Source organism: Mytilus galloprovincialis, chromosome 12 (assembly GCF_965363235.1).
Source record: "Mytilus galloprovincialis chromosome 12, xbMytGall1.hap1.1, whole genome shotgun sequence".
Classification (NCBI taxonomy): Eukaryota; Metazoa; Mollusca; class Bivalvia; order Mytilida; family Mytilidae; genus Mytilus; species Mytilus galloprovincialis.
Genome location: NC_134849.1, coordinates 73016537 through 73080705, shown reverse-complemented (window position 1 = coordinate 73080705; position 64169 = coordinate 73016537). Strand labels below are relative to the sequence as shown.

Here is a 64169-nt window from a genome sequence, read left to right as displayed (position 1 = left end):
TGTATATTTGTTACACGAAAGTCTACATAGGTTCGATAGTGTCCTCGCTTTATTGCCAAGTCTGTTTCAAACCGTTCTAATAAACTCTGTAGAGGCTTCCGACGCATCTGTTGGTAAACCAAGTTTCAGACGAAATAAACGTAATTTATTCAGTATTCATGTCAGGAGTCGATACAAATGCACTGATGATTATTTGATAGAGTACTTCCATGTAATTTAGGCCATTTCAAAAGAAAACCTTATGCATTTCTCCATTCTGTCACTTTAAATAGGAGACATTGAAGCTCCGTACCATGTCAAAGAACTTAACGCACACTATATTATGTTGTAAGCACAATATATTTAATTGTGCGCACAATATGTTTAAGTTGTGCGCACAATATATTTAAGTTGTGCGCACAATATATTTAAGTTGTGCGCACAATATATTTAAGTTGTGCGCACAATATATTTAAATTGTGCGCACAATATATTATTTTGTGCGCACAATATATTTAAGTTGTGCGCACAATATATTTAAATTGTGCGCACAATATATTATTTTGTGCGCACACTATATTATTTTGTTCGCACTATATATTTAAGTTGTGCGCACAATATATTATTTTGTGCGCACACTATATTATTTTGTGCGCACAATATATTTAAGTTGTGCGCACAATATATTTTTTTTCTTTGCATGTCCCTAGAGGGGCTCCGTAGTTTTGCTGTTAAATAATTGCTTGGTTTTATTTTGTTTTGTCTCTGTTTTTTTGTTTTGTTTGTGGTTTTTTTTCTCCATCAATTTCAGTCAATTCGAAGCCCTCGGTTTTGTTGCTGCATTATTGGTTGTTTTTATTTTATTTTTTTTGTTTAAGTTTCTGTTTTTTTGTTTCGTTTCGTTTCTATTTGTTTTTGTGGGGATGGGAGAGGGGGTCGATTTCAAGTTCCAAATTTGCCAATAATGTCCTTTTCCTTATTTGCTCCAACATTTTTTGACTATAGTTGAAGATGCTTACCATATCGAAAAACATCACAGAGCCTCGCGTCAATTGTATTTCATTTAAAAGCCATGAAGTTTGCAGTTTTTTTTTTTTTTTTGGGAAGGTTGTGGTTATCAAATATAGATATCAGAAGATGTTGTACGAGTGCTAATGAGAAACTCTCCTGGTCCTGGCATACATGTGATTCTTCCGGCGGGAGTCAAAATCTCCCGCTTTTCAGACCCTCTTCCGTCCCTCCAGTTAAAATTGAAAATCATCCGCTTTTTGAAAATGTCAACCTCGAAAAAGTTTCCATCAAAGTCACAATTAGTAAAATGTAAACCTTTATAAGAAGAAAAAGTTTTTTTTTCAAGTTTTTCTTCTATCATCAACACATCAAGGTTTCGTATGTTGCTTTAAGCTCCTATAGAGTGTATTGATGTTCTAACTTTATGGAATACTGGCTGCGCTCACCTTGAATCTGCGGCTAAAATAATCAATATCACACATTCTTTTCACTGACCAATAAGGTAGAAGTCAAGAATATAAATTTTGTCTTCTTTTAAGATGAATTCGACAATATAGTTGTGAAGTTCTATTGCCCAAAATACGATTCAGGCCACTGTTATCCTGATTTTGATCATGACAATGATATTAAGCTCAGCAACATCTGTTATCCAAGTTGATCAAACGCTTAGATTTTCTCTTTTGATTTCCAGAGATTTGCATTATGGAAATTAGAAATCAAGTTATCAACTGGTATATTGATATCACTATCAACCAATTTGAAAATAATTCACCTAAGTTATTCATATGATATATACTGTCTTGCGGGTGGTGGCGCATGGATAAACAAGGCTATGTGCTGAAGGCCGTATTCTTATGACCTATAACGGTTTAACTTTACAAATTTTGACTTGTATAGAGAGTTGTCTCATACCACATCTTATAAACATTCAATACAACATTAGACAACTAACATTGAGAATATAATTGATTGGTGTTTACCTCACGTCAAGTGGCATATATTTGATTGGATGAGAACGAAACATGCATGCATGAAAAAATTAAGTCCTGTCGATTTTTTATATCTTGCTGAGAAAAAAAGATATCCATTTGTTTTATTTTCTGCCGAATGGAACAAGGTCAAGATGACCTTATCGTATTCAAGTGAAATAAGAAAGATTTTCTATACATTGCGATTATATATACCAGTGAAACTACATCATTATGATCGGCGTTATTAATGACACTGCTAAATCATGGCCCATTGCTTTTTATTCCTTAATTTCAAGCAGTCACAACTATGTTGTCTTACGTTCAAAGAAAGTGACAATCTTTGCATGTTTTAAAGTGACCCCTTATTGCATCTTGAAGTTTATGAATCTATATCATTTGTATTACATTTAAGAGAGAAACCGTGCTTCTGATTTACCAAAAACAGGTACTTCAGATCTGACAGCCAACATGTACCCCCTCCTCTAATTTCATGCACTTTGTTTATTATTCAAAAGTTGTAAGAGGTTAAAAAGTGTGCTACATTTGATCAGCAGTTATTTAGCATTCATTTTATGAGTCTTTTGTAGACGAAACGCGCGTATGGCGTATATGCTAAATTTAGTCCTGGTATCTATGATGAGTTTATTGATATCAAAAACACCAATTACTTCCTGCTTATTTTGAAAGTTAATTCACTGCGTATAGGAACTATACTTTTATTTAAATACATGAATGTACTACTTTCAGATCGGATCATTTTATTGCTTTTTCACCCTATAAGACTCTATTTTGAAATATTGCTTACCATGGGGGTAACATGTTGTTAAAAAACATTTACCATCACAAAATGGCCTATTACCTCAAAATCTGTAATTAGATACGTCAATCTTAAATATTTGTTTTTTCGCTGAAAAAATCGTTGTTGTTTTGTACATAAATCACCAGGCTGTTAGTTTCTCATTTCAAGCTTGCTATGCAGAACGGGTTTTAATAATTTTTGAAGGCCGGTATGGTGATCTAGTATGGTTGATAGCATCTAAGTCATTTGATTTCCGGTGGATAGATGTCTCATTAGCAATCATATCAGATGTCCTTATAATCTATATATTAAATAGTACTTTAATATCCAGTGGCGGATCCAGAAATTTTCATAAGTGGGGGCCCGCTCCAGTCACGCTTCAGTGATTCCCTATATAAGCAACCAAATTCTTTTCCCATAAAGGGGGGCCGGGCCCCCTGCCCCCCCTAAATCCGCCTCTGATATCCACGCATACTAAATGTAAAAGCGACGTGTAGAGCTTAACAAGGATAATTATTATGATCTTTAGCAAAGAAAATAAAATCTCAATGGGAAGACAAAGTGGCAAGAAGAAATGCGTGTATACATGTAACTTTCCAATCCTAAACTTCCGCTATTTCAATGAAGCGGTATTCCATCAACTGCGTTTCTTGTCATGATTTTCAGATGACAATTGCTTAGGCAGCAACCATTTGATTTTCTGGGGGGGGGGGGGGGGGGGGCTATGGTTTTTTTTGGAAAAAAAAGTTTGTTTCCAGTTTTTGGAGAAAAAAATAATTTGTTTTTGATTCTGAGAAAAAAAAATTGTTTGTTTCACCTGCCACTATATGTAATGCTAAAATTGAAAGAAAAAAAATTGTTTTCGACTTGTCGTGAAAAAAATAGATTGTTTTTTAAAAAAAAATTTGTCCAGACTAGTGATAAAGTTAAAATAATTCCTTCGGAATTTTTTGAACGTCAACTTTAGTTGGTTGACCGTTATCTAATGATGAATTTTTGACAGAAGACCAGTTATATAATTATTTAAATCGCCGTTTCAGAATCTAATGCATTCTGGGTAATATTTTCAAAGCGTACACCTGACCGATGTGGTTGTTTGTAGATGAACTTTCATATTAAGTACCATATACACGTAGTACCGTACGACAGATTATGCTATTTGTTATGACGATAGCACAAATAACTCCACGTAAATGTAAAGTTAAAGGAAACTCAACAATCAAGAATGATCATTTCATCAGTTGTATCTTTAACCTGATTTGTATCTTATAAATTGATGTTTGGTATTCTAACATCGGTAAAATAATGTTTCCGCTACTTTTAAAATCTATTACCCGTTAATTGTTAAAATTGTGTAACCATAAATAATATCAGGTATGTATCAGAAGATTCTATAACAAAGAGAACAACCTAATAGTATGCATTGTCACGATAGGGGAATGCTTGAACAGGAAGATAGCTACCTATGATCATGTGACCAGAATGAATGACGGTCTGGATGGGGGTTCTTTCATTTCTTTATTCTTAATTCATTTGCCATTATTCTCTGTTTTTTATTGTTTTTGTCTATTTTTATTTATACTGTTTGCCCATCATTCTCTTTTCTTTATTTTTGTGTCCCTTTTTTCTGTATTCTTTGTAATATTTGTCCATCATTTTCTGTTCTTTTCATTTTAATAAAATTGAGAATGGAAATGGGGAATGTATGTGTCAAAAAGACAACAACCCGACCATAGAACAAACAACAGCAGAAGGTCACCAACAGATCTTCAATACTGTGAGAAATTCCCGCACCCGGAGGCGTCCTTCAGCTGGCCACCAAACAAAACTAAACTGGTCCAGAATGTTTAGACCTTGACATGACTTTTTTTAAATTGTAATTTAAATCCATATAAACATGCATGGTGTTGAATGGCAATTATGCAGGATCTTTGTTATTTAAAACGTGTATTTTAAAAACACTCCGTTATACGTCGGGATTGAGAACAATACGCCATTACACAAAACGATTAAAATTTGAAGATAATGCAGTGTTTGTTTTTCGGAAATATTAATTGATATACATATATATATATTATTAGTTTATATATAAAATGGGATATAGATCATAGTTCATTCATAATAAATGTCCATTCATATCCTTATGTTTTGTACCCTTTATGAGTAAGATACCCGTATGTCAGAGATTTTATATATTCATTGTGTGAATGGAACAATATGATTAGATCTGATGTATTACCGGATGTTGTAGTCTGCATTGCTTGCCAAATATTTGAAAAGATCACTAACATACAGTTTATCAATAGTAACATGTTTTGTATACATCTATTATGCAGTCGTTTATTTGTTGTGTTTTAAGTCTTAACTAGCACAAAGGTTCCTGGTTCGATTCCCGTTCCGGGATAAAAATTTCAGGAACTGAATTTTCGGCTCTGCCTTGACACCCTTTGCAAGTATGGTCTTGAGGAAAGTTAACGATGATAGTCCGTCGGAAGGGGACGATAAATGGTTGACCCGTGTTAGGGGAGATTCATATATCTTGCACGTAAAAGACACCCTTGTAGATTTCGAAAAAGAGCAGGCTAATGCCGCTACAAGGCAGGCTGAGCACTCGCACCCACTAAGGGATTAATATAAGTTGCAAAACTTGTTTCTCAATCCATTATAAATAAATATGTTTAAATTAAAATTATCGAATTAATAATGTTCCTTGGGATATACATAAAAAGTTTTGACCGCTTTCTCTCCTCGTTTCTAAATGTCAGAGATGTAGTTTTTGACAGATTATCTTAACAATGGACACACACTGCTTAATCCATAGTTCCATGCTAAATATTATTATTATTATATTTTATGTACTTCTTTAAAATAATGTATATTCAGTTTGGAAAGGTTTTCTTACTTTAACACGAATTTAAACATTGTAACATCGGTTATATATTCTTGTTGAATCGTTTTGTTTAATTTAAAAGTTGTACGACACTAAACTCTATTTGATTGATTGATTGATTGTTCCCCAATGTACTTTCAGCAATAGCTATTGTGCTATTTTTTGACGTGACGTATTTATTGGTACATGAAGCCGGTATTTTTGGAGATAATCTCCGACATTCGGTAGGCAAACTACCATTCCTAATCAACAAGATTGAAGTTGAGCGCACATATGCTATGTGCAGGATACGTTCTTCGACCTCCGTGTTGACGGGTAAGTGATTCACAGTAGTTCGACTAGTTCGACCAATCGGCCACCTATAGGCCCCCTCTTTATTCAATGACATGTTTATACTGGACGTAATATGTTTGAATAATTGTGCACATTGCTATAAACAACAAACTGTTTCAATAAGTAATTACACAAAGTTATATTCATCGTGGAACAGTACGACCGCACTTTCTTGAACATGTATATATCGAATGAATATTGAAACATTATTTATCATTCAAACCATAATGCAATCTTTTTCTTCCTGCAGAATATGAAACGCTTTAAATATTTAAAGTTTGTTATGTAACTTAGATATAGGAAATGAAAACTTTTCTTGTCATCAATTTTTAAATTAAACAAGTACACACCCGTGATATCGCGGGTCCGTGACTGAATTAAAGTATATAACTATGCCTAAGCCTTATTTTAGTAATTGGTATTGTCATCTGATAAAGTCATGTCGATTATAAGATGCACAGTTTTCTCTGCTTTCAAATCTTTCTGTTTGAACCCGTCGACCTGGAACTTATTTGGAAAACAAAAGGTCCAGGCTATCCAGGAATGGGGTATTTTTTAATCAACAGCATTGTCCTATATTAGTTATCTTAGAAAGTCTTGCTGATTGCTGAATAAAGCTACAATAGGGAACAATTTGACAATGATTGAATTTAGTAGTGTCAGCCCTTTGATTATGACCCGTGTATATAGCAAAATCCTACATACACCGTTTGGTGGTGCGCCTGTCAAATGCGGAACGTATAGATAAGGTAATAGCTAACAGGTGAATATACTATTGGTATCGGTATCGGATAAGACCCGGAACTTGTTAATTATTGGCAATATTAATTATGTGAAAAGGATCTGGATTGGTGTAATTTTTAATCTACATCATTGTCCTATATTAGTTATATATAGAGTTGAATTCTTTGATTTGTCGTTTTTACCCGATGACGGCTGACAAATTGGACCTCGTAATTTTAGTATTATAGATACACGCGATGCAAGACACTTAAAATGACATAAAGACTTAAAATGTTTAAATTTTTAATCTAAAATGCCAAAAATCAACAAAAAAATACACTCACGTTATTATTGCAAAATCGTAATCTGTTTATATAAAAAGAACTTAATAGAATTTATTTTTGTTATAGTAATATTAAAACATTACTTTTTGTTATGCAAGGCTGTTCGTCTGTCAGTTTAACACTATAAAAAGATATAAACGAGGCAAATCTTTTATATATAATTCAAAGCTGGAAACAATTGACATGTTAACGTACATTTTTTAACTGTAGGCAATATACAACTTCATTGCACTGAATATTTGAACACACCCAGGATTTGATTTTGGGGAATGGGAGGAGTAGGCATTCCTGTAAATTAGGCAAAAAGATGTCAATATGTTGACCCAAAAAAATTGTTGTAGTTTTTTTTCGTAAAAAAGTTGGTTTCTTTGTTTTGAGTGTACAATGAAAACAGATGACAATCGAAGCAGGGTATCAACTTAAAGTTTAAAAAAAAATTAAGTATAACGGTAAAATCTAGCCGGGATATAGTAATATTTCTTTATTTCCATCATTCCGTATGCACTTGTACAAATCGTTTGTTATCAGTTATATCAAGTGGCTATATTTGTCTTGGATGAGGTGTTGAATTGTTCACCTTAGCTGTATTTGACAAAACCTTTTGAAATTTAGTGTCCTCCGTGCTCTTAAAGTTCGTACTTATTTGGCATTTTAACTGAATCGATTCGCACATTATTAAATTAAATGTGTCTTTTGTAGACAAAACGAGCACATTGCATAAATACATTTTTTAAACACCGTAGGACGACCATAACGGGACATCGCAATAAAAAGGAAAATAAACAACAGGGAACACATCTTAAAATGTCTTAAATGTTTGAGTCGAATTTCTGTTGTTAAAAAGAAATAGAAATATCTAAATTATCTAATAATAGTAGTTGCTGTTGGTATTTGCTATATTTATAGTTAGGTCTTGTTCAGTTTGTTTTCGACTTATGATTGAGATGTTTTGCCTCTCTTTTATAATTGAACATATTGATGTCTATGATTATCAACTAAGTTTCAGAGTAGATAGGCAATGCCATTACGTAGTTATTGCAGAAGGATCAACGCTATTAAGAACTGAACATAATAAAGATTTATAAATTAACATCCTTGATTGTTATCCGAGGGTTTACATGTAGATGGGGTTTAACGTATGAGGGATAATGAACAAAACCTGCATATTAAAATTCTTACCTTGGACTTGGATATCCTTTGAACTGATTTTTTTTGCGTATTGCTGTGTGTTTGTCTATTGGCTAGAGGTATATTTGTTTTTTGTTTTTTGTTTTTTTTTTTGGGGGGGGGGGGGGGGGGTTATTAACTCACAAAACATGTTAAACACCGCCGAAGTTTGCACCTGTCCCACGTCAGGAGCATTGGTTCTTTGTTAGCCTTGAATGGTTTTTAATTTTAGTTCATTTATTCATTTTTGAGTTCAGTATTGCATTTATTTTATCTCTGACTTATTTCACATTTTTGTTTAGGAGCCAGCTGAATCACGCCTCCGGGAGCAGGATTACCTCGCTGTATTGAAGACCCATTGGTGGCCTTCGGCTGTTTTCTGCTCTTTGGTAGGGTTATTGTCTCTTAGACAGATTCGCCATTTCCATTCGCAATTTTATTTTATTTTTATAAAAGTCAATCATGGAATGAATCGGCTTAACAATAAATTTATAAAGGACAATGGAGTGCTGATAAAAAAAATGGTAAAAATAGAGATAAAGAACTGAATATTAAAAAAATAAAGGAAAAAAAAAGGATCCGTTATCAAAACCTTCTTATACTGTAACTCTTTTAGAAAGATCGTGTCTTTTTTAAAATCACAGAGGTGTTTGGTGCTACTAATAATAAAACATTATGAAACTTACAAATGTTAATGTTACAAGTTACTGTCATAAGATCAACATGATCAAAGAACAATAACTCAAAAAAGTAAAATACAACCAGCAAAAGACATCTATAAAGATCCGTTCGTTAAAATCACTGCCTAGGACATTAATGTTTTTGTTTCATATACATGATATACCAAAACTACAACGATCGATAGAATATTTGATATCAATAAATAACTTTGCGTATAAAAATACGATTGAAATTTCATCGTTGAAATAGCAATCAGCACGGTCACACGTGTCAACAATTCCCTGTTGATGAACTAACTAAGAAATCATTATCAAATTAAGCATGTTTAGGTCTTATAACTCTCTCAGGCAAAATTGTCATACAGTACATATAATATCTTTTCCATTTAGATCCATTTGGTTGAAAGTTTGTTTCATGTTAACGTTTTTTTACATCCCTGGCAAGTGTTAAGTTTTCAGCGTGTCTTTTGAATATCAACCCAGAAAAACGCTAACCTTCTGACACATGTTATAGTGAATATCATATTAACACATGCTTATAATAGTTGAGTCATTACAAATTCTAATGGATCTGGTACAAAGTTCCAATTTAACAGTTACAGACAACAAATATTTACAACAAATTCAATGATACAAACATGGCGGTTTTCATTTTATTAATAAAATATAGTATGCAGAATTATAACAATGGTGGTTTGAAGTCGCCTGACAAACAAACAATATATTATAAACTAGTTTGCATATTTTTAATCATTACTTGAAATGTATGATGTCCTGTGGAATTGTTTCCTTATTAGATGTACCCATGATGTTGAAACTATGTTCGTAACCATGGTAACCTAGTATGTAAAACTATGAGATTAATTGATGTGAATTCGTGGGTTTAAAAATACTTGGAATTAAAATAATAGTAAACAACATTTTTTTGTTGTTGAGTATTATGAGGAGAAATTTTCTGTTTTGCTAGAGCTACTTGTAATTGGTGTGAAAACTGGGCAGCTGAGTCAAAAATAATAAAATGTATTAAATTCTTTACTATTCATAAATGATCTTTTTATAACAATAATTATGTATCTTGACTTCTACACGTTTTGAATCAATTAAAATGGACATTCTAATAAAATCTTTGCGTTAATTGCAGATTTAAAATTCACTGATTTAATCGTATACTCTGGGCGGACTAACATAATCTGACCGAATGTAAACTTGTCCATGTGTTGTCAAAGACGCGGGAACGTGTCTCTGTGTTGTCAAAGATAAGACAAAAATATTTATTCTGACATATCTGCCTTTATTGTACTCTGCATATAAATTGTTTTTATTCAAATTTCAATCATACTGACCGACTTGTACAGTACTGTATCATAATTTAAATATTGACAAGATATGCAAACCCTGTTATAAAATAAGCCCATGCAGTCATCATAATCGAATATCCCGCGTCAAGCAGTGGTTCGAAACAACCCTCTTTCTCAAACGATTGATATAACATGTTATAAATTTAGGATTAACAATTTTAAATGTGATTGTTATAAGAAGGTGTATTCGACTTTCTGAGTGATGACGGCAGACTCTGAGGTGTCATATAACCATTAGTATCTCCGTCAATTGCACATGACCTAATGTACCCTTCTGCAGTAGGTGATTGGCTGTTGTATGTTGACTTCCGTTCCGGAAATGGGCTATATCTACCACTAACGTCTACAACATCTAGGTAATCAGGAGGTGGAAGTTCCGAATCTGGCCATTTACTGTATCTATGGGAGGAAGTTGATTCACTCAATGCTGTCGCAGTTTGCATTTTCTCGGTAAACATTTTATCATCAGTAATTTCATCGTATACTTCTACGTCTGCAGCTGTAGTTTCTGTGGTATACGAATATCCACTAGTACTATTATTATAGTCTCTCTGGCTCTTGTACGCTACTTGTAGTTCTTCTTTCATTTTCTGACTATCTTTTCTCATTCTGAAAAATATATATAATTTAAATTTGACTCATAAACAGCCTATCAAATATAATGGTTACAGATATTAACCCATGTTAATCTCGGTAATATTTCTCAGATGCAAAGTCTGAACCAGTAACTGTAAAACTCACCATGATTGGTCACGTGAAAAGCCACACGGATTTTTTATATTCTAATATTCGAACCTCCCTAAAACATGTAAAACATCTCAAGAATTGCAATAAAGATAATAAGTCATGAAGTCAAAATGTGTACGTAATTCGTGTTTACATTTACTTTAAACTCAGGTCTATAATTGAAAGTTTAAATTATTTTTGTCACAAATGACGTCTACTGTAAAAGCCAATATGACAGCAACAGAACGAAAACCAAAGACAACTTGAAATAATTCAACTAGAGACATTTATTCAATAAGCAGATGTTATACCACCAAACAACAGTACGTCACATCCGGTTGCATACGAAAAGAACACGATTTTGACAGTTGTAGATAAGTAATCCTACATTTCATTGCAGTACAAATATTCTGGTTAATCAACATAAATCTTTGATATTTCAAAGTACCATTGTTTTAATTGTTTTTTTATTAAGAATATTTTTGAAATTTTAGGTTACTTGGGGACTTAAGCTTGTACATAATATGCATTTGTAAAAAAGAGATGCAATGGAATTTTGCAAGAAATTTTGCCAATAGTACACTTTATACTCAGTCATGCCAAGTATTTCTTTATTTGAAAAAAAGATAAATTCTGCACAATGTTTTGAAAAGTGCAAATTAACTAAGACTAATATCACGGGAAAATCAATGGTGATAATACACCTAACAGATTTTTATGTTGATTTAAACATTTTTGTAAAATAAAGTTTGAGTGCTATCTCATCAACATATACCCAAGACATTTAATTTTTTTAACAGCCAACTTTTGTTCTTTAAACTAATATAACTAACCAATCATAATATATAACAAAATATCACCTTTGTAACTGGCATGTGACTATTGCTGCTACAGCTATTACTACGAGTACTATACCACCACACGCTAAACCTATGATTGCTTCTGTACTGAGCCCTTCATCTGTTGGCTCAGTATTACCTATAAGTTAAAGTGTTGATAATGGTAATAATGAATCCTAAGTATGGGAAATTGGAAAAAAAAAGAATCAAGATTTGTTATCGGATTGGATATTGCCTTTTCAAAAACTTAATGTTGACTTAAGGATATTCTAGGAATGATATTATTCAATGAGTTAATATCTTTTAATCTCCTTACAAAATTGTATGCATATAACGGCTTTGGGATCTTAAAGACCAAACAGCCTATTTATTTCTATCAGTGATTTTTCCTTAAAATTTTGTGTGAAGGTGTTGCATGATTTGAGGAACAAAATATGATGAAAAAAATTGGGGGTCACCAACTTAGTTTTGTCACTATAGCAACCTCAGTTTCGTGTTTTCCCGAATATTAACATAATATTTGCTTGTTATCTAAACTCTCAAAAAAATGCTTTATATCAAACCTACAAGCATAATTCTTGTTTCACGTTAAACGGTAGATTTGTATCTTTCAGATACAGGTTCAAGAGTTTAAAGCTCATATTGATTTGATCTTTAAAAATATGATTTATTTCATTCCCGCCAAAAATTAAACGTAAAACTGAAAAACGTTTCCAGTATTAAAAAATATCTACCAGTGATTTCTTCATAAAAATTTAAAAAAGGAAAGTGCCATATGTACTCTTCAAAATAAAGCAAAAAAAAAGTGTATGTCACCGTCCTTTCAAAAAAGTTATGAGTAATTTTCATGTTTTTTTCTCGTTCGTTTTGAAGAAAAGAGTTGTCTTTCTTCAGAACATTGCATCTGACGTCATAGTACAAACTTTCCTTGCTGGCGCACTATTTGAAAAAAGAAATCGCAAATTGGACGTTTGAAACCCCCATTTAAATTTCCAAGAATAACAACTATATTCACCTACTTTATTATCCGGTAATACTAGAGATTAAGCATGTATCAGTTTCAGATCTTTATGATGTTGTTGCCGCACAATATAAACCTTCAAAAACACCATCCGCCGGAATGGAAAATTGTTTGATCTTTAAAAATATTTTCACACCGCTTTTGTATAGAAAGTCTGTTTTTGTCCTCTGTCCCACATAAGCAAAATTATTGAAAATAAAAATAGAAATGAAAGATGGCACTGCTTAACTTACAGAGTATTTAAATATATTAATATGTGCTTGTTTCTTTTTCGCGTCAATTTCAGAAGTTTGCCGTAACGAACTCATTTGGTACTGTTGAAAGACGGACATACAAAAGCATGGACGGAGTTCTTTATACCATTATTTTTCCCGACTAAGACGAACGTTTAGAAATTATTGCATCGACTTTGTGAATTCAATATTTTAGAATATTAAAGATATAATGAAATTAAAATTATAGGTATAATATATGAATGAAAGTTTTGATTCTAAAACATTATACATCTATCTTAAAATACAATCCTTGTATTACTACCTCGTGTGTTTTCAATAAACGAGACAGTAAATATAAAATACAAAAAGTTTTTGATTCAAACATTAATTTAGAAATAATTTTCCGTTGAAAACTACAAAGTAAGATATCTCCAACAGGATAAAATATAATTCATTTTGGAAATTAAAACAAAGAAAAGGTTGTTGCCGGCATTGAACATCGAAATTTGTTTTCAATCTTTCCGGTCACAGTTGTAGCTAAATGAAAGGGAGCGGTTTTATGTAAGATATTATTCTTGGAGCAATTGTTTTTGTCATAAGTTAAATTTACAAAAAATTAGTTTTAAACACCGAAAATTTTGATTTTAATTCACATTCGCTGAGTATTTGTTTTATTACTATTCTTTGCCTTACAGCTAATTTCCTAATGCATGTAGGATAAAACTTTGGTTGGCTTCCTTGTTTTGTTTGTATAAATGTTTACTCAAGCTCTGTAATTAAGATTGGCATCTCTATATATAGGTATGTAAACCTGTATATATGCTATTTAATTGAATTGGACGTTATCAAAATATAATTATACAAAATATACAAACAAAGCAAGTAGGCAAACCAAAGTGTTGATCTACATACATTAGGAAATTAGCTGTAAGCTTCAGTGAGATTAGACAATATGTTTATCATTTCTCCTTAAGACAATTTGAAATGAAACAAATGAGAAACAAAAATGACCCTTTGTCATCATTTTATTTTTAACTATAAGATTTTGTCAAATAAGCAGTATGAATAAATTTTAGCTTCATTGCAAGATCGGACATTATTTTACGAGAATCATCCAGACATCAGTTACATGCACATGTTGCCAGTATGTCAAAACTTTTAGGAATAATTGATTATCGGCGTAACCTTGTGAATACTCAATATTTATGCCCCATCTACGATAGTAGAGGGGCATTATGTTTTCTGGTCTGTGCGTCCGTCCGTCCGTCCGTCCGTCCGTCCGTCCGTCCGTCCGTTCGTTCGTTCGTCCGTCTGTCCCGCTTCAGGTTAAAGTTTTTGGTCAAGGTAGTTTTTGATGAAGTTGAAGTCCAATCAACTTGAAACTTAGTATACCTGTGCCCTATGATATGATCTTTCTAATTTAAATGCCAAATTATAGTTTTGACGCCAATTTGACGGTTCACTGAACATAGAAAATGATAGTGCAAATTTCAGGTTAAAGTTTTTGGTCAAGGTAGTTTTTGATAAAGTAGAATTTCCAATCAACTTGAAACTTAGTATACATGTTCCCTTTGATTAGATAATTCTAATTTTAATGCTAAATTAGAGAATTTATTCCAATTTCACGGTCCACTAAACATAGAAAATGATAGTGCGAGTGGGCATCCGTGTACTGTGGACACATTCTTGTTTATTTTGTTTTAAAATTGACACTAAAATTAGAAGGATCATTGCATAAGGAACATGTTTACTAAGTTTGAAGTTGATAGAACTTTAATTTCGTCAAAGACTACCTTTGCCAAAAACTATAACCAAAAACTTTAACCTGAAGCGGGACAGACGGAAGAACGGACGGACGCACAGACCAGAAAACATAATGCCCATAAATCGAGGATACAAAAAACTTTCACCTAACCTGTACACAATCGGCGCAAACGAAAGACAAAATCTACGCAAGTGAAGAAGAATAAAAATAAATGAAATGAAGAACGGCGCAAATGCAAAAAGTCGAGATCAAAATTTATATTTTATTATTTTTATTAGAACGAAGGTTAAATATAGTGTAGTATCTTATGTGTCCATTTGTGTTAAATTTCAGCAAGATATTAAAGTAACGTGACGCATAATAGTTCCTCTTTTCTTGGGAGACGTAGCTAGCGTACCTACGTAGCGTACACCATGTTGGAATCCGAGAAAAACGCGAAATAGGACGTTATAATTTGACGTTTTTTTTTTCATTTCTATAAACAACGTCATAGAGCTTTTATGTCACTACCAAGTTGCGTTAGCTGATGCGCATAAACAATAGGCTGTTTGGTCTTTAAATACCTTGCCCTAATCTCAGTAAATTTGCCACTGATTAATAGGTTGCATACTGTCTCAATAACGGTTTATCTTTATGCATTTCTATAACATCCTGAGGCATTCGACTTCTTTGTTTGGATTGGTACGATAAAATATGATTAAATTTCAAAGAGTATTATTAAACTTTACCAAGGCTCCGTGTTTAAGAACGAACTTTGACCTATAATTGTTTACTTGAACAAAATGTGACTTCGATGTTGTCTCATTGGCAGCTCATACCCAGAGATGGGTCCGATTACTTTCAATGTAATTGATTAAATTACAATTACTTTGTCATTTGTACGATTAAATTAAATTAATGATTACTTCATTTCTGAAAGTGTCTGATTAAATTAATGATTACATAGGCAAAGTAATCATGATTACTTCTGATTACAATGAATTAAAAAAAAAACATTTTGAATGATGAGAATGAATAAACATTTAATATAACATTAGTTTTTTTTGGAAAGAATTTTGTTTTATATATTTTAAAATGATAACTTCAAACTTCACATCTATTTAATAAACCACAAAAGTTCACTTCAGTTCATCATTTTGACTTTAATTGAATATATGGCTTTATAAAGAGTTTGCTGTTTGTCCTCTGACCTCTTCCAGACTTTATATGTATTTCAAGGTGCAGTTTTTGGAAGTTAAAATATGGATAAAATAAAGTTAACAGATAGAAATTGTGAAAAATTTAATAGAATTGTTTAAACAAATTGTAAACAAAATACAAGTACTATAAGTCAATGCAATTTACATGTCTAGTCCAAGTACATACAAAAATTTGCTTATATTAAACAAGATATTTGTATGTACTTTTAATTTAGTTTGTGCTAATTAGATAAATTTTCACATGTCTGATTAATGACAGCCGTCATTTATTAGATTTTATTTTGGTCAACATAATCTGTACGATAATTTAAGTTATAAGTTGGATTCATAACTAACTGCACATATATATATTATAGTTAATTGCTATTAATAAGTATTGCAATATGCATTGTGTTTAAATGCAATATCAGTATTTAGTTCTATTTTAATCTTTAATCAATCCTAATTCTATCTTACTTTTGAGATATAGTTTTTCATATGTGACGTAATTTTTCTGCTGTTGCAGAAATTTCATATGTTCAAATTTTTAATGCCTTTTCACCATCGTATGTGACGTAATTTTTAATGCCTTTTCACCGTCGTATGTGACGTCATTTTCATAATTTACTGCGTTGAGGCCTGGACTGAGTCGGGTGTGTCTATTCTGTGTTGGTCATTCATTATGTATTCGTGTTTGTTCTATGTAATGAGTTAATACTTCAGTTTCATTATGTATATCTGTTATATTCATTTGATAAAATTTACTATTTGCAATAGCATTAATTGTTCTAAATAATTAGGATGTTCTTATCCCAAGCATACAAACTTAGCCGTATTTGACACAAACTTTTTCAACTTTTGATCTTCAGTGCTGTACAACTTTGTACTTTTTTTCGCTTTCGATCTTTTATATCTGGGCGTCACTGGTGAGTCTTGCGTGGACGAGGCGCGTTTTTTGGCGTATTAAATTTTAAACCTGATGCTTTTTGTTATTCATTAATCATGTGTTTCTTTGTCTAATACGTTTTCCTATTTATTTGTATTGTAGTCCTGTAATATTATGTTGTCATTTCTATGTTATATTTAACATTGCCATTAAAGTGCGAGGCTTGGCATGCCACAAAACCAGGTTCAACCTACCATTTTTTCCTTTAAAAATGTCCTGTACCAAGTCAGGAATATGGCCATTGTTATATTATAGTTCGTTTCTGTGTGTGTTACAATTTAATGTTGCATCGTTTGTTTTCTCTTATTTTTGAGTGTAAATTTACATTGCGATAAGACGTGTCACGGTACTTGTCTATCCCAAATTCATGTATTTGGTTTTGATGTTATATTTGTTATTCTCGTGGGATTTTGTCTGATGCTTGGTCCGTTTCTGTGTGTGTTAGTTACATTGTAGTGTTGTGTCGTTGTTCTCCTCTTATATTTATGCGTTTCCGTCAGTTTTAGTTTGTTACCCCGATTTTGTTTTTTGTCCATGGATTTATGAGTTTGAACAGCGGTATACTACTGTTGCCTTTATTTATCATATATATTGTCCTACAGCTATACTCAATTGGAAATTGCAATAAAAACAAACCTTAATTGGTTTCCTACCTGTCAGTTCAAAGTTTACAATAATCACAATATTAACAAAAGATTATAATTCAGGGTTAAAGAAAAATATAATATTGCTTAAATATAACAGTTTTTTTTATCAAATATATATATTTACATCTTTAAATTGTGAATATATGTACAATATCTTTAACTAAGGCCTTCTTAGGCTAATGATGACTTTTTTAATATTGTAACAAAAGAGGGACGAAAGATACCAAAGTGACAGTCAAACTCATAAATCTAAAACAAACTGACAACGCCATGGCTAAAAATGAAAAAGACAAACAGAAAAACAATAGTACACACGACACAACATAGAAAACTAAAGAATAAACAACACGAACCCCAATTTATTTTTATTTTTTACTGAAGTATACAAATCAATTAACATGCTTTATTTTATCTTGATAAAGTAAACCAAACTATCTTAACTTGTTAAATATCTATTAAATAAGAATAACAAAAAGGTTCATTTATTGACCATAAACACAGTTCAAGATTTTTTTCATTGTAATCAGAATGTAATCAAAATGTAATCAGGATTACAGGGCATTTTGAAAAGTAATTGATTAAATTAAATTGCATGTAATCAGATTTTTTGACTGATTAATGATTACAATGATTACTTGAAAAATTGTAATCAATTACAGCCGATTAACGATTACAATTACAATTACCCCAAGTCTGCTCATACCCCATCTTCTTAAATCTATGTTTGGACGATTTGTTGTTTTGAAAAATGTATTACCTAACATGCATACAGATGTTGTATCTTCGCTCCACTGACCATTTGCAAGACATTCCAATGTTGTTAGTACTTTGTCATAACCATCAACACAGGTAAAACTACATTTGGTTCCAGTAAACCGGTTACATGTGCTTGATAGGTTACCGTTTGTAATTGTATTTGGGCACACTATTCCTGAAATAAATATGCATATAGCAAAACTTTAATTGTTCCTGTGTTTATAAAATAAAAATGATGAAAATTTCCAACATCAAGAAACACCATAACAATAAAACAAAACAATCGCAAGGTCTAAAATGTCACAAAAGTAATGAATTTGTCGTGGTATTGGAATTTACTGGTCAAATGGTAGTTAAATTTATATAACTCGCGCGTTTGAAGTGCTTTCTGGATTGATCTTCAACTTAAACGCGAAATACATTAAATATTGTCTACCCGACAAATTGCACCTATGACATTAACTATCATAAGCATTAACAATGGCAACATAAACAATGATGGTGTTTTTAAATTGAATTGTGTAACAACAATTACTACATACAAATCTACAGAATAGCAAGAAAAAAAATATCAACCGAAATAACTAGGTTGTCCATTTTAACATGAATCAATACGACTAACGAGTAAGTACTATGTCTCCTATAAAATAATGAAGATCTCACACAAAAGAACTTACGGGTACACAGAGAGTTACTTTCCATCTCCCACGAACCATGAGGCAAACACTTAATCTCTGTTACACTAGGGTTCTTCATATATCCAGGCTTGCATCCGTATGTACAAGAAACATCAGAATACCGTGTGCACTGATTATCAATGTCAACATTATCATACATATCTGGACACTGTATATCTGAAAATAAACATGTGTGCAAAATACAAGTCTTTTTAAAAATCCTTCAACAAGTAAATTCTAGACAAAATTTTATCAAATATTGAGCAAGGCTTGTTTAAGCTTTCGGAGCAAATGAAATTTCTCCAGTTGTCGATAATGTTCGTGCTCCTCAGTCTTGAGTTTTGTATGTTGTATTTATAAAGCTTTGATTGTATTTGATCGTTTTTCCCTTATTGTTTTCCACTCATGAGTTGGACTATATCTTAGTACAGTAATGAATAAGAACACTTAAGAGCTAGCAACCTTAATTCCGTCGTTAACAAGGACAAGAACCGTTTAAATTAGACAACACTTCAGATAATACTGCATCCATGGGTTTAGTACATTCAAATATATAGTTAATTATTATTTCAAGAATTCCAGTAATAAAGTTCAAATCATCCCGGTAATTTTACGGACCTCACTTCTAATTGGTTGACCGTTATGAAATATTTATTTGAAATCACAGTTGACGACTGATATATCATAATACCGTCAACCCGAGGGGCATACAAATATACAGTAAATAAAATGAAGTTATGAAAAAATAATTGTATTGAAAGATATCTAACCTCCATCACATATTTTACCGTCCAATGATATACTAACGCCTTCCCGACATTGGCATGTTCTTGCATTTTGTCCACTTGGTAAGCATAGTTTACTGCACTGACCGTTGTTGGTCTTACATAATGCATGTTCTACAACAACAAGGACAAATGAAGGTATACATTGTTTTATTTTGGAAGCATAAAGTGTGATGTAGCAGAGTTAGCCATATCTTATTATGATTTTCTTGATAGAGAGTTGTTTCATCTAAGGAAGCTATTAATTTAAGAATTCCAGTGGTAAAGTTGAAATCAACCCTTCCATTTTTTTTATTGACATCACCGCAAGTTGGTTAATCGTTATGGAACATATGTTTGAATATCAAAAATGACGACGGATTTGTTCCAATTATCGTAGCTACTATTTCGTCTTCTTTTTGCAAATGTGGTCACCCTAATCAGAGTTTATAACGGAGTTTGTAGACATGATCGACAGTGCGGATGTCACCAGTGAACCAGGATCCGTTTACTCGTCCGGAATGGTTGAGATGTTTACCTAGCTTTAAAACCAGGTTTACGCGTCAGTTTTCTACATATATAGGAAATGTCTGTCTGTACCTTGTCAGGAATATGGCAGTTTGTTTTCATTCGTTTGATAAGTTTGCCTTTTTGATTTTACTGGTTGACAAGTGATTTTTCTTTTTGCATTGCATTTTCCTTAAAATTCGTTATTTTTATTATAATACTTGTTATGATGGGTTTTTTTAATATGTAATTTCTAATGTTGATTGATCATACCTGATATTCGTGTTTCTGTCATCCTATGTAGTGTGACTAATCGTCCAAACAAAATAGAATGGAATACCACCTGAGAATTAGTTCCATCTTTGTTTATTCTTCTTACAGACCTAAGAAAGTTCAAAATATTTACAATAATAATATGCATCTTAATATTCTGTTGTGAAGGTCATGGAAAATTGTATTATACAATTGTTGGATAATTAAGGTAGACTTATTTCATTCAAACATTAATTCAGTCTCGTGTATTCTTTCAGATACGCATGATAAACGTACGTCATTGCCTCCAAAAACTGAATAAATAAGCTTTTATACAGATACATAATTTACAAACATAGCGTAATGCATATTTATTTTCTAGTGTATTATCAATCATTTATTCCGTATTGCTGTTGGCAATGTTTCTTTTAGGTAAAGATAAGATAGGTTCAACAAAATGTCACTCATAATAAACTTTACTAACCTTTGCCCTTGACCTTGGCCAATGAAGTAAATATACTGCTGATCAACATCTACAGCTACTGGACGTTCTGCCGTGTTGGACATTATTACTCTGACATCGTTTCTGTTTTTCAAGCTAATACTTTCTATTCTATCAGTTTCAGCATCACTCCAGATAAGCCTGTCATCTGCACGAAAATAAAGTTTGAATCAACACTTATTATATAGAGATTAATACCTGGCCTTTTCCATATCGGCCCGGGTATAATTCCGATACCCCATATCAGCCCGAGACGTATTCTTTTTATCATATTCTTCCAGAAATAAAGAAGATTAACACCGGAAGGTGATATAAATTTGCTGCCCAGGCCGCTACGGTTGTAGTGACGTAATTGGACTGATAAAGTATCAAAATAAATTGTGTTAAAAAAAGTCTAACCTGTCATGTCAATTACAATGTCGGTTTCTGATTTTATTTTGTCGTCAGTGTACGATGCAAAGACTTCATCACTCGATCCATCCATTAGTGCTTGTTTGATAACGAAGTAGCTATTAATTTTCTCTGTCCAAAACATCTTTCTGTATTTAATGAAAATATTAAAAAGCATTGTTATCGAGAATACAAATAAACGTCTAAAATTTTTAACATGTTATATTATTATTGAAAGATTGCTTCTTAAAACTTAAGAAGTTTTTTTAATTATCTGTAGAATGATAGTCAAATACATTTCAAACAATTAAATAAGATTTACACGTTTAGTATTTTTGGAGCCCTTTATAGCTTGCTGTTCTGTGTGAGTCAAGGCTCCGTGTTGAAAATCGTACCTTGACCTTTAATGTTTTACTTTTATAAATTTTGACTTGGATGGAGAGTTGTCTCATTGGCACTCAAACAATATCTTCCTATATCTAACTCAGCATAATACAGGAAATGTCAAAGCAAAAAAAAAAGGATAAATAGAGCAACATGACTTGATATGATGAATTAAAAACAGATGAGTTGGTTTTTAAAGGGGGTCGAAAAAGATGACGAGTAAGGCCGTTTAAAAATAACCCTTCAAAAAAGACTTGTGAGAAAGGGTGAGAACATTTACTATTCAATACTGTTAATAATTAGTTCTGTTTGACGTACAGCAAACATGGCTCCGTAGCTTCAAGAGAGTCTTCTTAATTACGAGAAAGTATCTAAATCAAGTTATTTCAGGCATATAAGAAGATATGAAAGTAATAACACATACCCTATTGCTGGATAAAGCGCTATACTATTGAGTAGCGAAAAGCTGGAAATCAACGTTCTTTTCGTAGAATCCTTTGGAGAAAAGACTTTGATTGAATTAGGCGTTGTATAGAAAATATTACTTGTAGAAGCATCCACATCAAGGCTGGTCAGTCCAGACGTTTCTGAAATATAAAATTGACTAATTATCATAGTTATATTATGCCTATATTGACAGCAAGGTAAGATTTGAAAATTCAGCTGTGTAATACATATACATCAAGATGTGCACACAAGACATAATACCAAGTCTTAATCTGGTAATATTATTAAAAATCATCAACATTGAAATATTGCAATTGATACATTTTTGTACATGCTCATATAGAATAAGTGAGACGCAGAGAAAATGTAGTCAATGTAGCTTTTACAAATTAGATCGAAGGTTAGCTATTTGATAGATTGTTTTTGTCAAATTATTAGTATATCTTAAATAGTTATCAAAGGTAGCATTGAAGAACCAACATTCCAAAACGTTGCGCCAAATACGTCTAAGATAATCAATTTCTGGAATAAGAAAATCTTTAGTTTTTCGAAAAAATCTAAGTTTTTTGGGAAGATTAGAACTTGTTCTAAATCGTTACTAAGGCACTGGCCTCCCTAACAACATAACAGGTTAGCTACTGTTACTAGATGTTTTCACACTGAAATTTAGTTCCACATGGTTTTCATATACGTGCACATAATACACATATAAACTAAATGGAAATATTATTGGAGCAGTTCATTAAGGTGTGTTGATGTGCAGGCTTTTAAAAAAACCATTTTGATTAGGTAATTGGGTATTGAGACAATACTAGTATGATTGACAACTGTCATTATCACTAAACAATCAGAGACAAGGTAGACCTTTAATTAAAATACCCCACCTCCTAATCTGTCAATCAAATTGACCACATAACTTATCAACCTCAGTCGTGCATAATTATACAGACTATTTGTATTCGGTTCTACGTAATGAACATTTAAATGACATATAGTTTACAAGTGTGAACAAATCTTATGTACAGGTAATTAAACAAGGTGTAGAAGTGTGAACAAATTTAATGTGAAACCAGTGTACATTACGATAAACTAATTGGAAACATGTTTACTGTACATGGCGTTTGGTGTGAACACGGCCTTAGATGTTTGATACATGTATATATAAGAAGGATAGATTTATTTATTGCCAATTACTTTTGAACTACATTACATAAAGTGATTCTATCAATTTTATCTGAAAGATAAATGATTAATGGATTAACAAGATCTTAAAAAAAAAGAAATATGAATATGAATATATGAAAGGTATTTAGGTAAAGCCTATAATTTACTTGATAAATTTCAAATAATCATCTGTAATTAATCATCAATTTAGATTAGTTCATTTTTTTTATCAGGAATTAGCTTAAAACAGTTTTAAAATTTTCAAAACTTTAAATTTAACAAACCATTGTTTATAAGTTTATTCCCCATCAATCATTATGTCTATTTTAGTCATTTGATTTTTTATTAGAAGTGAATTTATAGTTTTGCAATCAAGAAAAAATCCGTGTTGAAAAATACTTTAAAAATGGATCAAAAGGCACTCTAAAACTTTTAATCTTCAATGTTATATAACCTGTGTTTCAACTTACAAAATGCCCCAAAACAACATTTTTAGATTATTTTTGTTGCTACTTTAATGTTTTTAGCTGTTGGTCTAGATTTTATGTCTTACAAGGATAGCTGGTAACATTTACTAGAAGAATTTTTGATTTGCAATCTTTTGTTTTTTTGAAACATGTTCAGAACAAGCAACATTATTTCGATAAGATATAAACTGCAGTTTAAATAAAATTGTGCAAACTAAGAGACTCATATTATTGAATTTGAGCTCATTTTATCCTCATACTGGAAAGGCACGTTTCCTTCTAAAGACCTGCTGTAGAAGCAATTTTCAGCAATAGTGCTTTATTAATGTTCATTTTTCCTCACCATACCTTAATATGAAATAATTCAAACTACTCTTCAAATCTTTCCATGAGTGATTTCCATCACTTTCATTAAAACAGAAAATTATTAAAATGACCACAAAGTTTATATTCATGTCAACACCGAAGTTTGACTAGGCTGACTACTGGCCTGGTGAAACGTCTACAAGCAGTGGAGTACATAGTTATCAAAGGTACCAGGATTATAATTCAATACGCCAGACGCGCGTAAGACTCATTAGTTACGCTCAGACCAAAATAGTTATAAAGCCAAACAAGTACAAAGTTGAAGATCACTGATGATAATTGTAATCCTATACTAAATCTTGAATAATTTACCTGTAAAAGTAGCAAATAATCGTTTTGATTCTTTAGTAAAACCAATTATGACCTATAATTCAGAGGTAACATGTTTCGATACATATATTTCTTTTCATAGAGCCAAGAACAGAGCCTTATCTCTTAAACAATTAATCAACTTGATTTTACAGACAAAACCCCTATTGAAAATATGCATCTTAAATTTTGTAAATCTACTTTAGGAATAAGAAAAAATGCATCCAGTTTAAGAGTTGAATTCAGGAGATTGCCTATATAATGTTTTATTAAAACACAATTCCTTTTATATTTAGCTAGACAATATAATACTAATATTAATACATTGATAGAGTAAGTTTTTTTCTCTAAAACAGTTTCTAGATTTGACGGGAACTTATTCATGGTATACATATGCAAAAAATATTGTTGAACAGACTAATATTGACATTAAAATTCTTTCTACTTGTAAGGATATAAAAGATGTAAATAAAATAAACAATATAAAAATAAACTAGAGGCTCTCAAGAGCCTGTGTCGCTCATCTTGGTCTATATGCATATTAAACAATGGACACAGATAAATTCATGACAATGTTTTGGTGATGGTGATGTGTTTGTAGATCTTACTTTACTGAACATGCTTGTTGCTACAATTATCTATATCTATAATGAACTTGGCCCAGTAATAACAGTGGAAAATATTTTCAAAAAATTTACAAAAATTTACAAAAATTTATGAAAATTGTTAAAAATTTACTATAAAGAGCAATAACTCCTTAAGGGGTCATTTGAAAATTTTGGTCATGTTTAACTTAATTGTAGATCTTTCTTTGCTGAACATTATTGCTGTTTATCTCTATCTATAATAATATTCAAGATAATAACCAAAAACTGTAAAATATCATTTTAAATTACTAATTTTGGGGCAGAAACCCATCAAGGGGTTGTCTGATTGTCTGAAAATTTCAGAGCAGATAGATCTTGATCTGATAAACAATGTAAACCCATGTCAGATTTGCTTTAAATGCTTTGGTTTCAGAGATATCAACCAAAATCTACATGTCACCCTTATGTACTATTTTTAGCCATGGCGGCAATCTTGGTTGGTTGGCCAGGTCACGCCCCTTTTTTTAAAACTAGATAACACAATGATGATTGTGGCCAAGTTTGGTTAAATTTGGCCTAGTAGTTTCAGAGGAGAAGATTTTTGTAAAAGTTAACGACGACGGACGACGACGATGACGACGCCGGACGCCGGACGCAAAGTGATGAGAAAAGCTCACTTGGCCCTTCGGGCAAGGTGAGCTAAAAAGAGATATGAAGATTTTATTGAAACTAAATTTGAAAACATTGTTGATAAAAGCAAATAATATCTATATAAAAAATTTAAAAAAGATTACAAACTCGAAACTTTTTTAAATATATCTAGTTTTTAGATAAGAAGATTAATCACTAAATTTAGAATAAGTGATCAGAGAAGAAGAGATATTTTAATCTGCCAAGAGAGGAACGACTTCGTCATAAATGTAAAATACTACAGGATGAGAAACATGTTTTACTCTATTGTGATAATAATAAAACGCTAAGAAATGCCTTTTTTTTAACTCAAAAGTACTGAAAATGATAATTTTAATAGTTTAACTGAAGAAGAAAAAGATCATTAATCATTAAATCTATCAACGCCTTTACAAACAAATAAATTAGGGTCCTTCTTGAAAAATTCATTAGAACTGAGGGCATGTGACTCTTAACAGCCTATTTGTTGTTATACATTTTATGCTGTTTTGTAAACAGGAAATTTATAAAAAAAAAGACCTTTTTATTTATATTCTTGTCAACACTGAAGTGCTGATTATGGACTTGTGATACCATTGAGACGAAACGTGCACCAGCAGCGGCTTCGACCTAGTGGTGTACATAGTTAAAATGTCAAAGGTACCAGGATTATGATATAACTAGTGACGCTGTGATCAAAATAGTTATACAGTCAAACAAGTAAAAGTTGAATAACATTGAAGACCCAAAATTACAAAAAAATGTGCCAAAACAGCTAAGTTAATATTGTCAAAACATTAATCTTATTACGACAACAATCCAATATTGTTCAGAAAGCCTTGTAATTCAGCCCTTTACAGCATTTGTCCGCATTTCCCCGTTCTCAAATCGAATATATAATCCGATTAGTACTTTTTGCATTGTGAGAAAAGACCAAATCTGACCTGGTAATGTCCCGACAGTGACTAGATAATTACCCCATACCGAATTTCGTATTAATATATAACGAGACTGTTCGGGAACATTTTCGACAAAGATGGTTCATATGCATTTATCGCGATTGTAATCCGACTAGAAAAAATCGGCAGACTTTCCCGAATGTTACGCGACGCACTTTACTTTCTTGGTATTTGGTCGACCTCTCTGGATCATTCCCGGTCCGAATAAATCTTTCACCAACGTACACGACTGCGTTTAGAAAATGAAAGGTCATTCAAGATCATTAAGGATAGAAATACGACTTTACTTTTTGTGTGTTAACGTTATATGATCTCAGACGTGATGGACACTGTGGGAACCCAGCATGATGAGTGCTTAAATTTCGTTAATCGATTACAAAGTAAACAAGAGGGCATCAGAGCCGGAATCGCTCACCAGTTAATTTTTCTGTTTTAATATTTCATAAACGATTGTTTTTGCTTTTCAATATATATTAATGAGTTGCTTAAAAATGCCATTTGAATGTTCATTGTATCTTTCATATTTTCTTCAAAAGCAAATAAATGCATTTTACCCGTATGTTCCATTTTAGCCCTAGTGTCTATGTTTCTTGACGTTAAAGGACATTAAATAAAAAAATTATACAAAGATTCATTTGAGAAGATTGTTAAAGTTAAAAAAAATCATAAGCAACTTGTGTTAAATGGTCCTTAAAGGGCAATACCTCCTTAAGGGCTTAATTGACAATTTTGATCATATTAACGTTATTGTTAGTTACAAAAGAAACAAAATCAAAACGATAAAACACATGTACAGAATCTAGCCATCTGCCCAATCGCAAAACATAAATGATGTGAAAATTCAACATTAATTAAATTTGTCCTGAACTATCAAATACCTGAAGTAATAGTCCTTTCAGAAGTACCGTCCATCTTGATGGATTTGATTGAATTTCCAGATGATGATTCAATCCAAACAATAGAATCCGTTTTGTAATCCACTGCAACATCAGTGGGACTTATAACACCAGTATCAACTGACGATATCACTGTTGAGTTGTAAACATTATACAGTCTGTTACTCAGCTTATCGATAATCAAGAAGGAGGTCGTATCAATGTCTTCTACAAATATACAAATATCTTTCATTAAATCACAATAGAATTGACGCCTTCAAGGCTACTTATAATTTCATTTTTCAGTATGGCCCTTGAATTTTGACGGAAAAAATACATTATATTACTATTCTTATTACATTAAGACGTATCATGGTAATTTAAAAACTTGCATCGCAATTTAAAAATACTACCTCATGATTGTATTGCATTACTGGAAGACCGTCTGCTAGTGTCTGTTCTATGGTCGGGTTGTTGTCTCTTTGACACATTCCTCATTTCCATTCTGAATTTTATTTGACTTGTAAAACAAACTTGTTGATTTAAATATGAACTATTGTATTGTATATAATCAGAGGATATCTCATGATACAAATATGATCATCGGGTCTTTCTGGTGTTCTTTTTTTTTTTTTTATCTTAGTTTCATCTAATTGTGCAACAGTAAATGATTGTTCAAGACAGTGAGTGAAAATAACTTGGGAATCCTAAGGAACTCCAAAATAAGGAACGGTACCAAAATAAGTTATAACGAAATTATACCTGTTATACTATGTTTTACCTGGAATGCATGATTTTTCATCTGCTTGCAGTTGGTATCCTAGATGACAATCACATTTTGCAAAATAACCATGAACAACACATATTTGTTGACAACCGTCGTTATCTTTGACACATGGAACTGGAAAAAAAATTAGCATGAAAGAAACACGGTAAAATAGAAATATGTTAACAAATGGACAGTGCATGATTCGATGTCTTGGCATACATCCTAGAACTAGGTGTACATGTATGTATCAACAGTTAATAAAACAATCATGCAGGTAAATTTGATGAGTTTGTGCTTATACATTTCATTAATACTGTACTTTTGTGTTTCTTCTCCTTCCGCTGACTAGACACTGAAGAGTACAGCTCCAGTTTCCAAAAAAATAAATGCGTACAAATTTCACATCAAAAGTCTTAGGCCGTGTTCACATTGACCTAAAATCGGTGTTGTGTAAGTATAACTCACACGTAAACTAAACAAAATTACGTTCCCATTGATAAAACTCAATGTTTACATGTAGTGTAAATCATGTTTTGTCTACATGCAGTCGATACTCGATGTAGGCCTTGTGTAGATTAAGTGTACACAAAACTAGGCATTTAAAACATTAGTTTCACCATGCATATTTAAGGAAGAAACGATTTTTTTTAATAAAATTGATATTTATAGCAATTATTTATGAAGTTCTTTACAGAAATATTTGTCTCAACTTGATATATTTATTTGTTTTGTTTCGAAATAAAACTTAACGTAGCTTTATTAAGCCCTTATCAAGACTCAAATCAGCATCATTGCCAAACACATAATTCATTTGAAAATTAAGGTCTTTCCGAATCGACTTGACTTACACAGAAATATTTGCCACTGGTCTTTACTCAAACAACGATTCACTCATAAATGCATTACTTAAAAAGTGTGAGGTAAATGTATTGTTTGTCTAGTATCTCGAATCCGTGAAATTACACTTAAAAAGTTAAAAAAAAACCAACATTACCCCCTTCCTTTGCCAAATACTTCTTGGAGAAGAAATACCATTTGAACAAACAGAAAAGATAGAAATATAGTGATCCCTAATATATCCTTCTTCGTCTGTAATCACGCTGTTGCAGCCTACGTTTTCTAATGCTTAATCGAGACATCTTTAAACTACTGCAAATCATCAAAATGCCTTTCATAAAGAAGCAACCACTTAACTTAAAAAAAAAGGGGGGGGCATTTTGTTTAATTATCAGAATTTTGCCGCGCATCCGTTTTATTCCGGTTTTTTTTTCGATGCTGGTAATCAATTTTTTTCTCTTCAACATTTAACACTATAATGTGTGGGGAAACTCTTGATTCAGAATATTTTTTATCATCTGTAGAACCAGAATTGTTTTCTTTATCCAACTGGGGTTCGGAATATTTCGATCCCCCTATTTAGAGTCAAATGGTCGTTCCCTTGCTGCTAGAAAAGTTGTCCGAAAACGTTTCATTCGATTCTACGTAATAAACATTTTTAAATGACATAGAGTTTTACAAATGTGAACAAATCTTATGTACAGGTAATTAAACAAGGTGTATAGATGTGAACAAATTTAATGTGAAACCAATGTCCAGTTCATTAAACTAATTGTAAACAAGTTTACTGTACATGGAATTTGGTGTGAACCCGGCCTTAATCAATGGTAAACCAGAACTAAAACGTCCTGATGGTGACATCGAGATTTTTCAACCTTGACCTTTCTTTTATGTTGAATTGTTTTCTCATCATCAATCTCCTCATTTTACATCATCGATTGGTTGGTAAAGGTGTGATGCTAATACACAACATTAATACTGTACATAGTTTTTATTCGTGAGTAGTTTTTCGGCAATTTTGTTATTGTTGATGAATTTTCTTGTATTTAATTTCGCAGTATTTCGAAAATCATAAATAACGGACTTATGATTCCTAAACTTTTCGTTTATTATGCATTTATTTGTTCAACAATATGAAATGTTATCGGTAAAAAAATAATGATATTTGTGCATGTATTCATAGCACAAACACCTACGATAAGAATTATTTATTACCATTTCCTTGTGGTTGAATATTTTTATCATAGAACACAAACATAGATGGAGATGATAAATCATCCAGTACGAAACTGTATATTGGATCATCTGAATCCAGTTCATCAACGTGCATATTGCTACTACTTCCGCTCGATTGTAGCCAAAGAAGATAATCCTGTCAAATGAAATTATAAACGTTTTAAATTCTTGGTGCAAATTCCATAAAGAAATAATAGGGGTTTGGATATACACCAGCCACAGATTAAAAATAAATATATAAAATTCAGATAAGTAACACCACTTTTAATGCTATTGTGTTCAACTCCTTTTGTTTTAGTTTCCTATTTTTCTGTCGAGTTTTATGTTAATATGTTTCATAATTGTAGCATAAACTGATTTGTTTGTTCTTCTTCTGATTACGTTTCACCTTTAAAAAACATTTGCCTCAACGTAATCAACAAGTACCTATCGAAAAGAGAAATAACCGCGTATTAGCAACCATGATATAAATCCGCAAAGTTCTTAAAATCATGGTAAAAAGCATAACCTCTTTTTCTTGACTCGCTCGAGCCTTAATTATTTTCTCCTGAAATTTTACTTTATATTGTTATGGTCAGAACAAAAATCTCCTCTTTAGTATTATTGCAATAATTATTATATTCTACTCGTTGTGTGATAAGTAGTATGATTCCTAAACAGTTAATCAATTTCAAATATTAAATGAAATTCGTATGCGTTTTTTTATGAGTAAATGCACATCACACCAATAAATTAATTTAATTAAAATTATATATTTACTTTATATACACCAATACCATGTAGAGTTTGACTAATGGTGATGATTTTTAAGCCAGTCCCAGAAGATGTAATTGAACCGATGTTTTCGTCATCTGTCCAATATAGCCTGAAAAATGGGAAGATGCATAACAAGTTTCATTTTCAGCATTTTTAATGTTTAAAAAGTGAATCTGAGTACATTTTTGGACAATTGGATACAACTGATTTTAATGACAAATATTTTTAGTTGATATTTTTACACTAGAGTTACTCCCCTTGGAACACAATAAACTTTGATACTTGTGTAGTATTTATTTAATCAAGATTGTTTAAATATTATTTTTTGCTGTATCTATGCTATTAATGATTATGTTCATAATTGAGATTTCTTTAATAAAATATTTCGAATTTCGTATTTCGTATAAGCAGTTTGAAAATATCGATTAAAAGAATTAATTAATGGAAGAAGGAACAAGGAAGAAAAAATATGATTTGATTTCAAGACATTCCTGGTAAAACCAAAAATGAAATCTTCTTTTTTTTACTTTAAATCAATTTAGAAATTTGTCGCTTCTGTTCTATGACGGTTTTTTAAATGTTTACCTGTCTTTTTGTCTGTTATATGTCAACCATTTTGGATTCCTCAAATTAGTATTCTGTAGACTATTGGATGATGAATTGCTCAGATTAACAATCTCTATTTGTTTGCTATTTTCCCCTGTGACGGCAAATAGGACACTGCAAAATTCAGACTTTTAGGATGGAATTTGAAAAAAATAGGCAGGACAGGAATTTTGAGTAAAAAAAAAGGCAGGATGTGACACTTGCAAAAAAAAAAATGTCAGGATGACAATTTATGTAAAAAAGTTAGGATAAACTAAAAAAAAAGCAGGACCGAATAGAGTGAAAAATAAAAAGGCAGGACAGAGATTACAACTAAAAAAAAAATGCAGGACAAAATTTTTCATCCTAAGCCCCCCCCCCCCCATAAAAATCAAATGGTAGCTCCCTAATGCATAAAATAGTATAATAAAATATTTACCAAACGTCATGGAAAATTTAAAAAGGGTATGTTCATTATCAATAAAGAACTGATAAACACAATAAATGAATTGAAAACAACTTTATTATTCCTGACTGGGCACTTACATGTAGTACATGCATTTACTTGCAAGAACACAATTTCTAATTAAATCATATTTTATAGCTATATAAAACTCTCACTTGTATCAAATAATTGACAACAAGGTGTGAAAAAACAAATTATATTATTTCTATACTTGAATCTCTAATTTAGCAATCTTTAGAACCACTTTGTCATTCAACAGTCGGTTACTTAACAATATATATATACGGTATATATAGACGAATTGTCGTTGAAGTCTTGAATTATATCTCGATCTCCTACTTTGTAATCAGTGTTGACTTCCAAATATTATGATCATTACACCACTTGGTAGTCTTTTGTTGACACCTAGTTTAAGAATTATATGCATCTTACCCTCTTCAAACTTTGATTGAGTTTTTTTTTGTTTTATTAGACAGTATGCGTTACTACTTTGTTCTTATTGATATGCAAGTTACTATGTTGTGTCATGTGTTCTAGTACTAATGTTTGTCTGTTTGTGTTTTTCATTTTTTGGCATGGCGTTGTCAGTTTATTTTAGATTTATGAGTTTGACTGCCCCTCTGGTATCTTTCGTCCCTCTTTTTTGAAGAATTCGTTTGAAGCCATTTCAAAGACCGTAGTATATTACAACCTCGTTAATGTCAAATTAACATATCTATATCTATATTGATATCCCGCTTTTTAGTTACCAATCTCAATGAGTGCATGTATATCTCATATATTCAAGAAAACTAAAGATTAGGGATGCATTGTTCTCCTACGAGAACTGAAGGTTTGTTTTATATTTTGATATTTTTCTCAAAACAAAACCTGCTCTAAAAGTGTAAAAAGGAAAGAACAACTAAAATCAAACCAAATTTCAACAAGTGATGAGTCACAATTAAGAAGTATTTGAACTCTATAGCGACACATTGTTGATTGAAACTAGATGTCATTTAAAGTATTTCAAATGATTATAAAGTTCAACTGAGTGTTGGTTTGCATAAGTGGATGTATTCAAAACAGAATGAGAAACTGTAACACATCTGGTCCCTTTCTTTCTAAATTGAAGTGATTCGTGTTGATATCGTGTCGTTTTTTATATTATCAACATTTTACCCGGTTTTTATAAATGATGCTTTATTTGCGGATGCACAAGAGACAATATTTTGCGAACTTATATAGTCTCTATAGAAATTCTATAGTTGTTCATCCTTATATGGACCAAGGCTTGATATGTTAAACAACTCCTTACCTTTCCAAAGGACTAATCGTTATATATGCTGGTTTTTGTAGAGATATCACCGCTTCTGGATTTAAAATTGTCTGAGTGGTTCCGGAAATAGATCCTTTATAAATCATATTAGACTCTGATATTGTCCAGTAAAAGATATTGGTCGTCCAATCAAAGGTAAGACCTTTAGATAAATAAGAACATAATTTTCTTTATACAATATTCAAATTTAAATGTTAGCATTGTGGAGATATTTATATTTATCTTACCTCCTATACATTTCTAGGAATGTGATTGGTTAAAAGCGTCCGTGTGAAGACCGTGTATATTTGATATTAGGTTAGTAGGGAGGCGGAGCTTATTTCATACACGGTTAGTAGTGGAGTTACGTCCATTTATATTCCATATTAGGTAGTAGGGAGGCTGGGCTTATTTCATATATGGTATGTAGTGGTGTTGCGTCCCTTTATAAAAAACAACACTGAACTGGGAAAAAATCATAGAGTTCTCAACAGACGAAGAAATTGATGATTAAGATTGAAATAAATTCATTAAACACATTTAAACCAACTGCCAAGTTGTTACCGTTGGCTATTGTTCTTGCAGGATCAATGGAAGCAGTTTCTAAATGCTAACAGTATTAAAGACTGGCTTGCTCATTTTGATAGATCACAAGTCTAAATTTTACACGTTAAGATAGTCGGTAAGATAAATTCGTTACATATTGTGCTAGTGACGTAATACGGTATATATGGGGTCAGTAAATTCCATATATACCGTATTAGGTCACTAGCACACTCTGTACATGATAATATCGAAAACCACAAAAATAAGTTGATATTGGACTTCTTCACCAGTAAGCTGTCCTTCATAACTAAAATCGATTGAAAAATATTTTATGAATGTATTTTCTCATTCTTAAATATTTTAACTGAACTAACGCTTGGATTAAAATTTCAACCCCAAACAATCCCCAACTACTCCTGACACTACCTTAGTCGGTGAAGTCGATTTTATCTTAACCTTTTTTTTTTCTTTCTCGGTCACTTTCACGTGGTTTACTTAATTGTCTGTGACGAACGCATGATTTTGGTATCATTTTTTACAGCATGAATGCAAAATATTCTGACGCCATTTATTCCAAAAGTCAAGAATATCTCCTTCAGCATTTTCAGTATACACTTCTCGTTACCAACTATTTTCCTTGTTTGCTGATCATTAGGGCCATGGTTTAAAAACAGTATTCCCGTATCAGAAAAACAAAGGATATGTGGCACCCACCAATGACACACAATCAACTGATGCACACAAAAGTTTACACAAAATCCCAAATCTTTGTTATTGTTGTTTTTCTATCAAAGAGACTTCATATATAACAGCCGATGATAATTTCAACAAAAAGATTTCAACAGATGTTTCAGTTGTCAAGTATATGTACATAAGATAATCATAGACATAAGGAATGAATATTTTTATTTGTGTAAGACGTGTGTGTCGTCTACAAAAAATCGCAATAGTGACGCTCGTGTTCATGTTTGTTATTGACATATGTAAACATAATTTACAATATCTTACACGCATGAACATATGTTATTGAAAAATTGTTATATTTTATGAACTTCAAATGTATACCTGTTATTTGACTTGAAGCTGTGTATATGGATGATGCAGTCTGATAAAACTGTTGACGATATATTATTGTGTCCACTATAAAGTAAATTGCATCTTCGGCAACGTTAATCGCTATATGAGTTATCGCTCCTGATGAGACACCACCTACATCACAATCTGGTAGTATCTTCAAATGCTGGTATATGTTAATGTACGTAATAGGAAGAGCACATATTTTAGAGTTGTTTACAAACACAATACTTCTCTCCAATACTTGCGTTTCAGCTAAAACAATCATGTAAAACAGTTGTACAAGACAAAGAAAGTTGTTTTGATTGTAGTTAAGAGCACCGTTCACGTTTCAAATTGATTGCAATGTCGAAACTGTGTTAAATATAACATTAGCTACAAACACATCTACAGTAAAATATTTAAGGAGCGCGACCAGCTCTGGAAATTAGTATACATGTAAATGTTTGGCACCAAATCACGAAGTAAAAAATAGTCATAGCATACGCTGTAATTACAAAGGAGAACAGAGATGATCTGGGTGCTTCAAATTATATATTTGTCAATCAAACAATTATATTCTTAACGTCTTAGAAGTAGTACATTTTGTTTTAAGAGCCCATACTAATGTTCCGCATTTATTAGTTGTAACTCTAAAATCAATTATGTTAGATTTTGTTCAGACTAGAAAAAAAAACTTTACCTTAAAATGTTTCTTACTAGTATTCATTTGTTCTTTCTGATCAAATCTATTAGTTTAAGCAAATTATAATTTCTAACCTGCACATTGTAATCCGTTAGTATGAAGTGTGTAGCCATCTTGACAAGTGCAGGTTGCTGCGGAGTCAGATCCGATGATGCAGATATGTTCACAACTTTTGGTTGCACAAGCAGCTGTCGAAATAAAAGGTTAAGCAGAGTTAAAATTAATCATACTTTAATTGTTTTCTTTTTCCTTGTGCAGCATGTTATTCCGTATCTAAAAAAATAATTCTGTTACGACATTTGATGCATATTTTATTCAATGTTTTATGTTTACTGTGCGAAATCATATTTCTTTTCGTCCAATGAAAGGGGCCTTTTTTTTGTGTATCAAATGTTAAGCTGAAGCAAAAAAAAAAACTTTCTAAAAAACGATATAGTTATATTAAAAATTTATTCATTTATATCATTCAAAATGTTTCTTTTTAAATTAATTGTATTCAGATGTAATCGTGATTACTTTTTGCCAATGTAATCATTAATTTAAGCAGATACTTTAAGAAATGATGTAATCAATAATTTAATTTAATTGTACAAATAACACAGTAATTGTAATGTAATCAATCACATTGAAAGTAATCAGACCCATCTCTGCTCGTGTATAAGAGGTCGATTTAGAATAAATATTTGAAGTACATGTTTGTACTGCAAATCCCAAAATAAAAATCGTTTAATGAACGTTTAAAATAGTTTAAGATTGCGAACGTATCATGTGAGTATAAGGGGAAGATGTGGTATTAATTCCAATGAGACAACATTTAACAAGAGACCAAACGAAATAAAATTCACAACATGGTATGAGATTCTTGTATGGATATTGACCAATTTACTTTTTTTTTAAATGTATGCCTGGTCGAAAAGCAATTTTATACGGAAAACGTTGAAAATCAAAGAGAATTACTAAGCGAAGGATACTAGGCTTATCCTAAAACATGTAGTCTTCTCTAATATAACTTCATTCATAAATAATTTCATGTCAAAATATATACTTGATGAACAACATTTTCATAAAATATCCCTTATATATTGATTTCTTGTCTTGAAGAAAAAAATATATAGTTTTCATGAAACTGAATTTAAAGCAAATCGTACGAACCATTGCTGACAACTTGGTTTTCATTTGTATAGTAGCCTATAGATGACACTTTCACACCAGGTCCATATGGGTCACTAACTTGTCTGTCAACATTATCAGAAAACACTAAAATTTCGTTTTTACTTGTTTCAGATACATACACGAAGTTCTGAAAAAAAACGAAAAAAAGTTAAGTCAGAAAATTGTTAATACATTTCAAATATGCAGCACATGCACCTATCTGTATGGGCGTTGATTCACAATGAATATTTTCTTTCATAGGCATGCGATACATATAGAATATTACATGGCATAATCCGTATCGCATTCTGTATCACCACGAGAAACCAATATCAGTCCCGAGGGCCGACGGTCCCAAGCATGTTATACGGATTTTGCCATGTATTATTCTGTTTATCATATATTTTTTAAACCAAATTATATTGGAAAAAAATGCATTTGTACGAAAAAAAAAATCACGAAAATTATGACCAAATAAACAATAAAGCTTCAGATATTTCTACATCTTTTTGTACTGTTTTATATAAAAAATCGCTCGTCAAGTTACTGGGTGATAATAATTGGAACAAAAATCGATTTTTAGTTGAAAAAGTAAAATCACAAAAATACTGAACTTAGAGGAAGATCAATTGGGAAAGTCCATAATCACATGGCAAAATCAAATAACAAAACGCATCAAAAACGAATGGACAAAAACTGTCATATTCCTGACTTGGTACAGGCATTTTCAAATGTAGAAAATGGTGGATTAAACCTGGTTCTATAGCGCTAACCCTCTCACTTTAATGACAGTCTCATCAATTTCCGATATTTTTACACTGATGCGTTAAACAAACAGACACAATAAATATAATAGAATGGATAGAACTTTTTTTTTCTAATAGAAATCAAACGTTGACGTCATTCTTATTATGACGTCACGACAGGTATGCGATACGGATTTTGCTATGCGATACGGGTTTAGCTATGTGATACGGGGTATGCAATACGGGTATAGCTATGCGATACGGGGTATGCGATACAGGGTAGGTGATACAGACTGGATAAAAGAACCTTTATTAGATATACAAAATTACTGTATTTTGTACTCAGTATATGATAAACAATTATAAGTCAATCGTTTGTCTTTTTTCTTTTAATTTGTTTGAAAATGTATGAGTTATCTCTTTTACTTGCAAAGCTCCTTCATTAAATCTTGATTTAAAAGAACTTTACACATTAATCAATTACAGTCAAACCACTTTAAAAATCGTATACACTCGGAGTTAACATCTCTAAATGTCACCTCTTTGCAACTCCTGTCTTATTACCGATACATTTTGAACCTCAATTATTCCAAAGGTAACCTTGTTAACAAAGTCTGTTTTCTCTTGTTCTACTGATGACTTTTACAAACGGGTTTGAATGTATTTTATATTGGACGATAATCAATCTTTTATGAACCTTCAATTACATACGGTCTTCACGGATCGTTTTTACTTTACAAATTGATTTATTCAGAGCGTATTAGTTTTGAAAATCTTACTTTATAAACTTCTATCCCATAATACTGTGCATTGATGTCCGTTCGGAGTACTTTTCTATTATTGCCATAAAAATCACATGACTCGATAGTACCACGGACTGGGTCTGTCCAGTAAATTCTATTGTTGGTTGTGTCAACAGTAATGGACACTGGCCGAATAAGCCCATGTAAGACCAATACATTTCGCTCTTTTCCTTCCAAACTAGAACGTTCTATTTTTGGTTGTTTACCCATATCAGTCCAAAATATCCATCTATCCAAATGAAGAGAGAAAAAAACTGTCGATTAAAAAACTAACGTTTCAAATTGCATTTAAATCTAGATGATAACCATATCGCTGCACCTAGGATTATTACACATTTTTAGTGTTTATCATTTAGACCAATCGTGCTATATTGCCAATCTCCCATGCAGAGTTATCGGTCCTTTCTCTCTCTCTCTTTTAAAAGAGATACAGAAAGGACCGATAACTTTGAATGGGAGATTGCTTTATAACGAGTACTATATCTTGATTTGCTTGATTTGATATGTTTTTATATTTCCCTAGTATCATCATGATCATTTGTCACGAAAAGTTATTTAAAATATTTCCCCAGCATATCAATAATCCAAATTGAATATTTTATATGATGTACAAATGTATTTTGAAAAATGTATACAAAGTAATTACTGGACTTCAGTTGAAAAGTTTTGTAATTATATAAAAAAAATGCTTTTTTAGGTACAATATTTTATTACAAGTTGAATTACATAATGTTGTGTTTAAACAACTTTTGTCAGATTCGAAACCTTGAATACACCTGTTCTTGCTTTAAATAAATCAAGTAGTTATACATGTGGTAGTCGAAATGGGCATTATTCACCAAACTAATTTATTATATGACACAATGGTTGCGATAAGATTTTCATTTTAACTGCATATAACTTCTGTTCCTGTGCAAACATTGGCAAACATAAACTCTGAATAAGATATAAACTAAATTTTCTTCGACAAAAAGTGTCTTAAAGTCTTTTAATCTTTGACTTCAATAGGTATTAACACACGTATAACTAGATGCAATAAATGTTTCGTGTTGTATAATATGTGCATTTTATGGTAGAGCAATCATCAAGTTTTATTCAGATATTTCGTTTTACGTTTATTGATATATACTGCTCCAATAAATAAAGTAAAAAAATTACAGTGGTATAAAAACTGTCTAGCATATTAAACTGTATTAAACTACTATATTTGTTGTTCCGTCTTGCAAAAAAAAAACAATAGTAAACTGACAAGGCTCTGCTTATTTTGTCTTCTTTAAAATCGATCATTAAAACTCTATACTGTAAACCAACTAATTTTTGCGAGCGATTTATTTTCGCGCCTTTTGCGAGTAGAAAAATTACGCGAATATAAATCTTCGCGATTATGTATAACTTGGATCTTTCCTTTCTTAATTACATCAAGTAAATTTGAAAATCGCTAAATTAAATCGCCGCGAAATGGACTAGAAAGGACTTAACGCGAAATAAAGTATCCGCGAAAATAAGTTGGTTTACAGTATTTGTTTCCTTTTCACTGGTTGACAGTAAAACCGTACTGTACTCAATTCGTCTTGTATTTGATTCAAATCTTTTTAATATGTTTTCATAAAAGACTTAATGATAAAGGTAATCATTATAGATATTTGTTTTAATATCTTTCTGTTTTGCAGTTTCAAGTAAAAATACGTTCTATTATTATATGTGGAATAAATAAAAATGAGTGTGCGAAAATAGTAAATGAAGTTTTCTTGGTAACCTATATTTATCCAAACTCGATACGTGACGATCTAATTGACAGACACACGTACTCAAGCACATACATATTTCCTCTTATAGTTGACATGTTTCCCTCGGTTTTCCTTTAATTTCTCATAATCTATTAATATCTCTTGATTAGTGGTATATTACTGTTACCTTTATATTTTCTGTCATTTTTTTGGTAATCAGGTCTAAAAAGCAAATATTTTTGTTTCTTCAGAAAATGATTTTGCAATAAAATGTGTGCTCTTACAAAAAAAATCTGTGTGTACACACAATCCCAGTGTCGGTTGCTATATATAACTGTAAAGTAAAATAATAATAGAGAATAAAAAATACGTACTGGTGCGAAGGTTCAACAGCTATCCCAGCTGGGATATCTAGATACTTATCAACAACAACTTTGAATTTATCATTAATGGACGCTCGTTCGACCGACGCAGGAAGTGGCAGCATCCCAATCCAGCCGAACGTACCATCACACCAGTAAACATTTCCACTTAACCAATCAACTGCTACATGTCCAACAGAAGAGGAGGTTCCGATATAAGAATACACGTTTCTTTTGCTGGTTATATCTGATAGGAAGATTGATTTTGTTCCGGCATAACTAAATACCAAGTAATCCCGAGCATGGAAATAAGACGTTCCGTGAAGTCCTTGGAAGTTTTGTGTAAAGTTGATGCCTGTGCTGGTCGGCTTTTTATTTGAATCTGTCCATTCTTTTATACCATTCAGAAACCATACGACATTACTTCCGGTTGTACCGAACAGAAAGTTGTCCGAGGGAACTGAAAACATATAAACTATGAATTATGGTTTAACTGTTTACCAAACTTTGAAATTTTGTAATACTACGGTTTTTCTCCCTCAGAAATAGATTACCTTATCTGTATTTGGCAAAACTTTTAGGAATCTTTGGTTCTCCATGATCTTCAACTTTGTACTTTATTTGGCCTTTTTAACTTTTCTATATTCGATCGTTACTGAACAGTCTTTTGTAGACAAAACGCTCGTCTTGCGCAAAAATAAAATCCTGATATCTATGATGAGTTTATTCACAGTCTATCGATTTAAGTTAAGAAATATAATGGCAATGTGAAGAGGACATTACAGGCTGAACAAAAAGAATCAAGATGAACAAGACAACGTAAGTAATAAAGAAAATTTAAAACCAAATCATGTTAATAAACAATTTCTTATAAAACAGAAAATGTTGTTTTTAATTAATACCGAATTTGTTGTTGAAAGTGAGAAAAACTAAAAGTGGGTTTGATATTTTGACTGTTTAGATACAACTACAGGGAAATAACACTGTAAGAGTAAGCTTAACGTTTTACTCAGGTTCCATTGTTCAGAAATTACTAAGCTTATCAATGATCATAATTGATGTTACATGTAGTTACACGGCTGTATGTCCAATGGAAACTATAGCATTCAATCAAACAGACTTAAACTAATATAATTACACGTGCTCGCTATATTCAGTACTTATATCTATATCGGGTTATATGATCGCCAACTGTCTCCTGATTTCATCTCGATAGATAATTGTTGTGCCAATACACACAAAATGCTAATACATATGATCGAATCCATTCATTATCAATCGTTTTTATTTAGACTTTTTGTAATTTGGATATACATTTACTAAGTAGTATATTTTCATGTTATAAATCAGAAAGGCCACTTAAGGCCCATTCAATGAACATTAATTTGACAGACTATGCCCCAGGTAAAATGTATAGAACTAATGAGTTAAATTTCGTTATTCAAATGAAGATAAAACAAATTCATTATTACATTTATTATAAGGTTATACACTGTATTGAAATAGTAAATCACATGTTGCGATAAGATATATAGAATCAATTTGTTGCAATCGATCTTTATGTAAACTGTCTGATTTTGAAAATAAAGTTTAAGTTTACTTTAGTATAAACGATAAATTACTTTTGTAAACGCACAATGTTGAAAAAATATAAAATTTTGTAAAATAGGTTTGATATGGCATTTAAAATATCGGTATCAAATACATGTAGTATATGTCTTTATTGCAAGTTTTACATATAGCAGATTAATATCAAATTTCGGGTTTTACTTAGTATCTATAGTTATCAAAACAGATGGTATCGGCTTTCTATCCCCCTCCCTTATGAACTGTCAAGATAGTCTGTCAGAAAACGAAGTATCCAGAAATAAACTAAGATGTAAAACGGATAAAATTTCATAATGTGTTGAAAAAACCAACATACCTCTCTTTTTTTAATTTAAATGCAATGATTATAGTTTTCAAAAATATGAGTCAAAAAGATATCTACAATGATCAACAGTCATTCAGGTTTGCTTTGATACCAACATTACCAAAGTATTTTTATATTGTAAAATTTAAACTATTCAAATGTATATGAAGGAACTTTTAATTTAAAAAACCAAATGTATAACTTGCTGGTATTTCCTTTAGACCGATACCGAATTATTGTGTGACACCTTCAGATTAAAAATGTCCTAGCTGTTCTACGGTTGAGCTCGTATGATCTGTTTTGAAAACAAAACTGTCGAAATATGTTCTAAAATAGAGCTACCAAAACTTTTTTCGGTTAGTCCTTTCCAGGACAGCTGTTCTATAAAAAAAACTATATGGGTCGGTTTTAATCAAAGATAGAACCGTTCAATAACGATGTAACTCTTTATCGTCGTGTTGTGTTTTGCTCGACGAACTCCTGCCTCTACATCCTGGATAGTGTACACTCTTTTTCTGCTTATGTAATTTGAGTAGTTCGATAATATTGGCGAAAACATGCATGTAGTGGTAAGGTACTATTTATCCTGTAGGTTGAAGTCAGAAGTTGACTACGGTATGATTGTTGTGTTGCCTGACCTAAGATCGAACATTGAAGTCTTGCAAGACGATAAGTAGTTCCATTCCAAGGTCGGATCTAGGATTTATGGAAGGATCGTAATTCTATGACAGGACTCTCTTCCGTCCAAAACATTATGGTTGATTTTATAATTAGTAATCAAATGAAATTGTTTGGCGTTCAGATGGATAGGGCGTTAATTCTTACGCCATCACCTCCACAACCCTGTATCCGCCACTACGTCATAGTGTCCTTGTTTTTAAAAAATGAGTATTTTTCAAAGATGTATAAAAAAAAAATTACAAAATATTTTGTCCAATATTTTGATATATTTTAATACATTATGATTTAGAGCTAACTGTATTGTATTTTAAGCTTCGACGGCATCAAATCACCAATTGATGCCGTCGGAGCTTGCGACATTATAGGATTGATATAATTTGTCAATTAACCTTTATCTTTCTTTTGAGTTAATGAAAGATTGAAGAAAAAACGTACCTGGTACATAGTATGTTTCAACAAGTTTAAAAAGATAAATGTTATTTTAGAAAATAATATCTAATATTCATGTCTAAATGGCGTGTTTGATGGATAATTCATAAACCTCATTAATAAAATATACGAGATATCTAGTTATAGTTAGCCCATTCACCTTTGTTTGGGGGGGGGGGGTAAGGGTATTGTTTTTATTTGTCCTTCGACTTTTTTTTACGTAGGACATAAATTCATCTATAAAAAATAAATCTGCCCTTCTTCCAAATATTTTAACATCAGTAAAGTGGATGCGTTATTCATTATTTCATCCTGCAATCAACCTTTCTACTATATGTATACAGGTGTACAAAAAACACCAAGCTATATACATACAATAGACTCCTGGTATGTATCCTCTTTCTGCATCGGACTTTCTGTTGCGAGCAAACATTATGGCATGTAAATGATTAAGTCATGTCGATTTCATTCAAGAAGAAATTCAATGATGGTATGAAAAAAATTGTACATCAATTGCAGGATAAAGACAATATCTGTTTAGCGTCTTTGAATATCAGCTAGCTATATTTGTGCTAGGATCGAAACAGGAGTTATTTACTGCAATAGATCGGCGAAGATCGCATTACACCTGTTTCTTGGCCTCGTACGCATACAGCTGATATTTAAATACACTGTCAGAACAGTTATTTTGTATGTCAATACCTCTACAGAAAGACAGAAGCGTTAATTTTCTAACATTATACACCATCAGCTCAGAAACTCAGGTAATGCCACGACATCCCGCTGAATTACAAATGGTGCTAGTTAAAGGATTTGCGAACGTTTTAAAGAACTATAAAAGCACCATTATCAATACATGTACAGTTAGGCTAACTGACAGTGATGATCGGTTGAAGTGTCACCGATATTTGTGAAAATGAAAGCGTTCAAAGGTGAATAAATGTGTAAGAATCTGCATCATCTTATTATCCGTCTTATATCCGACTGTTAACAACGGCAAGATATATTTATGCATGCCACTACTTCAGTATGACACATGCTAAGATTAAAAAAATGACCGCATAGACATTAGAGATTTACTGACTAACTTGAAAGTTAGACTCCGAAACCAGGTGCCTCCTATGATTCAATAAACTGTTTTTATGTTATGGACCCAAAACGACAAATGTAAAAAAAAAGCAAGAAACTAACGGCCCGATTTATATTCAAAATACTGATGGAAACAAGATTTATGTACAAAATACTGAGGGGGAAAACAGCAACAAACGCCAAATCAATGAATTACATACTGCCAACCTGAGAATGGGGTGGGGTTAAACTAGTGTGAAGTCGCGAACACTCCCCGTAATCTGGGACAATATCACAGTGTCACTATGAAAACTGATCAATTTGAAAAAAGACAGGATTGCAGGCAGATGAAACATACATAAATGAAAAGATAAATAAAAATTAACAAAGTACTGAAATTATAGCCCTATTTACATGAATTCAAGACAGCCAGTGCTACACAAGCAAAAAAAAAAAAGATAACCCATGATAACAAAAACTAAAAACTTGATCTCTTCAGTTTGAAACCTTTACAACCAGGACGCTACTGATCATACTGTTCAAAAAAAGGATCTGCTTACCAGAAATAACAAAAGTAAATTGAAATCGAAACAAATTATAATATCTTGTTATAACTTCCCTCTTCTTTAAAACGCGACAAGAAAGGCAGACTGTAGGAGTTTCAAGCGAAGTAAATGTGACATACCGAATTAGACTATTTACCGGATATTTATAAAAGAGGGACGAAAGATACCAAAGGGACAGTCAAACTCATAAATCTATAACAAACTGACAACGCCATGGCTAAAAATGAAAAAGACAAACAGAAATACAATAGTACACATTACACAACATAGAAAACTAAAGAATAAACAACACGAACCCCACCAAAAACTAGGGGTGATCTCAGGTGCTCCGGAAGGGTAAGCAGATCCTGCTCCACATGTGGCACCCGTCGTGTTGCTTATGTGATTACAAATCCGGTAAATAGTCTAATTCGGTAGGTCATATTCATGAAAGGGAAGGGGATATGAATCTATTATGCAGTTGTATCAACACAGACACTGTACAAAAGGTTTGCTTACAACACTGAGACTTCTAACAAATAGCAAAACATAAGCAACACAACGGGTACCACATGTAGAGCAGGATCTGCTTACACTTCCGAAGCACCTGAGATCACCCCTAGTTTTTGGTGGGGTTCGTGTTGCTTAGTCTTTAGTTTTCTATGTTGTGTCTTATGTACGTCTATCATTTGTTTGTTTGTCTTTTTATTTTTAGCCATGGCGTTGTCAGTTTATTTTCTATCTATGAGTTTGACTCTCCCTCTAGTATCTTCCGTCCCTTTTTTATGTGTAAATTTGTTTCAATGTTGCTATTTGCGAATAACTTCCTCTCTGATTGATTTTTCTCCTTGTTATATACCTCTCTGAAAATTGCCTATTATCTATTAACGTTTACAACTACCATGACTAAAAGTTCACGAAAAAATACAACTATTTTGATCGATAACCAGCGAAAATTAACACTTTTGAAATACGTTATATAGTAATATAAAACGGATCTCATTTCTATAAAATTAATGCGAATAATTCGACAAAACAGCACATGTATCTACAAAATTTAAACAAAACGCACACACAATTACAAAATTCGAGACGAACTGTTTTTTTAAGTATTTAAAAAAAAAAGTGTATTTAAACTGCTTTCAATTATACAAAGAAGTTTTTGTACTTTGATTTTGAGTAGTTATATAACGTTCTATCTTAAATATATGATGTAACGGTGTTTTATATTGAATTGTATTTTTCTTTTAAACCATTTCATTTTCTTGTTACTTGATAATTTATAAGTCTATTATTGAATTGTCGTAACAAAAAACTTACCCTCATTTACCCGAATGTAACCTAACGAAGTATAATCACCGACTTTGTAATAACACGAGCAATACGACAAATGCTACATATGGAGCAGGATCTGCTTACCCTTCCAACACACATAGGATCACTTTCGATTTTGGTTGGGTTGATGTTAAGCACACATTCTTGCACTTTACATGTTGTGTATTGTTTGTTTTGTACTGTTTGTGTCGTTTTTGTTGTTGGTTTTTTTTTTGCAATTTCATGTACAGTTTGTTTAACACTTATGCGTTTGATTGTCTTTTATGTATTTTAGCCTCTGTCAGAATTATTAAACAAATGAAACTGAATATCTACCATCTTTTTTATGACTTCTATTTCCACCTTACAATAAAGCATTTGAATTAAGCGTTGGTAACCCCAGCCTCTCCGTTTTTAGTAACGCAACATGTTGCAACATTAAAGAACTTCGACCTCATTTCTTGTTAATCTTATTTTGTCATTAGTTACAAACTTGTTTTCATATAAAAAAAATGGCTGTAATAATTGGTGTAGCCCACATAATTATGACGTATTGAAAGGCTCACAGGAAGGCGTCAATGCGATATAAAAAAGAGCTTTTCAAGACGTCGTAATTTATTTTAACTATGTCAAGTGCAGCTTTAAACTACAACCCTATATAGTTATCAAAGATACCAGGCTTTTAATTTGAAACACCAGACGCGCGTTTCGTCCGAATATTAAGACTTATCAGTGACGCTCATATCAAAATAGATATAAAGCCAATCAAGTATAAAATTGAAGAGGATTGGGGACCCAAAATACCAAAAAGTTGCGCAAAATACGGCTAAGATAATTGAATACTTTCTAATAAAATAACCATATAATTGCAATTCATATCAACACCGGTACCCTCCGGTACCCTCTGGTACGAAACGTCCACCAGCAGTTGCATCGATCCAGTGGTGTAAATAGTTTTCAAAGGTACAAGGCTTTTAATTTGATATGTCAGACGCGCGTTTTGTCTACATGTGACTCATCAGTGACGCTCAGAATAAAGTAGTTATAAAACCAAACAAGTATATCGTCGCTGGGTTTCTAAAATGTCGTATATGACTTTTTTGACTAAAAATACTTTTTTACACCAATGGTCTGGGCGGGAGGAAATTTTTGGTATTACAAAATAGCATACAGTTAGACCAATCAAAATATGTGAAATAAGACATATTACAAAATTGCTAATGTCAGTTGTTTGTTAAGTTTACTTCCAAAATAATGTATGAAAACTTGAAAATCGTTGTAGAATGGCTTTGGGAAAAAAAATAATTGTACATTTCTTTATTTCTGTGAAAATAATTTAAGTTCTTGGATAATCCAGAAATGTCAAAGTTTTTATTTCACTGCTGTTTACAAAAATGTTCAAGCTCACATACGACATTTTGGAAGCATGCATTTAGCCAAAATTTTCAAAGCCTGTTTGTAAGATATTTTGTTCTTGAAAAATTTGTAATTTACAACATTTTAGAAGCCCAGCGACGTTATAATTGAAGAGCATTAAAGCCCAAAATTCCTAAAAGTTGTGGCAAATACGGCTGAAGTATGCTTGGGATCGATAAATAATATAATTAGAAACTGTCCAATCTACATAAATGCAGCACCACTTTACCAACTAGAGTGTTCGGTGACTTTATCCGATTAAAGCGCAACTTTACAATTCTAATTTATTTTAACTATTCACTTACAAATCATTGTATGAAAATTCACTTCTTATTAAAAGTTTTGTTATTGATATAAATTAAACGAAATACAATTTCTTTAAAAGAATCATAAAACATATGCAAACAAAAAATAAACTCAATGAAAATACTTACTTTGACATTTGACGAACACTATCTCACAAAAAACAACAAATATATAAATAATCCCCATTGAAGAGTTTCCAGTGAGATAACAAATACAAAGCTTCTATAATAGTACGTTTCACAAATCACACTTTCTTCAAAGTCATTGGCAGCTTGATTAAAACGTACCGTTCACCGAGATTTCTGTTTTGAAATCAAGGTACTTCCTGGTCAATTGTACCGATATACATGTAGTCCTTGAATCAGTTATCATTTTGTGTTTAACACTCTTATTTCAAATAAACTACATGGATGATCTGGTCCAGGGTATTTATTTTCAATACTTCACCACAAATTTATGAGATGCAATTATTATTGTAAGCATTTAAATTGTGTGTGCATTGTAATTTTAGATTTTTCTGTAGAGCAAATTGGAAAAGATATTCAAAATACCTTTAATGATCTTTTTTCAAATGCGTAATTTATCTTGTTTGTGTATATCTTTGTTAAATATTGTAAAATTGATATGTGGTTTGGTGGATTCTTTCCCTGAGAATCACGTCCTGCCAAAACAAAAATATCTTTAATATTCAAATTTTTGTTTCAGATATATATTATATTCGCCACTGGAATTGAAATAACCAATATGCCACCTGGTTAATTGTTCCCACATCGTCCTTGAATCATTAATCAGTTTAGTTAAACTATCTCTTTCTTATTTAACTCCACGGATGATCTGTTCCAGGGCATTTATTTTCAATACTTCACCAGAGTTTAATGAGATGCAATTATTATTGTATGCATTTAAACTGGTATGCATTTAAATTTTAGGTTTTTCTGTAGAGCGAATTGGGACAGATACACTGTACACAACAAATCTTTAATGACTTTTAATCAAATGTGTAATTTATCTTGTTTGTGTATATCTTAATATGTATATTTTTGTTAAATATTGTAAAATGGATATGTGTTTTGATAGATGCTTTGCCTGAAATTCATGTGCCGCGAAAAAAAATCTTCATATAATTTTTTGTTCTAGATATACCGGGTAATTATACTATATTTGCCACTGGAATTGACATAGTCGAAATACTTCCTTATCGATTGTACCAATATAGTACTTGAATCATGTATCAATTAAGTTTGATATCTTATTCTAAATAAATCCCATGGATGATCTGTTCGAGTTTATTTATTCTCAATACTTCACAACAATTTAGTGAGATGCGATTATTATTGCATGCATTTAAATTGTGTATGCATTTAAATTTTAGGTTTTTCTATAGAGCGAAATGGGACCGATACACTGAACGTATTCAACAAACCTTTAATGATTTTTAATCAAATGTGTTATTATCTTGTTTGAGTTTATCTTTGTTAAATATTGTAAAATGGATATGTGTTTTGAAGGATGCTTTGCCTGAAATTCATGTGCTGCGAAAAATAATTTCTTTATATAAATTTTAGTTCTAGATATATCGGGTATACTATATTTGCCACTGGAATTGACATAGTCGAAATACTAGTCTTCCTTGTCATAGAATAGGGTTGATGTCAACTACGAAACTTTTTGTCCACTACGGAACGGTTTTGTCCATTACGACACTCATCAAAATGTCCACTACGTAACATGAGTTGTACCTTCATATGTGAAGTACTGTCTAATCTTTATCGATGTGAAAATGATATCATATCAAAGAGTATTTAAGATTGCACTTTTTTTACAAACAGGTCTATAATAGAGGTATTCAAAATTTAAACAAGTTGATTTTTCATATTTTTTTTGTCTGAAAGGGGGGTTAGCAATATCCCATATCCCAAAAGTGCAAAACTGTAGGTCCTAATTTCTCGTCAAACTGTCTCTGGCGAATACTAAACGTTTTCCTGCTTCATTATGGCATAATAGGGCATTGGCTAAAATTGAATCAGCAGTGGCTTACCGGGGGCAGAAATAGCACATATAGCCACCTGCAATAAATGAATTAAAACAATATTTACTATATTTACTATGTTTTTATTCAGGATAAATCAATGTTTTTTAACAGTCTTTATCACAAATCTTATGTAGGGTGACACATGCGTTTCGCTCGACAATTATTGCTATATATCATAACTTCCTTTAAAATTGCCTCTTTGCTCATTCCCATTCTTTGTGAAATTCCTAGTTGTTGGAGTTTTCTGTATTTTAACATAGTTAGTGTTTTCCCCATATCCCCATATCCCCATTTCCCCATTTCTCGAAGCTATGTTCACCTTTCAAGTTTTATGATATAATAGTATATAGCTGTTTTCATTAAAACAATTAATAATATATGCACAAAAAGAAGTGGCATAAACGTTTTCGTGATTAATTCATTACTATAATTTCATCACATGCTGTCAGATAGACGTTTTAGTATCAGTATCAATAAAACACTATCCAGTTACGATTATCTTCTCATTTTTAATACCATAATTACGATTATCTTTTTTCCGAGTTACGATTATCCTCCCGATTTTTTTAACGGCAATTTTCAAAACGCTTATAAAATTCCAGTGCATCGTTACAATTCAAATATGATGTAATGGTATAGAAAAACCTTGCAGCTGAGTAACTATTGACAAAAACATGCTGCATCTGAGAAAAATGACTGTAAAGATTTTACCTATATCTGCCGTCGCCATATTGGGATAGTCGGAATTCCAGTTACGATTATCTCTTTAATACCAGTGCATATAATCCTTGGATCGTGTATCATTTTAGTTTAACTATCTTATAAGATACAAATTCAACTGACGTCATTTTTTCGTCATTTTTCAGTTTCAAATAGGACGTCACTTGGCGTAGAGGTTTAAACTTATTCGGATGTGTCTACTTTTGTGTTTCAAATGTCTGGTTATGTAAATGTATTTCAGTTGTTTCCTGTAATTAGTTAATACTTCAGTTTTTATCATGTACATCTTTTGACACCGTTTTTGGCACAACCTTTTTGATCTTTTGGTCCTCGATGCTGTTCAACTTTGTACTCGTTTCGGCTTTCAAACGTTTGTATCTGGGCGTCACACGTAGGTCTTGTGTGGACAAAATACACTTCTGGCGTATTAAAATTTTGAACTTGTTGCCTTTTGTTGGCTGTTGTTCGTGTGATTCTTTGTCAATTGTGTTTTCCAATTTATTTATATTGTAGTCCTGTGTTGTCATTTTGATGTTATATTTCACATGGCCATAAAAGTGCGAGGTTTGGCATGCCACAAAACCAGGTTCAACCCACCATTTTTTCCTTTAAAAATGCCTTGTACCAAGTCAGGAATATGGCCATTGTTATATTATAGTTCGTTTTTGTGTGTATTACATTATAACGTTGTGTCGTTTGTTTTCTCTTATTTTTGAGTGTAAATTCACATTGCGATAAGACGTGTCACGGTACTTGTCTATCCCAAATTCATGTATTTGGTTTTGATGTTATATATATATGTTATATTTGTTATTGTCGTGGAATTTTGTCTATATGTGTTACATTTTAGTGTTATGTGGTTGTTCTCCTCTTATATTTAATGCGTTTCCCTCGGTTTTAGTTTGTTACCCCGATTTTGTTTTTTGTCCATGGATTTATGAGTTTTGAACAGCGGTATACTACTGTTGCCTTTATTTATGTGCATCGATTTAGTAATCAAATGATTTACCGTAGTTTCACTTTCATTGTTGACATTCTTTTTCTTTAAATAACCAGTACACGTACAATGAATGCGTTGTCAATCTCTAGCTAGGGGTTAACTTGAAGTTCGCATGAATACGGATTTAAAGAGGTCGACTCATTCACTTGCAAGTGAATAGCTAATTATCAATGTTTCTTAGCGTAATTTGACAAAATTGAACCTTTTTGGCTGCAAAAAGTGAATTGTTATTTCACTATTTCACTTTCATTATTGATTGAACAGAAAAAAATCAAACTAAGTCTTTAGATTTTTTATATATCTCGTAGCTAGTGCCCCTTTAAAACAAATGTAGTTATAGGGTTTAATTACAGTTTATTCTTTGTCTGCATGTTATAAGTTTTGCTACATTATATAAATATTCGTTCTTGGTATCCATAATACTTGCCACTGTAATTTAAACATACCAAATCTATTCGATGCATTATAATTGCTGAATATGAAAACTAATAGATACTGTAAATACAGAAATTATTGCGAGGTTTTTTTATTGCGAAAAATGCAACAGAGTTGTAAACGCAATAATTTAAACTCGCATTTTGAAATATTATATATAGATTAAACAGGATTTTTTTCAAAATCGTTAAAACAATAAAATCGCGTTTAAGTCTTAAATGACAAAATCGCAATAATAAATGCACGCAATAATTTTTGAATTTACAGTATTGTGTTATAACTAGTCGATGAAACAATATTTTGCTATCCAACGACACAAAAATGTGAGAATTTGTTTAAAATTCAACCGCTAGCAATTTGATGAAAGTATAAAAAGACATATAACCAATCATATTGCCTGGTTTAAATTGCAACATAAACTACAGACCAAAAAACCTTCATATCAGATGTGAAATTGGAGCAGGTCGCCAACAACATTGTGAACAATGAAATCACTTTGAGTTGACAAAACAAAACAACAGAATGATTCGAATTTGTATACTATTTCATGTAGTTTTCAACTGTTTGTGAAAAGCATAATGTTACATTTAGATGCTAGACAACTAGGATTCACAATTATCACATGTATTCAATGCTCGTCTCTGCAATCGCGACAGGCGTCCACTTTTCCTCGATTGTGTCATCACCGAATGAAACTTACCGAATTTCAGTTGTAACCATAAGCAACATGGTCACATGTTTTGTTGAGTTTTTTGTTTTTTTTTTTTATTTCTCGTTTTTCTCAGTCTTTATTTTCATTAAGGTGGTATCTAACACAACTCTGTAAAGTCAGCAAAACGTTTTAATCACATTGTTTTGTTGAGGAAATATTAAGCTTCTTAATAATCAAAATTAGTGTTTGTCAAACTGCTATAATCCAACCAATTTTTTCAGAGAAAGCGATTAGTTCAAGTTTTTTGAAATTTTTATATTTTTTTTAAAGGGTCAAAGAAAATATTTTTTTCAAAATTTTATGAAAATTAAACGAGCAAAATTAATTTTAGTCAAGGTGTTGGGAACCACCTTAAGTGCTTCTTTTTTTTTAATTTTCGGGGGTTTTTGTTGCCAGTTTCTCACTCACTTGTGCGTTTTGAATGATTGTCATCCTGGTATTTTCAGTCTCCTTTTTGTTATCAACGAACCTGGATGTATATTATGAAAAAAGGAATGAACCAAAAAGAAACAACTTTTTACTCGAGACTAAAACATAATTTAAATTGATGATAATAACATAAACAGTATTCAAACAGGTAATACAGATCAAAATCGAACCGTTTAAAATAACTTCCGCATGATAGCAATTTTCTTGGAGTTTTTCATGAGTATTAAATCGGAGATTTTAATGATGTTTCACTAAATAGTAGTTGCTAGTATCCAAATATCGTGGATCAAGGTGCCACAGTTTCATCGATTCTAAAGTGTAATTAAGTTTTATGTTGTTTGCAGCATACATGTAATAATACACATCGTAAATTGAAATGTAGACTCATAGTACAAAGAACACCAAACTTTTTTTTTTGCCTTTTCAGATCGTTACTTTATCGGGGATAGTCAATTCACGTATTATAACAATTTATAATGTAATTTGAAACACGGACATATATGTATTTATAAAAGATATCAAAGTATCAAATGCCTTAAGTTTTGTATAATAAACAAAAAATACACGCAATCTCTGTCAATTTATAAACATTTAATGATTTTTAAGTGTTCGAGAAAAGTATTCGCCAGGTATTATTTTTTATTTTTTTTAGTTTTGTTAGTACACATGTACTAATGCTGTACCCACTGTTGTCCGTAGGTACCACTTAATAGTTGCTGATGAACACAGTATACAAACTTTGTACCAAGTGTTTTATTTTTCTTTCTTGATAGCTAATACTATATTAAGAAAAGGAAAAGAGAGACATATATTTAAAAGCAATATTAATAACGAAATAAGGCTAAAATAAGATATCCAACATCTCTATTGTATTACTGCATATGTCTATAAGACAATATTAATAGCCAAACATCGAACGATGAAAAGACAAACAGCAGTCTAAACAAACTGAAGATCTCTTCTTTTACAACTCTACTGTTTCTAATTATATATCTCAGTGAAATGGAAGCCATTGAAATAGATACTAGTTATCACACATATATACAAAAAAAAAAAGACCCATCTCTGTGAAATGGAATCCGCCGAAATAGATACCAGTCACATTTGTTTACAAATATAAAAAAAAGACTACAAAATGTCCTTATTATTACTAATTCAGGGTCAGCAACCCAACAACAGGTTGTCCAATTTGTCTGAAAATTTGATGGATGAACATTGTTACCTCATGTAAGATTTGCTCTAAATGCTTTAGTTTCAGAGATATAAGCCAAAAACTGCATTTTAGCACTATGTTCCATGTTTAGCCATGGCGGTCATCTTAGATGGCGAGCCAGGTCGTCAGACACAGTTTTGAAACTAGATATTTGAAATTAGATTTTTGTAAAAGTTAACAGACGACGGACGCCTAGTGATAAGAAAATCTCACTTAGCCTTTTAGGCCAGGTGAGCTTAATAGATACATCTATTAAAGAGATGGATTTAAAGGATACTGATACAACTGTATATCGATCATAGTACAATATACATATTAGTCAAATGCGTTTTGTTTAAATATACTTTTTCACTTTTTTGGTCTTTTGGAAAATGTTGTTTGTGCTGTTTTTAGACCCTTTTACAACGAAATTTGTTTTACATGCACACGTATAAAAATTGCTGTTTTTATCCAACGCAATCATAGGTTTGAACGTAGTTTTCAATTTATAGACTCGTATAAATTGTACGTAAGTGTCGGATTTCATACAGAATCAATGACAAATAGACGTGTTAGGAAAGTCGATACTACTGCTGGCGCTCGTGTTGGTCGGAAGAAATATACAATATGATTGGGGACCTTCTCAATGAGTATAAAAACTGAACTCTTTTGTTACCTGTTTGGGCGTGTTTGATACCGCTGAGACAAATCTGTAACAATTGTATTTATTAGAGTACGCAGGAAAAGATCAAATTATTTGTTTAAGAACCAGAAAAGATTCAATAAATACATTTTTAGACAAATTAATATTAGTTTTGTGAATAATTTATCTTGTTTTAACATCTTGTAAGCCTTTGTTATTTTATTAATACTTTTACTTTCAGTAACTGCAAGTACTTTGATATTGGTACTTTGTGTCTATTGTCTTTATGTTATTTCTTTTAACGATTCCTGCCGATATAATGAGTCATGCCATTTTCAATCGATTTGCATAGTATGTACTTATGAATTACTGTTACAATTACACGACTGTCCGATGTTAGAAAAGGGTTTCGTCAAGAGCTCTTACGAACATATTTAACCCCGCAATATTATGTATGAACCGGTCACACACCATCAGCCTCTTATTCAGTAATTGAAGTTAGATTTTGAATGCGCACACTGGTAGTATACAGCAAATAAAAATAAGTACAACACAAAACAAATAAACACAAAAATAAATACCCCCCCCCCCCCCCACACACACACACACACACTTCTCATCTGTTATAAGACTATAAAAAGGTGTCCACGATTTTTGATTCTATATCATAAGCATACGTCTTTGGAAAGATCGTTATAAGCTTTTCTGATAATTCTGATTTTAGAAACAAATAGTTTAAACGACATTTAAAGAACGATACAAACAAACTTTGCTTTAGTTGACATTTGACGATTTGAACCCCATTGTCTTCGTGTAAAATAACATCTGTCTGCATTTCCGATTCCAATGGGTTCAAGTTTATTCTCTCGCCTACAAAATTCGAGGGTTTCTTTACCCTCGGTCCGCCTTTCCGTCCGTAACACACTTGTTGACACTCTATATTTAACAACGTTCTAGGAATTTGACCGTACTTGATTCGTTTTTAGTCCTTATGAAAATCTAGAATCCTATTAATTTTTGAAGACAAAGGTCAAGGTCACAGTTGGAATTATTTGACGCAATAAGACGTCCAGAGACAGTCAGAGTCGTTTGTGACCTTATGGGAACAGCAAAGGAACGAACTAAAACAAACAGTTGAATTGTTTGGTGGACTTTTCGGGAGACATTAAACAATGCAAATGCTACCCAATCATACAATGCTAAAAGTTATTAGGCAAGTGAACAACAAAATCCCAAATTTGCATTATAAAATAAATCATCGAGCGTTCATATTGTGAAAAGGGGATTTGTGTTTTCCAAAATATTTTTTTTTTTTTTTATTATTTTTTTAAATCGTACCAGAATGAAGCAAAACGATACTAGTAGTTTGCTTCCATTGAGAGATCAAGCGGGCCAAAACCCTTATCAAATTTTTTTTGAAGGAATTTTGTTGATTCTGAGAATAAAACAAAAACATCCCCTCTTTTTCATGTGTATCTTTAATTTACAAATGTACCACGTAATTTATTTTAATTATGACATTTGAAAATTAATTTTGGTTCTTAACAATGCCCGATCGGTCATGTATTGCACACTATAAATAACGTATTTCAGTGGCCATACAGGTAATAAAAAATAGAGTATTTATAATTTTGGAGATGACCCCCCAAATCTTATTGTATTTATCTTCCATCCAACACGAGCACCAACAGTAGTATCGACTTTCCTAACACGTCTAATAAAATAACGTGACTTGATCATTGCACTTAATTTCCATAGACTTGTAATTACATGTTGATATCAATACCAATGTGAGGTCATCTAAAACATCAGTAATACAATTCCACCACATGTGTAAACATACCGCCAAGTCTGCTATTTAAAAAGGCCCAAGAAAAACAATTCAAACAAGAAAATTTACGGCCTGATCTATATACAAAGCAATGAATAAAAAAAAAAACTTGTATATTATACCGCAACAATCGGCAATCGATGAATTACTGGTTCCTTGTTTGGGAAAGGCACATACAGAATGATTATCTTAATTATCTTGACTTTCCATTTGGTTATACATGTATAATGACCAATACTGAGAGGGCTTGCTTTTTGTTTTTAAAAAGCAACTTTCATTCGGAAATATTAAACGAGTCTGATGCAAGTTGGTTGAGTTTTATACAACTGTTTGCTTGTTAAAAAAGAAATTGAGACGTCTGTAGCTGACAAGTAGCAAGATAAAAATTCTATCCATTCTAGTAGATCATCCTATCGTTTATTTGCAGAAATACATAATAAATTGTCTTTCGATCATCTTCTGTTCTATATAAACAAATCCCTATTCAAATTTAAGCTCGTTTTACCAATTCTTGTGTACTAAAGTGATCAGAGCGTTCTTGATCTCAGTAAGACTGAGATAGTGTTTACTGGACAATTAACATTCTACTTGATTTGAATGCATGTGACTAAATAATCTACAGACAAAAATAAAAGAAATTTCTCTCTTTTAGTTTCAGATTATCAGATTTACTTATATGTCCAAAGAATAAACTTAGATTAAAGGCAAATATTTGATGACCATATTAATTTGTGTGTTCTCTCGACGTCACTCAGACATAAGTTCTAGGTTTTCACAATAGTCATGTATTGGTTTTCCATGTTAATGATGTGTGTCGAGACATTATATACATGTACATGTTTTTGCATGCATTCGTCGTGAATTTAGCGAGGAATATAGTTACCATAATGGATAACTTTCCTCCATATCAAATTGTCGTTTTTTATGCGCTTTTTAAAAACCAATGGGTGGAAAATAGGCAATTATATACAGATAAGTAATTTTCTTCGCAAATTGGTTTATGAATCAACACTCGAGTTAAGTTGGGTTTTTTTTTCCAACAGAGTTATCTTTCTTTAAACAAAAGATTGTTTAGAAATTTCTTTCATTATTTTATTCGACTATTTAGATCGGTAACCAATAATACTATTTGAAGTTTGATACTGTCTCTAACTGATGCTTTTATCAGAATGAATATGATTCTTAGTTCGACTGTGAATTATTTTCAAAGGTATGTTTACAGGCTCTATTTAGCCTGTAAACGTTTTTAATGAATTAAATTTAAATCGACCTGATAAATAAAATAAAATCGCGTTTTCAAAGACCTTTTTATGAGTAACGCATTGGTTACAAATTAATGCTTCATCAATTTTTCATATAAATTTGCAGCGCAGAATCATGGACAATCACATAACATTTAAAAATTAACATCTGACGTAATGTTTTTCAATTGTCAGCACAAATATTGTGGAAATTTACACAACTATTGATCGGTACGCAAATGTGTTAGTATAAATACAAATATTCGTGTCGGCTGAATTAGGTGCTCTTTGACTAGCATTGTCTATGGTCGCGGGTTACCGGAATACGCTTACTTTGGTTATAATGGTTATGTCAGAAAAATAAACTTTTTTATATGTCAGAAAAATGGAGACTACAAGGCAAACAGCACTACATGAAGCTTACTTCGTTTTGGGTGGCAATTGAGTCATCCTCAACTTTGGTCCTTTGAGGTGAAGTTTCTCACAGCGACCACGCTACCACAATTTATTGTGCTAAGTGGTGAGAGATTGATTCCCTTAGGACCTCCAGATTAAACCAGTTTGGGATGTTTTATTTTTATTATCTTCATCTCGACTGGTTGGGTCTGGGGGATAAATATCATCAGAATGGATTTCTGCAAATGATTGATAATACATTGAAGGTAAGATTAATGTTTCGCGCTATTCCATTTTTCTGCGTCTATTCTTTTGTGGTTGCACGAAGTCATATCGTTTATTTTCATGCTGCGAATACTTGAAAGCACTTTGACTTCTTAAGTGTTGTAAAATCTGTCTTGAATAAACTGAAACGAAAAAACAAATCCAGAACTTTTACAAAGTCCCATTAAGCGCTCGTGTTGTCTATTGTCTAGCTAGTTTCTTAACTATTTACATATAGCAATGCTTATATTCATCAATTGTTACTATATTTTCTATAATATTACAACTTTCGGTAGTATGTACACATTCAAAGCCTCACTTCTTTTACAAATTTTATGCGCACTATGTGCTCAAGTGGATGAAATTTCTGAAATATGATCGAATTCCATTAAATTTTGAGGCTTCTCTGCAATACTACATTTAACTTGTCTTAAGTTAATTGAGTATTACTATATGGGTTGTAAAAATAAGTACAGCTTCAGGGCTTACATTTCGTGCCTGTACTAATTCTGGCATCTGGGTAAGGTGTTGTTCCTTGGTGTCTGTCTGTTTTCTCGGAGGAGTCGGTTGTTATTGGTTGTTGTGGTCGGTGTACGGTCATATTTGGTTTATATGCCCCATTTATGGGCATTATGTTTTCTGGTCTGTGCTGTCGTCTGTTCGATCATTAGGCTGTTCGTTCATTCGTCCGTTTGTCAATCCGTCTGTCCCGCTTCAGGTTAAAGTTTTGGTCGAGGTAGTTTTTGATGACGTTGAAGTCCAATCAACTTGAAACTTAGTACACATGTTCCCTATGACATGATCTTTTTAATTTTAATTCCAAATTAGAGATTTTATCCCATTTTCACGGTCCACTGAACACATTAAATGATAGTGCGGATGGGGCATCCATGTACTGGGGACACATTCTTGCTAATTCCTACATTTTAATACATTATACCATCAGAGATAGAATGTTGAAATATGTTTCAAATATAAAGTCAGAAAGGCTGTAATAATCTTCAAATAGATTGGCACCTCCTTATTTAGAAGACAAATATGAATGTGTAAAGGTTTCAAGTTACTATCTATTGACAACAAATCTTTACATCAACCAATATTGATACCTAAAAAACCACTAATGTGCTTTGGTGAACAAATTTTGAATAATTTGCCATCAGCAGTAAAAGATTGTTAATTTTTACAGCAGATTCCATTGAGTATGTATTCAAAGGTAATATCGTTGGTTAGCTTGCTTGTTAGCTGAACCGTGAAGTCATTGTTAGGTCAGGTAAACTACCCTACTTTAAGAGTAGACTAGTCCGGCAGATAACCAATCTATCTGTCTGTTGAACTAGGCTACTTCGAAAGAAGGGTAGTATACCTGACCTGATAATGAATTCACGGTTCAGCTAACAAGCAAGCTAACCAAAGATACTACCTTTGGCTACATACTCAATGAAATCTGCTGTAAATCAGTTTACAATAAGTGGTATAATTTGTCCTAATAAGTAACATCTGAATACTTTTTTGACGCATTTGTTGTACATAATAATTACATGAATATGTATTTATTTATTTACTTTTATCTTTAGTTGTAGATTTTGTGTATGTTCGTAGTTGTTTAGATGACCTTCAAGAAGATTGAAATTAAGAATATTTATTTAAGACGCAGTCCGAACTTGAAAATTTTGACGTTCTTATTTCTGTTAATTTCGACAATTACACCATCCCTTGCTTGAAAATAAATATTCTACTTTGCTCTGTTTGATTTGTGAATTTGTCTCTGATGTAAGATTAAAACCGATACAGCCAATGTTAAACAACTATATATACATACTTGTACGCGGTTTTGGCTTTGCTCATTGTTAAAGACCGTACGGTGTCGTACTGTATCATTTGGTCTCTTCGGCAAAGTTGTCTCATTGGCAATCATACCACATCTTCTTATTTTTATAAGTGTAGATGTTTATGCCCTGCAGAAAAAAGAAATGCATGTGTCTTATACATGATTTTAAACTAAACATTTAAGTCATAAGTTATTGATTTTTACAGAAGATGTTCTATATTGTTTTTATTACAAAATGCCAGTGTGAGCAATAAAGTAAATTGAAAATTCGGCAAATCCATTTTCAAGACGTATGGTATCGCTTTCTGCATTTCGTAACATACCAGAATATAATGATTGTATTGAATGATTCCTTGAGATTAAGTAGCCTAACTACCATGCATGTTCGACCCGAGTGCTGGAGGCTGTAGTTAGATTTGTTTACACACAGAAAAAATACATTTGGAAATTAGTCTGAAACTGGATGAACAACAAAAAAGGGAAATTTGGGACAAATTCATAATTATAATTCAGACTACAAAACAAATTTACAGAGGTGATGTAAGGGCAGCACAACATGTAGGCGAGGAGAAAAACAAGAGTTCAGATTTAATCCTATTTTACACCCAAGACCAACAATATCAAGTGCACCATACCTGAATGTCTTGGTGTGCCTCAAACAATCGAAAAGAATAGATACTGGGCTAAAAATGAAGAAAACAGAAAAAAATGTCAAACAATAAGAATTGAGAAGAATAAGCCAAACGAATACTGGGCCGCTTAAATATTGAAAACAGAATAGGGTGCAAAATAAAAAGAATAGAGAAAATGGCATAACATAATTACAAATATAAGTTTGAAAAAAACTGTTCCCGTTCCAACCCATCCAGACCCTCATACATGTACTAGTACAAATTCACCTGTCAATGATGTATTATTTTGACAAAAAAAACTCTTTATTATATACTCACGGTCAACTCACGAACAACATCACAAACAACAACCACCGAACACTAGGATCCTGAACTAGGACAAGTGTAAACATACGCAGCGGGCCTAAACGTGTTAATAGACGCCAACCCTCAACAAAACTCAAAACAACAGTGAAACACCACAAAACATCTACCGAAATGTCCCAATTTAACCAAAGATATACCAACAAAAACAAGCGAACACACACTGACACCCTATGCCTATGCTAAGGTTATTTTTCTGTTATTCAAGGACTAAGGATTTATTTTTTCAATTTCAAAGTTTTATTAAACTACCCAGAAAAGGATTTCACAAATTACAGGTGCCAATACACACAGTGTTACCAATGGTTGACAGTTGAACTATTTTGTTCCAATTATATACTAGTATGTGACATTAACAAGAACTATCTTTAAAAAAGATAACCGACGTATTTAGATTTGAGTATACATGTATGTTTAAAACTATCATTTCGATAACCTTCAGAAGCACAAACATACCATTTAAATAACGTTTTCTCTGTTTGTGTTCAGTATTCTCGGTCCTCGTATCTTTCTGTTTACATTCACAAAAGCACCGCGGAAATCTCACATGCGTAGGTGCGTTCTAAAAGTCATGTACGTTCGTACAACAAAGTTGACATTAAAATTATATAATTGACGGAATGACCCGATTAAATAGCTGTCACGGATGCAAAGAGCTATTGGAGAAACAATTATTTTAATAAAAATATAAATCTTTGTAAGATCTAGTTCAAATATTTATAGTTTTTCACTTGCTTTCCATCACGATATAATTAACGAGACGTTTTTTCAAACACAACCAAATCACCCACCATGGCAGCATTTTGTCCAATCACAGAAAGGATTTTCGAGCATGCGTATTCTGTTGCCATAGTTCAGCGTCCTTAAGTTCAAAACCGAAACTATAAAGATAAAAGATAACACATATAGCAGCAGACAGAAACCAAAAATAAACACTAAATTACAGGTTTTAGGTTTGAGACATGCATATTTGGGTACATGATTGAGAACACACAACCCGAATTCCCATCCAGGATGGTGATGTAATAACACAAAGTGCGATACAAGAAACGAATAGATGGAACACCAAATTAACAATTTAAAACGTCACAGACGAATTCTTTCAATGTGAATATTTTCAATGTTGGCTTTGGAACTTCGTGTTGATGTAAAGCTTTGATTTAGAACAAGACTTAAACATGCATCCAGCTCGAATAAACATTTTGAGATCTCGACATGATACTTAATATACACTTCTGTTTATGAATTACATAATTTGTACAGTAACTGTTATAAACCATCAGATTTATATTGTTTAGACCTAAAACTCGTTAATTTCATTGGTACTACTCCTGAGCCTTATGTCTTGGGACAGGCGCATAGCAAATGTTGCGGGGTAAATAATGTTTGCCTTCGTTCGGGCATTTCCGTAACCTTACCATGAACATGATAAATCGACCCCTTTTCTGTTGTTGCTTATTCGGTTTTTTTTTTTTTTTTTTTTGTAAATATTCTCTAATATTCTAACTAATTTTCGCTGGTGAAATGTGTTCTTGCTTTTTCCACACGATATTACAATAACAGTTGTTTATATTAAATAAATCTTTGTTGAAAACAATATACTAGTAAGTAAAATATTACTGAATATTTATTGACAAGAAAAAAGCATGCAGAACAAATAGGAGTTAGGGGCCGTTTTAAACTTGCAGTGAGGTTAGAGGTTTGTTTGTGCTCCGTGTTGAAGGCCTCACTGTGACTTTGTTCCGTTGCTTTTTGTTTGTTTGTTTTTGTTTGTTTGTTTTGTTCCGTTGCTTTTTGTTTGTTTGTTTTTATTTGTAATTGCTGTGTTTGAACTGATTATGTGTCCTGGATACTTACCCAAAATCCCTTGTTTTTCCCCCTATTAGATATAATGATCCGCAGGGCGCAGCTTGATACGTAGATTGATACGGCCGCACAGGTCGATCCCTGAAGAGGTGTGGCATTTATAGACACAATATTTAAGCTTAATACAGATCTGAATTTGGGTTAATATTAAGAGTGCATTTCTTTCTAACAAAAACTATGCAAACGAATAAGCGCGCACTTGTTTTGAT

At 32.0% G+C, this 64169-nt stretch overlaps 1 protein-coding gene across 2 annotated transcripts; it reads right to left on the bottom strand.

The window, feature by feature from the left end:
- Nucleotides 1-9520: 9520 nt before the first annotated feature.
- On the bottom strand, nucleotides 9521-48764 carry LOC143054774 (low-density lipoprotein receptor-related protein 2-like). 2 transcript variants are annotated; one of them, XM_076227823.1, is made up of 21 exons: nucleotides 48505-48762; nucleotides 40718-41165; nucleotides 38593-38845; nucleotides 37068-37215; nucleotides 35990-36103; nucleotides 35222-35485; nucleotides 33611-33773; nucleotides 31851-31985; nucleotides 31269-31374; nucleotides 30489-30645; nucleotides 28449-28568; nucleotides 27671-27895; nucleotides 22249-22411; nucleotides 21450-21589; nucleotides 21033-21198; nucleotides 20570-20679; nucleotides 19796-19924; nucleotides 19026-19202; nucleotides 18350-18523; nucleotides 11842-11959; nucleotides 9521-10864 (listed from the first exon to the last, which is right to left on the bottom strand). In XM_076227823.1, exons 1-21 carry the CDS (start codon nucleotides 48560-48562, stop codon nucleotides 10414-10416), a joined length of 3819 nt encoding a protein of 1272 aa, XP_076083938.1. In that variant the 5' UTR covers nucleotides 48563-48762; the 3' UTR covers nucleotides 9521-10413. The 2 variants fall into 2 exon arrangements, with proteins under 2 accessions (XP_076083938.1, XP_076083939.1); XM_076227824.1 differs by lacking the exon at nucleotides 35990-36103 and having other exon boundaries at nucleotides 48505-48764.
- Nucleotides 48765-64169: the final 15405 nt, after the last annotated feature.

What these genes read in the sequence shown, in the direction of transcription:
- LOC143054774 (XM_076227823.1), bottom strand. Translation starts at nt 48,562, where the DNA reads ATGGGGATTATTTATATATTTGTTGTTTTTTGTGAGATAGTGTTCGTC. An exon ending in AGTGTTCGTCAAATGTCAAA is followed by an intron (nt 41,166 to 48,504) that starts GTAAGTATTTTC and finishes ATATGTTTTCAG; the next exon opens with TTCCCTCGGACAACTTTCTG. An exon ending in GCGCTTTATCCAGCAATAGG is followed by an intron (nt 21,590 to 22,248) that starts GTATGTGTTATT and finishes CATTAAATACAG; the next exon opens with AAAGATGTTTTGGACAGAGA.